Below are 72,089 nucleotides of genomic sequence, written 5' to 3'. Positions count from 1 at the left end.
ACGACAAGAAGGCAAGCCCAGCGGTAGCGCGGGAGCGTCCCTTGTTATTGTAGGAAAGGGCAAGGCCCCACTACATCCCCTCCCTTTGACTTTAGTGCCTCAAACCACCACCACCACTGCCACAACATAGGAGCCATTGCCTGCCATGGACACCACTCAGCTCATGTCCATGATGCAATTCCTGGTCATAAAAGTACAAGAGATAGTGCCAGGGGCAAGAGCCAAAAGGCCAGCTGCAGCAAATGTCGAGTCTGTTAGAATATCAAGCCCCCGCTACTCTTCAGCCAGTCTATCTTTATGTGTGTGACCGATATTAGCTCATGCAACTGTACACGTGTGTGACATTCAATAAGTTAGTGTAGTCAGTGACTTAACCACAATTATTCTTGGTTAGTCATACCTATGTGTGTAAGTCTCTTTCAGTGAGTATGATGGAAGAATAATGGAAGAAGAACAACAATGAGCTGAGGCTCATCTTTTGCTCCACTCTGTCTCTCTCCCTCTCTTTCAACATGATATCAGAGCCTAAATGCCTGAAGCATGAAGGCTTGGCAGTGGCCATTTGACATCAAGACATTAGATGTGAAGAAAACATCATCAAAGGAGATTGTGCTGCCTTTAGCCCTTTTTTTGCAGAAGCTATATCTTGCCACAAAAATGGATTTTGGAGAAACAACTCGCAACTCTTAACCACTTCGATGTGATTTATAACTTTGTAGAAGAAATTTTTTCCAAATTCCTCACAGATTTTGAGATATTCAGCACGGACCTATGTAGACTAGCTGTTTACTGTAATAAATAGCAAATGATAGCATCATTGCTTGATTGAGAGCTTGCTTGAGAGCTCATCTAGGAGCTTGAAGAAATAATTATAGATTTGAAATAATAGTGGTCTGCTGTATACAAACAACCTACAGCATGTATGCACCTCTAACATGAGCTTGGAGCTCTCAAACTTGTTCAGGAGTACCATTGAAGCATATGTATATGTTGGGAAGTCATATGGACTTGATGTCATGCATTAGAGCTAGGATTTTATTTTGAAAAATATTCAGATCTGGAATTTTTCAATGGCTGGGAACTGTCACTAAATGTACGTAACAAGCATTGTCTCTTACTAAATCATTACATGTCATTTTGGAGCTCTTGTCATTTGTATGACCTGACATATGTATGTTGAATGCTTGGAAGACTAAAGAGAGCATTGGATGCAACTGAGGATTGAAATCTGGAGATGAAACAAATGCCTTGACATCTACTTGGCTGGTCATTTACAGTAAATACAGTGTATGACATTGCCTCTCTACACTCCTGAAGAAAATAGCATCATTTATCACTCAGGCCCTAGTCCACTCTTATTTATAACATATTCATTATGTCACCTCATCTATCATTAATAAACTCACGCTTAGTAATTGCATGTACATATGTTTTAGTACTTTTGTATTAATATTCTATCATATTATAAACTGTATTTTTGTGTGGAAGAAGAAGAAGAATTCAGTCCTACTTTTTTGTATGCTTGAGTCTTCATTGTATGAATGCTCTCTCTCTCTCTCTCTCTCTCTCTCTCTCTCTCTCTCTCTCTCTCTCTCTCTCTCTCTCTCTCTCTCTCTCTCTCTCTCTCTCTCTCTCTCTCTCTCTCTCTCTCTCTCTCTCTCTCTCTCTCTCTCTCTCTCTCTCTCTCTCTCATTGCATGTGTGTGTGTGTGCGCGCGCGCGTGTGTGTGTGATATAGTGCATGACTATGTAGGACTATACAGAATTGCAATCTAGTTGTTGAGAACTATTGATATAACTTTTTTCTTTGAGTGAATCTCAAGGTAAGAATTTGGTATCTGGATACTCCATTAAGTGAAGAATAAGTTTTCTTCATTGTTTAGCATGAGATAATGATTATAGCTCTATATATTCAACTCTTTAACTAGGTAGGTGCAATGAACAATTAGGTGACCAACCAACTTTGTGGCAATATAAAGTGATGTACATATTAAATTTGGAAAAGTTCAACATCATCTTTGCATATAATTCAAAAATGTAAAATGAAAAAGGAAATGTAAAGGGCTAAGTTTTGATATGGGGACTTTGAACTTCCATGATGAGCCTTCCCTCACTCCTCAAACTTCTTCTCTTAAGGGGAGTTCCATCATACCATTTCTTGCTCTGTTTTTGTAGAGAACTCTTTTGCTAAAGCCTTACTAAAAATATCATCAGCATTTTCCTTAGTATTGCAATGATGTGTTGCTATATCGCCATTATGGAACTTTTCTTTGACAAAGTGCTATATAACTTCAATATGCTTAATTCTTTGATGCATGATTGGATTCTTTGATATAGGTTTAGTTGAAAGGATAAGAGTGGGATTAGAGGGTTCATAGAACCCAAGTTCTTGCAAGCATCTCTTCAATGTGACTGTATTTTGGTTCTTGAAGCACAAAGATATTGCTCCACTCCCAAGAAATAAAGCATTGCCATTGATTCTTTCTTTATAAATCAAATCAACTACATAATAAGAGTCAATGGATTCATGTAGATTTAATTTATCATGTGCATATAAGATACCCCAATGGTGACTATCTATCACAAGTACCTTAGTACCGTTTTGGCTGCCACCCAATGAGACATTCTTGGGTGCGGCATAAATTCAGAAAGTGAATTGACTGCTTAACAAATATCAAGCCTTTAGATAGTCAAATAGATGAGGGAACCAATGAGCTATACCTACATACATACATATAATGTTTTCCTTCATTTTCTTTTTAAATAAGAGAGAGTGATAGAAATAATGAAATATTTTATTGCTATCATTTATAATTTTGAGAGAGAGAAAGAGAAGAAGGAGGAGGAGGAGAATCAAGAGAAAAGAAGAAGAGGGAGGTGGGGAAACAGAGAGAGAAGGAGGAGGGAAAACAGAGATAGAAGAATAGGAGAGAGAGAGAGAGAGAGAGAGAGAGAGAGAGAGGAGGAGGAGGAGGAGGAGGAGGAGGAGGAGAAAAGGGGGGAGAGAAAGAGAGAGAGAGGTTCAATTGAGAGAGAAATATAGCCTCATGTATTTGAATCTCTATGTTAGCACACTACCATGTTCTTTTTTAAGTTTGTGTGTCTGTATGTGTACATGCATGTGTGCATGTGTGTAGCATGTACAGTTACACACATCAAACTACATGCATGGATACACACACACATATATATGCATTCTCTCTCTCTCTCTCTCTCTCTCTCTCTCTCTCTCTCTCTCTCTCTCTCTCTCTCTCTCTCTCTCTCTCTCTCTCTCTCTCTCTCTCTCTCTCTCTCTCTCTCTCTCTCTCTCTCTCTCTCTCTCTCTCTCTCTCTCTCTCTCTCTCTCTCTCTCTCTCTCTCTCTCTCTCTCTCTCTCTCTCTCTCTCTCTCTCTCTCATATTATGTGTGCACATACACATTTCAATTTTTGTTTATTTTCATTGTTTACAAATATCCCTCTATTGACCAAATTTTCAAGTTATTTTTTATTCATTTACATATTGTCACACTTTTGTCCCTTAGTACTCCTCCATCATATCTTTATCCTTCTTGTTTAATGTATGTAAGGCATGCCCTTGTGATGAGTATTGTCATGATTCTCTACTTTCCTTTTAGTTTCATTTCTTATTTTAGGAGCTAAAGAAAAATCATTTTCTTGTAACATTTACAAAGGGCCTTGGTAGCCAAAAAAGAGGTTTTCAAAATAAGGCCTCAAATAAATTACTGATTCAACAAAACATTGTGCAACTATGCATATTTTTTGTAGAATAAGAGTAGCATGTCAACCCTCTAAGCCACATGTAAGGAAATCCTCCCCATATCACCCATGAGAGAGACAAACACACATAAAGACTTTTACATGCAAAGGGGCCAAAGCTCTTAAAACATGTAAAAAGAATGCACCAAATGAGAAACTTCCAAAATGATTGTTGGTGTCATGGAAAGGAAACATGAGATCAAAAAGTTGTAGCAATCGACCTAGAGTGATTGACTTGGATGTGATGGCCCAACAACTCACAAGTACAGAAGGTTGAGCTTAAAGCTAAAGGGAATAGAGCAACAGGCTTTAGCCTACCATGTGGATTACGCATCATCATAATATGTAAACATTATAAATGGTCATTATCATGATACAATGTCCTCTTGATTGATTGATTCATCTTTCTTCATTGATCTTTATTATTTTGTTGGCTAGTACCTTATTGTCATACTTTATATTTATCTCATTTGAGTTCTATGTTAATATCAATGTGGCAAAGCTATTATGAATGGACTAACTCAAAAAGCTTAAATGTCGATTTGTTTGGGTGTATATTTCTAGTAATGCAAATAAAGAGTTGTAACATCACTACTTGATGAATTACTTAAACACTTTATTTGTACCATCCATGTAGTATTTAATGATTCTTGAATGTTTACCATGTTTTACCCTAAGATTTATCCTTGGATAACAATCACACATATAAAGTTTTAATATGATGTCCATTTTGTGAACCTGTGTAATTTATGTAGTACTCAAAGGAGACAATACTTGCAAAATGCATGCAAGAATTTCAAATGGAGAGTACAAGTAAATACAAATATGAAACATTTGTCTCCCTTCTTTTATTTTGTTTAAACCAATTATGGTCGTATATCATAAAATGATTTTCAAAAGTAAAATAAAAATACATAAATGATATTGCAGAGTATAAATCACTTCTTAATATTATAGATTATGTTAAGGATTAAATGTACAACATCTCGAAAAGGATGTTGAAAGGGTGAAAATATCCACCTTCTCAAAACAAGTGGGCATTACTACATTCCCAAGCCTCTTAGGGACTATGTACATGTGCTTTATTCCTTGAGCATTTAGAGTTGCTATGATTGATTCTTGACACTTTTGTATCATTTCAACTAGCTTTCATCTTGAGTTTATCCTGAGCTTAAACTTGCCAAAAGCTTAAGGTTTCTAGATCTCCATATGGATCTAATGACAATGGCTCACACAACATACTAGAGCTTCAACATTTTACCTCATTCAACTCCCCTACAAAAATCTTCTAATTGTTTTGTCTATGAAAATTTGCATGCTCTACTCATCTCCTCACCTTAACCCACTAGCTCTTGCATTCCCAAAACAAGTAGGCCAAAGATTGTTCTTGTAGAGTACACATGGAGGGGAGATGCACATAAAGTATACATAGAGAGGAGATAGCCCAACTCTGTGCACGCCTACATTTAGTAGGAAACCTATTGGTAATGCATTTCCAAAGACTCATATTAAGCCTCCTAGATGGAGTGTTTTTTCAAAGTAAATTAATCCTTCTCTTCCAAGTCTTAATCTTGGTTTAAGAATATTTCTTCCTTCAAAAGCCCCAAAGTTTGAAGTAGTTTATGTTGACAAGTTGCTAATATCTTCCCTCTTCTTATAGGCCCAAATATATTTGCTACTTTTTGCATCAAGGTATTTGATAGAGTAAGTTAAAGTGAGTCAAGGGGAGAAGATGGAAATTTGGTTTTTCCCTTGAAAATAAGGATCAATGAGTCCTTCTCTTACTATTGAGCTAAAATGTCCTCCATATCTTAGCCACCTCCACCTAGTTCATGACACGAGGTTCTCAAACGTGTTGTTATCTTTGCAAGATATTTGATGGAACAAATTGTTCCTTGGAAGCAGAAGCAAAGAGCCATATGACTTGATTTAAGGTTGAATTACCCTAATTGTCTTGAGCCCCAACCTAATGAATTTCATCACATACATCCTTCCGAACTAGAGACCGCGACCTTCACTATCTTAGACTGACTGATTGAAATAAGAACATATCTACAAAGCAATGCATCTAACCATTGTCAAATCAAGTTAGGATCCCCTTAGAATTCTAGATGTGCTCATCCTTAATCTTAGAATATCCACCCATGGCTATGACGTTTCCATCCTCTAAAGTTGAGAGAGAATCCATAAATTAGCTTATCCTTCATTCCTCCATGGCTAATCTTAGAATATTCACTTGTGGCTATGAGGTTTCCATCCTCTTAAGTTGAGAGAGGGTCCATCAATTAGCTTTATCCTTCATTCCTCCATGGCTAAATGGGGGCTAACCCTTCCTCCTTTAACTTATTGTAATGATCTCCCAAGATGGCAATGACAAATACCATAGCAACAACTAGCATGTTTTTAGCAAATTATTATGGCTTGAAATGACAAAATTATTCAATTCCATTTCTCCACTATAGATAAAACTTTGGCTTTTAGCCAATCAACCCTTTGGTTATGGTGATTCCAATCCGCAAGAGCAACTCAGAATTGTGAGAAGTGAGCCAATCATAAGGGAAATCGTGCCCAATAAAAAGAATGTTTATCTCACTCTAGCCAATCTATCTTGGAACCTAATTCACTTGAGTGAAAGTTTGTGTCTAGTCATTAGTCTTCATGTCTCTTGCTTACGACTCATAAACACAATCTCAAGTGGACAGAGTTACAGACTCTAAGTATAAAGTACAATAGAATTGCATTAAAAAGTGAACCAAGTACATGCTTTTATAGCTTTCCAACTTCTCCACTATCCTTATTGTGCATATGGGATTCAAGACATCTCTTCTTGGAGCATACATCATTTGTTATTTCTCAACAACCCCCCTTGAATGATGAGTCCCTACACTTGCTGGCTTTTGCCCCCCTACATGATAACATGGCTTAGGAGACTAGATCATAGGCAACCTAGTCAAGTTAAATCTTGAGACTTTACATCTTTGGCAAGGGTTTTTTACAAAGAAAATCCACTATGGGAATAAATTCCTTAAAACAATCTATCAGAGTTGTTGATGGTAGCAGAAGCATCTTCTTCCTCTTCCTCATTCATGAATTGACTTTGGTGGTGGTCATTCTACATCTGCTGTGGTCTTTTCTTGTGAAAACATTAACTGGCAATATGGCTAGTCTTACCACAATAATGACATGTCATCCGACTTTTGTTGTCGATGTTGAATCCTCAACCTCTTCCTTTGGGTCCAACAACTCCTTTGGTGTAGAAGAGATTTTCCCTAGATGATGGGATACCATTTTTTGATTTTGTTCTTTTGTTTGTTCTCTTCATCAAGAAGAGAGTGCTCAATATCTTTAAGTGAGAGACTGAGAACATTACTTAGTGTTGAATTAAGGTTCTCATATGGTTCGTGATTAACACTGGCAAGTAGCATTACTATTGCCTCATCCTCATCAATGTTCTTTTTAAGAGTCGCTAGTTGAGCTTTAGAGCTCTTGAACTTATTGATGTGTACAGTCATAGGTGAACTGTCTTTTACATCCAACTTATAAAATTGCATAAGTAATTTTACCTTTGAGTTCTTTGCTTGTGTACCAAAGATCTTGTCAAGTTCTTCCCATGCTTTCTTTGCATCCTTGATGCCAAAAATATGATGTAATACATCATCGGATAGACCCCAGGCAATAATACCTAGAGCTTTGTTGTTCATCTTCTTCCATGCCTTTGTTTTAGGCTGGTCTTCTATAGCATCTTCCTCTTTAGCATTGTCATGTGCATCATCTTCTTCAACGAGATCCTAGAGGTCTTTCCTCATGAGATGGTACATGGTTTTCTCCTCCCAGGCGTGAAAGCCTTCACCATTAAACTTTGCTATCTGCTCCAGTTCAGTCATCTTAGAAGGAGGTCTTACCACGAGGACACTCGGGCAGTGCCTGTCCTTTTTACAATGAGATTGAGACTGACATGGAATTGGATCAATAAAAAATTCAAATCATTACAAACTAAGAATAGGCTTTTGAAGCAGCTGAAGATGAGCTACTCTTGAGTAAGCCAAAAACCCTTAAGTGTCAAGAAGCACTATTTGAGTATCAATATATACTAGATCTTGATATTGGGCTTGATGTTGCTAGGTAATTTTTGAGCTTCCTTGGCACTTCCAGATCTGCAATAGACTTTAGAGGTGATGTCAAAGTGATCAAAATCACTATTGATGATGGCAGTGATGAGAAAAGAACAAGGTTGCCAAGTTTTTTCAAGTTTCTGACTATGGCTTCCTCTAGGGTTTCAAATAGCCGATTGTTCTTTTAGCTCATGCAGCTCAAGGAATTGACCATTGCAAAAGATATTGCATGAGTAGGCTTGCATAGTGAGCTTCCAAAGCCCTATGCTCACATGGTAGATCACAGCTGTGTGATTGGCGACAACAATACGACTGAGATCTGGCGCGCAGACAGGACAGAGAGGTCAAATTCTCATAATGTCGAGCTCCACAGTGAACAATGTCGCACTTTAATGTGATAGGGAGATGCGTTGGAGTAGATGAAGAGTTTTCCAAAAGATATCTCGAGCTGAAACCACATGTATGATGAGATCTAAGTGCTCAATTGAAGGTAGGTGCAATCTAGCTATGGTGGCTAAGAAGAGGTGCGTGAGAATAAAGTAGGAGATGAACTCAAACACTTGTCTTGAGCTGGAGCTGAGCTATGAGTAGTTTTGGAGAAGCAGGGAGAAGAGCTAAACTGAGCTCACCATGGCTCTGATACCATGTTGACAAACATGGATCTTGAACACAGTTTAGCTATGGAGGTTTGAACTCATAAGCAAGAGACATGAAGACTCATGACTAGACACAGACTTTCACTCAAGTGGATTAGGTTCTAGGATAGATTAGCTTGGACTCATAAACACAATCTTGAGTGGATAGAGTTACAGAATCTAAGTACAAAGTACAATAGCATTGCATTAAAAAGTGAACCAAGTACATGCTTTTATAGCTTTCCAACTTCTCCACTATCCTCACTATGCATATCAGATTCAGGACATCACTTCTTGGAGCATACATAATTTGTTATTTCTCAACACATGGCAAGTATAATAAAATCCTATCTTGATTTTAAAATATCTCTATCCCTTAAAGCCAAGGCTTTTCGCCATGAGCTTATATGAAAGATTCAATATTGTTAGGGACATAACTAAGGTGCTTCAATCCTACTTGTGACTTAAGTATAAGCTTAATCATACCCATGTTTACTACCTTGGGCATCTCTTCCTTAACTTTCAAATGATTCAAAAATTTGTGATAGTCCTACTAACATGTGTACTAGAGCATCTTGACAAATTTGATAGGCATCCCATTTGGCCTCGAGAAAATTTCATCCTTCATTTGTAGCAAGACACAGTGCAACCTCTCTAGTAAAAGGCCCTCTCAAGAACGATTCTAACTTCAGGATGAATAAGGGATTTATAAACCTTGAAAAGCACACTAGGCTTTCATCCTTGTCATTTGTTGCATAATAGTTGCAATCCACCTTAAAAAGCATGGGAATTTTATTGGTTGAGATTTTGGACTTTGCTTTCTATTGCTTTGTCTTGGTCTTACTCTACAAAGGTTTTGATTCTCTTTATCACTCTTATTAATCTTTTAATTGCTAGTAAGAAGCCTTAACATAACAAGTTGCAACCTCTAGCATTCAAAGCAATTAAGAAAATTTTTGCTCCTTAGGTTTTTCTTAAACCCTTGCTAGTATTTCTAGACACATTTTTACTCATGCCTCCTACCATAGTCATTTCATGAGGCTTCTCAATGCCATCTTTAGCTTTGATAGTAAACTCTTTAGGTTTCCCTTCACCCTCCAATTTTCTAAGACAATAGTGGGCAAAGTGGCTACCCTAGCCCCTTCGCAAAACAAAACATGATTCTATGAATGCTAAAACTACAACTTCCACCACTAACTCCATAACATTAACATCATACACTTCCATGAACTCTAGAGGATTATCTTTGTGATCCCACAAGATACAAGCTATTCTCTCATCATGTACCAATCCATGCACTAAAGTAGCTAAGGGAATGTATGAAGACTTTTCGAAGAGCTTAAGCCAAAGTGCTAACCCTCCGTCCATCCACATAGATAGGTCTAGGAAGATGACCCACACAGGGCACTTGTGTTGGAGAATAGCTTTCAAGTAGAAGGAAAATGTCTGTTGTAAATCATAGACCACATTGCTCTTAAAGCTAATAATGGAGCCAAGAATCCAATCCCTTTCATTATGAGATCCAATGAAAACCATGATGAAACTCTTGCAATGAATCTTTACTTGACAAGCATTGCTTTAGCTTAACAGGCATAGGCAAACCAATGGTTAAATTCATCTTCATATGGTAGCTTTCCCTAACAGTAAGAAAAGGCTAGAATAAGCAAAATTAGTGCAATGCTTCTTAATCAGATTAAGGGAAAGAGCACAATAACTTTGAAGGACTTCTTATTGGATAGCCCATGTTAGCATGCATCTAACAACTCTACACATTTTGTTCACTATGTATAAGCTTCTCTCCCCTGTGTCAACATTGGCATTTCTAAGAGCTTTGAGAAAGTCCAATTCCATAGTTTCCTCATCTTCCACTACACATCTCTTTCTAATCACCTCTCCTCCATTTGCAACCCTTAGGCAAATGTCATTTTCTAAGAGAAATATCCTTTGTGCTTGTAAGAGGGAAAGATTCTGCATAGCAAGCTACTACTAATAAGGGAAAGGGGCTAATAGATGCTTAAAGCATTATAAGATGCCATACCAACTCCTTTAAGTGCTTCTTTGCTCTTCAAATTTGTCTACCACAAGTAATAGTTAAGATATAATTAAAAAGCCTTAAAAACTTTTGTTAGAGGTTTAATCACCATTGTGAAGCTTGGTTTAAAGGTCTTTTAAATGTAGAGCATCGTGCCTTTATAAAAATATAGAGGGCCATTGACTAGGATGATAGAGAAAGGTTTCGTCATCTAAGTATAAGATGATGGTCTTAGCATGGTAAAATTTTATTTGAGCCACATTGAATTGGTGTGCAAGATTTAGAATTACATTTTGCAACCTAACAACAAACTCTTTTATCATGAGGTTTACGACACTAGAATAGAAGGAAGAAAGAGTACAAGCTTCACAAAGGAAAGAAGATGAGATTTCATTTAGTGTCTCAAAAAGCTTGTTCATTTTTCTCATTAGTTGTTTCATTCTCTACTTCCATCACGCCAACCAATGACATCACATTAAGAATAGAAATTTTTTGGGTGAGGGAAGGTTTGGATAGGCTACTTGATGAGCCCTACACAATGAAAAAAGTTTTTGTAGAGCACATACATAGTAGAGTTTTTTCAAAATAGCAACATATTTTTTTTGTGATGCACATGCACATGCGATTATTAAAAAAGTAGCAATTGAAGATGCAAAAAATTCATTCAATGTGATATAATAGAGAAAGGCAAAGCCTATCTAACAACCTCTTTAACATTTCCTTTAGTGACCATAGTATTGGTTCTAGATTTTGCCATGATTGGTAAAAGGCAATGTACATAAAAGGTTTTTGTGGGACAAATGTATTAAATTGAGGATATATTGTACGTTAGGATGAGATAGACATTTGGAGAAGTTGATTCTAAAATGTTAAAACTTTAACCATAAAGCAACTAAGAGCTACACATTGATGCTATCTTTATTGGTAATTGTTAGGACGTTTCATCTATCTTGCCTCCATTTTTAATAACATCAAGATGTCATGGATTGCACATTAAATCCTACATGTAAATTGTCTAACTCACTTTTGTGATGCCTTTTGTTCTCTTAGTGTTGATCCAACGTAAAGGGCAATAATGAGACCACAAGGTGCGCAATCTAACAGTTGGTACACATTACATGGGCCAAGTGTAGGAGTACCTGGACTACCAAAATGATTCTTCCTATTCACATCCATGTATGACTTTTGGGGTTACAACTTATGTTAGGGGGCTTGAAAAAACTTTTTCAATGCGTTAACTTAACTTCCACATTCTTAAGGGTTACCATCAAGTCAAGCTTTAAGTTGGATACATGAAAATTTATGTGAATGCTTATAAACCTTGAGTTGTTTTAGCTATAACAATGACAACTCAAAACCTCTACAGCTAAAACTACAATTTTGTGAAGGCAAACCTTTCCATAATGTGAATCATTGAATTAATGTTACTGTGGCACAATCTTCCTTTACTATTGATATATCATATGTTGTTCATTTGGCTAAGTAGCATTTTCTTACACCACACCTCCAACGTTGAAGTAATCCTTCACTCAAAACACACAATTTACTTCATAATATGATTTAGTTGGTTTATCTAAGTGGCATTTGCTCACATTGCACCTTCAATGTTGAAGTAATCCTTCTCTCAATCTTCAACTGAAAATAACATAATGTAGTTGGTTTACCTAAGTAGTATTTGCTTATACCACACCTTCAATGTTGAAATAATTTTGCACTCAAAATATAAAAATGACTTCAATTAGAAATAGTGTAATGTAATTAATTTACCTAAATAGCATTTGCTTATACCACACCTTATATGCTGAAGTAATCCTTCACTTGAAGCACACAAATTACTTTAACGAAAAATAATACAGTGAAAACTAGTTTATCTAAACCACAATCGCCCAGTTAGACTCTCCAAAACATGCAAGATGATTTCATGTCAAAGGGCAAGTTAATTAAGAAATTGAAAACAACTATTATAGAAAGCTCAAATGTCCTTCATGTTATTACCAACTTCTAGACAATAATAAGATGTTGCCATGGACTTGGAAATAATCAAATTTTGCATCCAATACTTTAACACCACACGAGGTTTGATGAATGGTTAGGAGGGAAAGTAGATGAAGGAAGTAGTGTAGCAAACTAATAAACCTTGCATTTGGCTTATGAGAGGTTAGTGGTGGGGACCTAAAGCATTACTTGGGGCTAGGGACTAGGGCATTCCCCCAACCCTCAAGAAGAAGAAGTGGGAGCACCTTGGCCTATTCGCTAATGTTTGCAAATGTTTGGTCATTTAATTGCACTAAAAATACAAACGCCCTAGCTATCGTGCATTGCAATCTATGTTCTTCAATTCTCATAAACATTGCAACAACATCCATCCAAAGCACTATGCAAGCTATTGAGTCATGAGCATTATTGTTGGTAAAACACATTAGACACAAATGTGGGTTGGTATGAGTGGAAATCTCTTATACACATATTCTTCCTTACACTCTCAACTCTTTCTTATCTTATGGCCGTGTTTGCTTTCAACTATGAACACCAACCATTGTCATGGTAATCAATGGTGGCGCATGAAAACCATTTTGGACTTCCACATGTCCAAACTAAATTTTCTCATCATATAAGATTGACATGCATAGCCTATTTTGGAGTCATACATGTGTGCACAAAATCATAAAATCACAAATAAGTCTCACCATCAAATTTGCTTGCTCAAATTTGATAAGAATTAGAGATGAGGAAGGCATTCACTTAGTAACTTATATGAGACACATGGAAGAAGGGGAGTGTAAGGGCAATGGTAAGCTTATCATAGTACATGCATCACATCATGAATTGTTTTGTCTATAGGTGGTCACGCTAAATTTGGATCTTTTTTCCCACAATATTGAACCTTATAATTATGTAGCCTTCTTGCACATTCATCTACAAGACTTGTTGGTCAAAGGTGAGGATTTACTTTGAAAGAGCGCACTCACAAAATTTTGATTAGAAAGGTGTAGTGTTGGAGCCAATTTGCTTTTACTTAGTCTAGGGTTGTCATTTCAATTTGTGAATCAACATCCAAGTACTAGTGGCACCTAGAATGCCAATTATATAATTTCAATGCATCACACTTTCGATTGGAGGTTTTGTATGAGAATTGGGAACTTGTTGTTGATTGACAACATTACAAAATCCATATCATATAGCTTTGTGTTATTGTTTATTAGTTCAAGGGTTATATTTCATGAGCGGCCACCGTATATTAAAAGCAATGGAGCAAACATAAGGACAAGTGGAGAATTTGTAGAAATGGATATTGTTTGGAGATTTATGTTTTATACATAGCCTATGACTGCAAAGCCACCACCAATTTGCGTTCATTGTGGTTTTTTAGTCCTAGTTTGTCACACTTAATGGTAAAGTTGTGGCATTTTCAACTAATGGTTTTTGACTTTTGAGTCTCATTTTAGTTTTATCATCTCCTTGTCTTGCCTAACCATGTATCAATGAAGTGCCTATGTGGTGTAATTTACCTTTATTCCATGTCTCTTTGTTTTCAAGGTCTCCAACTTCAAATTATAAAAGACAAATAATATTTGAGCTCATAAGTTTAGATTAGGCATTTCCACCACCTCATTACCATCAAACATAATCTATGCCTTAATTAACAATATTAGGTGTTACTTAAACTTAAACATATATTTCAACATAGCCAATCAAGCCTAAAACCAACTCGAGGAGTTCAATGTTCAGATGCCATTATCCTTTGATTTTTTAAGAGCAATGTAATGGACTAAGAACATGAGTCTAGATCCACTCCTACTATACAAAAGGGTATAGTATCTAATATATCGACTTTTATTAATTTAATCAAGGTCTCTCTTGGAGAGCTTAGCTAAATATAACTTGATGCTTTGTGCTTGTGTGGGAGCTGACATGGACTTAGACATAAGAGACAAACTATCTCTCTTGGCTAAAGTCTTCCAACTGGTATTAGTATTTGGTTCTTGATCACTTTGAATTGACTAGCTCTAATAGGGCTATACTTACCTTTTTAGTGTGCCTTTTTAACATTTGGCAAGAGTTCATATGGTCATGGATACTTTTAGGGGAAATCCCTCTACTTACTTTTAGGGGAAATCCCTCTACTTGGCCAATTAGTTGTTCTTGCAAGGGGAATGGCTAGTTTTACCTTTCTTGCTAGAGGGTTTTTGTCAAAATTTGATTCCTTGGGGGGTGGGTGTGTGTGTGTGTGTGTGTGTGTGTTTTTTTTTTTTTTGGGAGGGGAGGGGTGGGGGTGAGGTGGAGTGAAAGTAGTATATTTCCTGGAGGGTGCATGATACGTCCCTTCATCTTTTTCTCTTTTCCCTCTTTGATCATCCTCTTCGACTCATCTTGCTTGCCATCATGGATGCTTTAGCCATTCTAATCATTGCAAGTTTGCTTATGCATCCTAGGCTTAAATTCAAACCCTAACTTGCTAGGGTTCATAACCTTCTTCCTTTCTCAAGTTTGTCATTCCATCTCAAATACTAGGCAACCAAAGCTAAGAATTTTACTTCCTCACATGAGATCTTTTTTTCTTGTATCTATCAAATTTGATTGTTTTGTATGTTGAGCCATGAAATCTAGGGTGTACTGGAAGGGTTGTAGGAATGGCTCAAATTTGATCTCCATTCTCTCATTTTAGGGCCCCCAAAGCTTCTTCAAGTTCTAACACAAGGAGAGGAGCAATGTTGAGGCAAAAAGTGACCACATACAAAGTTTCATCACTTAAAGCTTTCATGGTGGATAGACAACAAGTGTGGTTGAAGCTTTGTCAAATTAGGAGCCATAAAATCTCATCGAGAAGTTAAATTGTGCAAATAATCAATTTTACATTTGCATGTAAATTAAAATATCTCTCTATTGATTTGCATGGGACGCTTTAACAAAGTGTTTGAGTAAGAGCCAAAAAGACCTTGCTCCATGAAATTCTAAGGTTGCAACAAGCTCGTGAGACTAATGGCATTGAGCATAATACATACTAGTGTATAGTTATACAATGGTTGGTGACTAAAATCGGTGCAAGATGTATGTTGATGGTATGTCTTCTTGTATGTTATCTCCCTCTTCATCTTGTTCCATAGGCTCCAAGAACGACTCCAACAACAATCCAATCAAGGATCACAAATGGATGTGTAGAAGAAGGCCACCTCTCTATTCAGAATCATTGTGATTGTTTAAATTTTTGCATTTTTCAATGTTTAAAATGAGCCCAGTGCATGAACTAAAGCCACATCATATCAACTAAAGCAAACAACTTTGAATGCATATATAGTATGAAAAACCCACATTACATTGAATGAAGATTATGTCTCAAGAAGGCTGAATGATACCATCCCAAGCTACCTTTGCCAAGTTGGGTTCCTAGATCCTCTTGATCAAGTTCAAGCAAACCCACATTATATAAAATCTATCACACAAATTTGGATGGAAATGTTGGATGTGAAAGAGAGACTATCCACTTTTTAGCAAAGAGAAAAGGAGATAAACTTTTGGATATGAAGATGGCCCAATAACCATAAAAGGAACTTTAGATAACAATCTAAAAGAAGGGTGGAATAAGGATCATAAATGAGAAACAAGTAACACAATGATCTAATAAGATTTTGATTCATCCTTGGCATTGCCCAAGAAGTGGACCAATGTAGAGCCTACATTCTCCAAAATTGCAAAGTCATTTTCCTCATTTGCCTCCCTTTGTACATCATCAACATCCACAACTTCTCTTTTCCGCAACATCATAAAGATAGGTTAAGAGTTCACATCTTATTTCATTTCATTGTGTAATAAAGGTTTCCAACATAGCACCATGCTTGTTAGCATACAATTAATTGGCTTCCAACGGTAGTGGAGGATGAAGAGTTGCCTTGTAGCATGTTTATTAGGACTAGTGTTAGTGGCTCCTCTACTATTAGGATTTATCTACTCGAAGATGTGTGACTATACATGTACATATGCACAATCATGCATATACTCGTCAACTGCATCATTCTTTTGTAGAAAGATCATTGTCGAAAACAAAATTGTGGAGCATGTTAGCTCTATAGGCTGGATAAATACATTCCCACTTCTTACAACAAGCCTCACAATCCTCGTCAAAGTCAAAGAATGTGAATGCCATCCTTTTTGAGATCTTGGATCACAAGGCCCTATTTTTGTGGCTTGTTAAACTCATCATTCAAAGCTCCATCCTCATGGTAGGGACTAACAACCCTCAAAATCCTTCGATTGTTATTACTGGCTAGTCTCTTCCACAATTTCCTGCTCTATTTATTTATCTTGTAACTTCTTCTTGCCCTTTGGCTTCTTTTGGGCATGTGTAGATGCTTTTGGGCTACCATCCTCTAATTATCTTCTGCCTCTCTTGGTCCCTTTCCTAGCTATAGGTGTTGGAGTATTAACCAATTCAATGCACTTAACAAGTTGGATTTGATGGATGTAAGAGGAACGAGAGAGGAACCAAGTTGTGTGTCAATTGGCATTTTGACGATTGGGGACTTGAGAGGGAGCATGCTTTTAGGAATAGGGATAGCTTAAACTCCATAAAGTGCACGTGCTATTGTAGGGCTAGCATGATTGAAATGTCTAGGTTGGATAGAGTGGATTGAGTACAAAAAAGTGAGGAAGGTCACGAGCATAGCACTTGTCACATTTGAAGCTGAATAAACTCCTCTTTCACATGAGGGTCAATAAGAAAGTGTTGCATTGGAAATAATGTTCCCTCTCACCTATGCAAACAATACAATTGTGAAAACTTCATATCGAGGAGAACACAACATAACGACTTAAGCAATGTTCACTCCGATTTGGATTATTACTTTTTTACATTTTAATTTATTGTTATTTGAATTACTAGAATGTTCTAATTTGAATTGTCTAATCTAAACTATAATAATAGATAATACGCATAGTGAGTAGTATTTACATTTACTTTGTGTGTACAAACTCATTTGATAGTTCTAGTTAGGACATGTATAAACCCATCGGTGGTTCATAATGGAATATGAGCCCACAATATGATTTTGTATATAAGCATATAGTAAGAATTGAATGGTTGATTGATCAATGTGCACTGAGGAAATAGTTCCCAGGAGTTTCTTAAAGTGATTGGTATGCAAACCAATCAAGGAGGGGATGAACTAACATTCAAAAAGATTGAATTGAAGTGTATAGGCTTGTGAATAGGTCCATGTGGAAACAATATGGGCAATGCTATAGAGACAAAAACAAAATTGGGCTTGCTATCCAATACACAAGATTGTTGTACATGCATTCGACACCAAAATTGAATTGGTTGGCAAGCATGCTGAGTGCAAGGAAAGAACAAGTAGGAGCTTCTGTCCATTTGACTAGCATTTGATGCATCCCTCTTCAGGGGAATCTTTATGGCATCATCACTCGTTGGTTCTATTAGGAGCCATCAATTGCCATTCACCATGGGAAGTGGAAAAAGCAAAAAGGCAAGTAGGAGCTTCTATCCATTTGATTGGCATTTGATGCATCCCTCTTCGGGTGAATCTTTCCAACCAGTCAGGAAGACTTGTGAGTTAGTATGCCAAGTTGGAGAAGACATGTGAGTGGGTGAATCTTTCTAGTTGGTCAGGGCATTCCAATTATTGAATGTGTGTTAACATGCCAAGTAGGAGAAAGCATGCAATTCATCTGCCTTGATGTGAAAGCAACAATCCAATGCGTTAGTCTTTAAGTAGTTGCCCTTTGCCCCACATTTGGGTGTTTCGCCCTGATGTGAAACATACCTAAGTTGAAAGTTTTTGGATTAGTTTCTCAAAAATGGAGCTAAAAGGTGGGAGGGAGGCGAATCCCGCGTGGGTGTTCAGGTGTGTGAGTCTAATGAAAAAAGAGTTCCTTAAAAATGGTTTTCGGCGAAATGCAAGATAACATAAGGTATTATTGTGCGAAGTGGGCGTGTGAACAGGAACAAAGCCTGAAATGGGCGTGTGAACAGGAACAAAGCCTGAAATGGGTAACATTCATGGCAGGGAGGTTGGCCACGGCGGCAGTCTTTGCCCGTACGAGGGACAAGACTCCAGCGAAGCGTTGTGTGAACAGGCAGTATGAGGCTTAATGGTGGATCGGGCCGCCACGTGGCGGGCATCCAGTGGGCGTAGAGGCCAGGAGAAGTGTTTGGCGTTTTTGCTGTGTGTCAGACTTAAGTGGGCTCGACACACAACAGCATTGGAGAAGAAGGAAGCTGGAGTCTAGAGTCTACCATTGACAGACTGTTCCTTGTGTGTAGCTCCATTTTTCAGAGCTTGTCAGAGGGAGAGAGAGGGGAAGGAATTTTCGTCAATGGATTTTCAGGGAGCCGCAACAACAGCAGCAGTAGCAGCAGGAGAGACAAGGAAGTAGAAGGCCCCCTCGCCAGTAAGCATCACGCTAAACCGCAGGGTTTTTAATCGGCATAACGCTAGCTCCCAGAACGCTTAGCCTTTCCCTGTCTAAGCTCGTATCAAATGATGGCTTTGAAGGGCCGCCGTGGCCGCACACCGAGGACCACATAGCTTGAATCCTTTCAGGTTTACAGAGATCATATGTAGCTCGACTTCTCCCAGCTTAACAGGGATTGACATAGCTTGAACCCTTGCAGTCGGACAGATATTTGTAGCTTGAATTCTTGCAGTTTGAAAGGGATTGAGGCAGCTTGAGTTCTTGCAGGTTTACAGAGATACTCCGCTTGAGTCCTTGCAGTCTTACTGGGATATCGAGCTCGAATCCTCACAGTTTTACAGCGATCTTACTGCCGCTTGTGCAGGGTTTTTATTTTTGGTTCTTTTTACTTCGTATTTGGCATCTATGGTGGCTTTCTTCCCACGGAATACTGGGCCTTATGCATGGTTCCTATTCAAATCAGAGCTTTTCTAGCTAGGAAGGCCTACACAGGGTAACCTTCACATCAATAATGGTTCCTTTTCAAAAGGAATGGTGCGCCATGAGGGCTAAGAGCTAGCCTATCTCTCTCTCTCTCCCCCAGCACCATCAGCATCTCCTGCGCTTCGCCATTGAGCCTGCTAGCTTCTCTGCACGCTACCTCAACCAGAAAGCAATGACCTTGCATAGGATAGGCACTATCTGCGTGGTTGAATCCTAGGTAGAATCATCTTGCTTCTTCGTCATCTTCATCTTCTTCTTGGGAGTCCCATGGCGGGCATGCCAAGTCTATTAGAGAGGGATTTGTCCTCCAAGTCTCACAGCAAGCTGCTGCCTCCTTTGTATTCATCACCGAGGGTATCTGGAGGAGCTCTAGGGCTTTCATCATCGTTTATGGATTCAGAGGAGCCATCAGCAGGAGGACCAGCAATTGATTATCGTGATGTTTTTGGCGGCCCTCCCAAGTATGCAGCTTCAGCATTCTCGTCACAGCATGGATCTTTGCCATCGTTGGAGGATGTTTTCTCCAGGTCATCGTCATTTAAGACCTCACTCCCCACCTATGAGCTTCCGGTCTTCGGTGATGATTCTCCTGGAAACAGTCTTAGGTCCAGTTTCACAGAGGACTTGCACAGGCGATCAGGAAGTCATGATCCAAGTCATGATCCGTTTGCTTCCCCAAGCTTAGCTCGGGGCCATACCCCAGGGGCCTCTCAGTGGAAACCTAGTTCTCGCTCTACATCTCGGCGAATGAGCCCTGTGCATCCCGCCGCACAGCTGGAACGCCAACTCACTAACGAAGTGCCCTTTGGTTCAGCAGGGTTTTCCAGATCCAGGTACTCAACTTTTCTCTCCCCCTCTCTCTGAGACACATGTGGTTTGTTTGGGATCTCGCGGGTGATCTCCCCCTCCTCCTCCCTTATCCATCTATCTATCTATCTACCTATCTATCTGTCTTCTTCTGTGCAAAAGTTAGCAAAAGGTGTTCTATGCATTGTTAGTATGAAACTTGTGCTTGCAATGTAAGGTTGCTTACTTCTTGAGTTTGTTCCTGCTTTAGAACGGGCCGATGGCTGGAAATTTTATATGATGGTGCTCATTTTCTTCATTTTCTTCTGTTGATGCAAGTGGACGAAAGCCTCTGGAGAGTCCCTTTACTGCTTCAAACCCTGATCCACGGAGCTCAAGTTTGCCATCGTCACCACCTCATGCAAGTCTCTGGAGTCATCTAAAGAGATCAACAAGGTCAAAGATTGGTGATACCATCAGACGATCTTCAGATGTGGAAGTTGATGATGTTTTTGGTGGCTTCCCTAGGAGGAGTTTTCCACAGGCATTGAACAATGAAACACATAGGCCAAATTCTGAATCTGCTGCCCCACGTACTGTTGATCCGGAGTTTCCCAGTTCTCTGTTTTCAGCAGATGAACAAGGATTGGCAGCAGGCGATTTTATTGAAATTAGCATGGATAGATACAGGAACCCAACTGCTGAGGCAGACTCTCAGAAGACTCAGATAACCATGAATCAACCTTATTTTGCACCTCATCCATTAGTCAAGCCATCCCCTTCAAGGCCCCCAACTGTGCCAGCAGTTCAGTTTAAAGTCAAGTCATGGAAGGATTGGGCTTCTGAATTACCCAAAAGTCAGTCTGTCAGCTTTTCCTCAACATGTGATTCTTCTATAGAGGGAACGGCTTCGCCACCTTCTGTTGCAGAAAGGGAAGAGATGGAAAATGGAGAGGCCCATTCTTTATATGTGAAAGATTGGGTAGAAGCAAGTTCAGGTTGCCTTCCTGGTCAACAAACTCACAGAAACTCATCAGCCCAACATTCACGCAAGAACTCGTCGGAACTTCTGGGAGCAAATGGAAACCAGCAAAAATTGACCTCTGCAGAAGGAACTGTGGATATGGAAGAGAGGGAATTGCAGGCTTTATTAATAAAGGCATGGAAGATTAATGAACAGAGGGAAAGGGAGAAAATGATTGCGCAACAAAGACGTGAAGTGTATGTGAAAGAGAAGGAGCTACAGTGGAAGGAGTTGAGAAGACAGTCAAATAAATTGTCTAAGGCTTCAAGGACTCAACAAGAACAGCAGTTTGATCAAGAGAGTAAAGAGCCTGCTGTACAACTGACAGAGGAAAAACCAGTTATGAGCAAGGAGAAAAAGGTTACAGATAGTCCTACTTCAAAGGTTCTTAGTAGTAATAGTCAACTACTGGCCGAATTGCAAGAGAAGGTTGTAAAGTTGGCAGAAAGAAAGGCTAGGTCTTATTCTCAAGAGTCATCATGCAGGGTTGGATTTACTGGGGATGTGAATGATGAGACAGGTGCAGAATCATTTGTGACATCAAGCAAGCAGTCTACTGGTAGTGGGGCTTTTGAAGTAGGGCTGGAAACAGTGGGCAAAGTACATGTTGCTGCAGCACAGGAATTGACAGGAGTCAATGTGAATGAACTGTCTGAAAGTTCAATTGACCAGAAAAGTCCGGTCATGCAAGTTCATGTGGATGAGCCAGAGAAGGTTAGTTTTTGCACTTATAAATCATTTTTTATAAAGAATGTAGGGTTGATTATCTGGAGGGCTTGAATGCACAACTTTGTGGAGGGTTGATTATCTGGAGGGTTTGAACTCACAACTTTGTGGAGCATTTTTCAACACCCTATCCAGTGTGCTTCATAGCTCTTTGCTTGAGTAGTTTGATAAAATGAGATGCATCTTTTCACCTCATATTAACTTTTCAAGGTGAAGGTTTTGGCCTCTCTTTTTGTTTTGTTTGTGTTCTTTTTGTATTGTATTGTACTTTTTTTTTTGGGGGGGGGGGGGGGGGGAATGTAAGGGCTTTGTCGCTATACCATGGCGCTATCACCGGAAACACCTATATAGGGAGTAGTATTGACTTTGAGCCCTGCTTGGTTTCTACTCTATGTGTGATTTCCTATACCCAGTGGTGAACCCTCTTATGTGCGGCGTCACAAGGGTGTAGTCTTGGGATATGCCTTCTTTGATTGAATAATACAAGAGTATATCTTGCTCTCACATATCGTGTTACCTTTCTGTGCCGTGTTGAGTGAGTAACGAGTGCAGGTGCATCACACTTGGTATCAAAGTAACTCTTGCTTGGAGTGAAGGAGTGCTCACGGAAGCAAGAGAGGAGATCCAGTGCCCCAAAGAGAATGAGCCGAAATGACCCACGTCGTGACGCCCTACTTCGCGTTGACCTTGGCGCGACACCCTCGGCACGGCGACCCCGACACCATTTGCCATCTAAAGACGTGACATGGCTTCCTCGCAACACAACCACCACTCAAAGGCGAAACATGGCTTCCCACCCACCCGATCGACCACATGGAGGACGACAAAGAGAATGTACCCATCCCAACAATGAAAGAGAGGAAGAAGAGTAGAGGGCAAGAATGGAGAGTAGCCTAAGAGGAGAAGGTAGCCGGATTGAAAAGGCAATTGGAGGGCATGCCAGGCATGCTGGAGTCAATTTGGAGGAACATGCAGATGAGGGAAGGGGAAGAGGAAATGATAAGAAAATTAGAAGTGGATCAGGGCTATAGAGAATGGGTGTTACAACAATAAGAAGAGAAGAAAAGACAAAATACAAGAGAAGATGGATAGATTAGGGAGAGAGGAGACTCCTAGGAGGGCACAAGATACAAGAAAAGACAAGGAGAAGGTAGTAGAAGCTGAAAGTAAGAAGAAGGACAAGAAACACAACCATAGAGAAGAGGAGATAGTGACAAGTCAGAAGACGACTACGGCTAATTCAAGATGCCCCAACCTGCCAAATACAAAGGAGAGAGAGATGGGTTGGTTCTGAAGAAGTGGATTGTAGAAGTGGACAGATACTTAAAATATGTCAGGATCACCGAAGATAGAAAGGCAGAGGTGGCAACCATCTACTTGGAGGAGAATGTTGCTAGTTGGTACGCGTTGAAAGAGGATCAGGGACACACCATCTTTTCATGGGAAGAACTCCAAGAAGAACTCAAAGATTACTTCATTCCAAAGATGGAAAAATTCAAAGTCAGAGATGAATAGAGAAACCTCAAGTAAACGCAAGGGAAGACGAAAGAGTATGTTAGCAAATACAAACAGCTCATGCTGCAACTATCCAACATGGTCACTGACACCAAATTGCATGGATTCTTATTGGGAATGCAAGAATGGGCTAGAAGAGACGTAGAGAGGCAGGAACCAACCAGCTTAGCCAAGGCCATGAGAATGGCTTAAAGACTAGTGGACCTAGAAGGCAGGAGGACAGCCCAGGGGAACCAGAACAGATTCAACATCAACCTCAACAACAATTCATGGACCTCGAGACCCAATGCTCCTAGAGGCCCGCTCACAGAGACGCGGAGCTAGGCCTCCAGCATAACACCAACTGCGTTACAATCTGCATTGGTACCAAGAGGAGCAGTTGGCAAATGGGGGGAACAACCACTACGGGCCGTCTCCAAGTGTGTCGTATGGTCCCACGGGATCAAACACATCATGGTGGAGATCCCCAGGCCCAACTACAAGGATCAGATGTTTCAAATGCAGGGGACCACACTATTAAAACAGATGTCCCATGGAAGACAACCTCATCAAGTGGGTCGAGGGTGAATTACACATGCGTATGGAGGAGAAGAACCGCAACCCCCGCACATCCAAGAAATCCCAAGCGGAAGTGATGGAAGCATGGACCATCCAAGAGTGGGGACAGTCAATGCGCGACTCCAATGCATGGCGGCCCGGGTAGTAGCAGTCCACCACCTATACATCAAAGGTAGAGTGAGTGAAGGCAATTAAGCTTGTTATGGTGGACACAGGGGCCACTCACAACTTTATCACACCGGAGTGCACAGCCAAACATGGATTGAAATTGTTAAAGGCTTTGGAAGGATTAACAATAACATTCGTACAAGGAGAGGCCAAGGAAGTGAAATAGGTCTTTGTAGTACAAGTAGAAGCTCGGAAATGGAAAGCAAAATTCAACTTCTTAGTAATCCCCATGGATGATTTTGAAGTTATTCTAGGCTTGGAATTCTATGATAAATATGGCATTGCAATGTTTGGAAAGGAAGTTAATGAGATGATGCTGGATATGCAAGGAGAAGGCGCTAGAGTATCTTGTGAAAAAATGCAGTTGCCAGGTAACACACCAGTCAAAGTGCAAATGAAGGAGAACAAGCATGGAGTTCTTGGGGTCAAGCCCAAACCAACCAGGAGTGCCAACCCAAGCAACACCGTGTCAAGTGAACCCTATTAGACCACGCATCATGACGTGTAGTGCCAAGCAAGTGGAGAAATCAGTTAAGCAAGGAGACATAGTCTACCTATGTATGATTCGACCCATTGAGCAAGAGGTCACCAAGAAGCCCAAACCCCAAACTAGCAGCACAGAAGTGGTAGAAATACTTAAGGAGTTCAAAGATGTATTGCCAGCAGAGCTACCCAAGGGCCTACCACCCAAAAGGGACGTGGATCACAAAATCGAACTCATTCCAAGATTTGCCTCACTGGCCAGAGCCCCTTATCTTATGAATCATACATAACTCATGGAATTGAAGAAGTAGCTACATGAATTAGAAAAACAAGGTTTCATCCGCCCCAGAAAACCCCCCTTTGGTGTCACAGATTATGCTAGCATACTACAATACATAATCACCAGGTTAAAGACTCCATCCATGAGGCCACAAAATGTGCCTGGCCCATTGCCAACCTAAGACTAACCATTCAAAATTACCAAATTTGCATAGCAGAAGAAGATATCCCCAAAACAGCTTTCCGTACCTGATATGGTAATTTTGAATGGTTAGTCTTAGGTTGGCAATGGGCCAGGCACATTTTGTGGCCTCATGGATGGAGTCTTTAGACCTGAGATAGATGTCTTTGTCATTATCTACATTGATGATCTCCTAGTCTATAGCAAAACCCTAGAAGAACACAAACAACACTTACGCTTAGTTTTTGAGAAGTTGCGACAACATAAGCTATGAGTTTGCAGTAAAAGAGTTAGAATTCCTAGGCTTCATCGTAGGAGCGGATGGTATCAAAGTGGACCCCAAGAAAGTAGAAGCTGTCCAAAAATGGCCTGTATTGAAGACTGTAAGAGAAGTGCGGGAGTTCCTCAGCTTCACAGTGTTTTGTAGAAGGTTCATCAAGGATTACAGCACCACTATCCCACCTCACCAAAGAAGATAACACATTTACATGTGGTAGCAAGCAACAAAACATGAAGAGATGAAGAAATGCACGAGTCAAACCCCTGTCTTGAAAGTACCTAACTTCACCAAACCCTTTGAGATCTCCACAAATGCATCCGATTATGGCATTAGGGGTGTACTAGTGTAAGAAAGCCACCCCATCGCTTATGAATCCAAGAAGTTCACAGATGCTGAAACTAGGTGGAGCACACATGAGAAGGAAATGCGCGCAATCATCCACTGCCTTAGAAAATGGAAGCATTATGTTCAAACAAACACACAGTAGTCTTCATCGACAATCTCTCTCTCAAATACTTCCAATCCCAACCCAAGCTATCGATCAAACAAGCCCGTTGGTTGGACTTTCTAGCTGAATTTAACTTGGAGATAAAACACAAGCCAACCTCCACCAACAAGATAGCAGATGCCTTGAGCCGTAAAGCTGATTTGAAAGCCATCAGTGTGGTCAGTAGCAACTTCATGGAATTAGTGAAGGAAGCCTTGGAAGAGAACCAAGGCATGCACAAAATTATACAAGATGTGGAAGCTGACAAAACGCTGCATGGAATGTAGACCCTTGAGGAGGGAATCCTATTTGTAAGTAAGAGATTGTAGATTCCCAACAATGTGAAGCTGAAGAAACTCATCTTACATGAAATACATGATGGAAAACTAGGAGGACATAAAGGATAGAGCGAAACACTGGAGGCTCTTAGGAAGTAGCTCTTTTGGCCCAACATGAAAGAAGAAGTCATTGACTACATCAAGACATGTCCTACTTGTCAACTTGTGAAGGCACCACGCTCTAAGCTAGCAGACTTGCTTCAACCTATGCACGTACCTAGCCGCCCATGGGATGTAATCAGCATGGATTTCATTGTGGAGCTCCCCGAATCCCATGGATACACCATCATCTTTGTAGTAGTGGACTATTTTCTCCAAGCAAGCTCACTTCATCCCTGCCAAACCACCATTGTAGTAGTGGACTATTTCTCCAAGCAAGCTCACTTCATCCCTGCCAAACCACCATTGAATGCCAAGCTCACTTCATCCCTGCCAAACCACCATTGAACGCCAAAGAGGTAGCCCATCTCTTCTTTACACGTGTTGAAGCTACATGGCCTATCCTTAGCCATAGTATCAAATAGAGACGGAAGATTCATGAGTGACGTGGAAGGAACTCTTTTAAGACCCTAGAAACACAGTTGCAATTCTCATCATCCTTCCACCCCAAGATAGATGGGCAAACACAGAGTCAACCAAGGCATCGAAGATTATCTCAAGAGTCATGCTCGGGTGGACCAAAAGGATTGGGCCTTGTACCTTGATATGCTGGAATTCCACTATGACAGCTCCGTCCACTTTGCCATAGGTTACACACCCTTTGAATTGGCCACAAGAAAAGAAGCCATCACCCCCCTTGCCTTAGCATTTGGAGCGGCCAAAGCTGAAGATCAAGATGTGGAGGAATTCTTGAAGAAATGGAGAGATTGGAAAGTGGCGGCCAAGCAGAGCCTAGAACAAAGCAAAATCACCATGATAGAGCAAGCCAACAAAAAGAGAAAGGCCGTACTTTTCACTAAAGGCGACATGGTCCTAGTCAACTCCAAGAATATGTCACTCCCAAAGAATATGAGCCCCAAATTCAATCACCGCTTCTATGGACTCTACTGTATCACTCAAGTGCTAAATAAAGTCACCTACAAGCTCGACTTGCCAGAAGGTATCTGTGTTCATAATGCCTTTCATGCTCGTCTTCTGTGCAGATTCTATCCCGACAACCAATGGGAGTGGCATGTATAAATGCTCCATTCCAACGGGCCCTTCGAAGTAGAAGCATTCCTCCGACGCCGAGAACAAAAAGGATACTCTAAGTATCTCACCAAGTGACGCGGGCACCCTCTCAAGGAAGCCACCTGGATTTCGGAAGTGGAGGCGTGAGAACGTGGCAAAGATGCCTTTGCCATTTGGCTCAAGGAGAATCCCACCAATCCTTCCAATGCCCCTTGAGCCTTCCCAAATAAACGGTCCTCATCATAGGTCGAATAACGTCTCCACTCCTCAAATGTACTTGAGTCGAGGGTGGACTCACATGGTATCCCAAACAATAAACCCAAAGAGCCCCTACCAAGTCTAGATGGGCAGACACTGACCAGCTTGCTAGAAAAAGCTGTGTTAAGACCCCCAAGTCCTAGTGCGGCAGACAATGACTAGTCTGATAGTATAGACTGTGTTAAGACCCCGCGAATGTTTCACCAAGTCCTAGACCGGCAGACACTAGCCAGCTTGCTAGCAAAATTTGTGTTAAGACCCTAGATGAGTCAAACAAACGCTACCCTTAGATTGTTGAGGATAGCAATCCAGTACACGGGGGTGAGTGTAAGGGCTTTATAGCTATACCATGGCGTTATCACCGGAGACACCTATATAGGGAGTAGTAGTGACTCCGAGTCTTGCTTGGTTTTGACTCTATGTGTGATTTCCTATACCTAGTGGTGAACCCTCTTATGTGCGGTGTCATGAGGGTGTAGTCGTGGGATGTGCCTATGTTGTACCGTTTCTTTGATTGAATAATACAAGAGTCTACCTTGCTCTCACATATCATGTTACCTTTTTGTGTCGTGTTAAGTGAGTGACGAGTGCAGGTGCATCACACGAAGGGGGTGTGATTGGAATCACTTTCTTGGAGGAGCATCAAGAAGGCTTTCTACAACCGGCCTTTACACTTATAAAGTGCACTAGGTAACTTAACTTGCAAAAGCACTGAACTAAACTACAATTTTAGCAGGTTTTGATTTCACATAGAGGGAGCTAGAGTGCTTCTGCTCAGAGATAAGGCACAAATTGGTCTGAAAGCTGATGTGGCAGTTGTTGTGGCAAATCACAGCTATTTGGAGCAATGAGGTTGATGCATAGTGTGAATGATTCTAATCCGACTGAGAAAGGAAATGCATGCTCTAGAGTAAGTTGCCTCCTTCATCAAAACACGACTGATTTGGCAGAGCTTCTAACATCCCCATTTGACTTAGAGTGACAGCTTAGATTGAGGCTCAAAGGCACGAGATGATAGTGCATGACAAACATGACTGCTAACACCCCCTCTTAGATCTTGGAGGTGGTTGAAGGTTGAAGATGTGGATTCGAGGGTGTCAGGAAGAGTGCCAATGCCAATGAAGTTTGTTGATGCAGACTATCGATGAAGAAGCTCCTCACGGTCTTGGGAATCCCTCTTTGAAACACTAGGGGCCAAGGAATTCACAACCACATCATTGATATTGTCCCCCTTTGAAAGGGATGGGGGGTACAAGTGAACCACTAGAGGAGAGGGTGGGGGAGGGGAAGGAACTTGTGGAATAGATGGTGCACAAGTTGGAATGGGTGCAATAATAGACAATTGCCTCAGAGGACCTTGCATAAGAGAAGGGAAATGGAGCTTCTAGAGCCCATGCTCTTGCCAACATGTTACTAAAATTACTTTGGAAGAAGGATCATTACTAAACATGGTTGACCTCGTGACAACCACCTAGGCAGGAAGTCTAGTAAGGCCATAAAGTGATAGTAGTGGAAAGCTTGGCACAATAATGGCGGCAAAGTGTCAACATTGACAATCAGAAGAGAAGAAAAATTTGCACTAAACAATAAAGGAAAGCTGAATATAATGAGGATTGATCAGTCCATGCATGCAGCCAAAGGCCTTGGTGAGGGCACTGGATCAGGTTGAATAATGATGACAACACTTGTGATGGTGCTGTGTTGAGAAACCACTTCTCCAGTTCACACACTTCATTTAGGGTTTCTTATTGACAATCCCAAAAAGGGTTGGTGTCCACATTTTTGTCACTTTTTCAATGGCTTATGCCTATAAATAGGCAGTCACTTCATTCATTCTTCACTTCTACCCTACCACCTCTCTTCAATCATTCTTTATCCCTCTTCCTATATCATCAAACACCCTTCCCTTCTCTCACCAGCCCCTTCCGTTGCCCTCGTACCCCCCTAGGAGGACATTGTGGTTCGTGGCTCGTGGCTGCACTATCCTAGCTTAAGGCTTCTCGTTTAGAGCATCTTCCACTGAGCATCACTGATTTCATCACTCACGCTCGGTGAAAAAATTACAAATCTTCTCCTTGCATGGTGTCATCATCTCCAACTTGGCGTCAACATGCTAGCCTCTGGCAATAGTCTACATCACTGAGCGTCAGTGATTTCATCACTTGTCTATCACAAGGGCTGTTGGGACTTGATTTTTTGCAGCCTGGCTTCTCCTTCATCATTTGGCATTACTCGTCTATGATAGGGGCTGCTGGGGCTTGTGTTTTTGCAGGCCGGCTCCTCCTCCATCAACTGGCGTCACTTGTCTATTATAGGGGCTATTGGGACCTGTGTTTTTGCAGCATGGCTTCTCCTCCACCACCCGGCGTCACTTGCCTATCACAGAGGCTATTGGGACTTGCATATTTGCAGCTTGGCTTATTAGCGTCATCATTATCCACCTGGTGTTAGCTTTTGTGTTGCTCTCCTTGAGTTTGACAGCTCTGACACTTTGAGATTTGTGTTTTGCTACCCAAGTCACTCCCCAGCGTCAAAGGACTACGGTTCGCTTCCTCAACAACTAGTGATCATCTTCCACATCTCTGACGGCATTAGAGGATTGTGGTCTGCTCCATCGATAGCTATCTTTCACCTTCTAGTGATTACTTTGATAGCCCATTGCCTGGAGGACTGCGTTTTGCTCCCTTCATTGTGTAGATTCCCACAGGTGGTCTCTTGATTCAGGGAGGACAATGCAATTATCTTTTGAGCTTCGACTCGGTTGTATCAGCATTTCTTCTTATAGCATGATTTGGTGCATCATCACCGTGTTCTTGTGTTTTTGAGTCTCTCTTCTCTCTCAGTGTTTGCCGTAAACATTGTGTTACTCCTCGCAAATCCTATTGTCTCTCTGTACTGTCGCTTATTTTGACATGGTATCAGAGGATACATGTTATTTTTGACATGGTGGAGACGGAGTGTGCAGCCAGCAGTCCTCGCCAAAGAGATGGAGAAGGCAGCAGCAACCTGAATGCATGAACCTACCAGAAAGAAGAATGAATCTGCCCCACATTGGCCATTGATCTAAACAGCCAAAGTGGCTGAAACTGGCTGACCAGCTGCTGCATAATGAAATAATGCAGTCAGCCTGGTTAAAACTTGTCAACCAGCACACACAAGGGATGAAAATGCTCATGTGGCAGTTGTTGTGGCAAATCATAGCCATTTGAAGCAGACCGGGGTTAATGCATGGTGTGAATGCATCTAAAGCAACCGAGAGAAGAAATGCATGCTCTAGAATAAGCTGCCTCCTACGTCAAAACACATGACAAAGATGTCAGAGCTTCTAATGTCCCCATCTAACTTAGACTAAGGTTCACATGCAAGAGATGATAGTGCATGATAAACATGATTGCTAACATATTTAACAAAGCACCCATAGCCACACAGTTGTTGCCATTGTCATTGATAACCTACACTACATTTTCTGCACCAATCTCCCAAATGGTAGCCTTGATGCACCTATAGATGTTATTACCTGCAATCATTGTCCTTGCTGTCGATGCATCTTGGCACGCAAGAACATGGTACCTTTTTAGGAGGACACCAAGATGTTATACACATTCCTCCTCCTCATATCTTTCCATCCATCACATAACATAGTGTAGCCATATTTTTGCGAAGTAGTCTTCAAATGTTGCATCTCTAGCTCTATAGCTTGTTTCTCTCTAACAAGCTCACATGTGCACAAGGCCTCATATGTGAGGCTCTCCCACTCACATCCAATTCGACTTCTGGCCTTGATGGTCATTTTCCACCTTTTTGTGTATGGAGGCTTTTGAAGGGTTGCCGAAATATTTGCCCTTTTCATTTATTCATCCTTGGGACAGGCATTGACTGACCTTTCTTCGATAGCACTCGAGATCCTAAGCCTTATTTCCCATCTAGGATGTGAGAGTGGATGTTTAGAGATTTATTCACCCTTTGGATATGCATTGGGAGGTTACTATTGTATAGTTAGCACTCTCAGGCACAGTTATGTGTTTTCTATTTATCAAGTTGGATAGATAGATGTAGTCTATAGGTCATTTCCAGTTTTACCGGGCAGTCAGCTAGGCTAGGCAAGCTGTATAGGCAGTCCCACATTAGTTTGCAGCATTTTAGGCATTATTTTATTCAGTGATTGCATTTGTGCATCAATCGGTGAAATTTTCTTAGTTGGCCTAATTGTTTTATTGCTATTTTGCTTGCCTATTTATAGACAGCCTGCCTTGATCATTCTTCAGTCGTCATTTTAGGTGGAGAGGGAGATCAGCTTGCGGAGATACATTCGACAGCCTGTGTACATATGCCTTCTTCATTTCAACATTCATCTACTTCACATTTTTGTATTCTACTATCTCTTTTCTCTCTCCTTCTCTCATGTTTATTTTCTTTCAATTTGGTTACATGCTTCCAAAATAGGGGTCCTTGATAACTTCCATACCCTGTAACTCTATGCAATGTGCCTTGAGATGCTACCAACTTTATGACTCTATCTAACATAGATGCTAGATCCACAAAGCTCGCTTTTTTGTCATCTGATCAGATAGACCTCATCTAATGTACAAGTTAGTGTTGAGTTAAAACACGCTTTATAGTTAATTAGCATTTTAAAACAGCTCCAAAGCATGCTTAGTTTATGAAAAACACCAATTTGGCGCATTGTTCGAGAGAGTTTTAGTGGTCCCCCAAAACCCTAATTTTTTGGGGCACCTTTTAACATCTATAAATAGATAGGCTGCCCATCATTTAGCCTCATCCCTATCATGTAGATTTCAGCCATCATCCACCTACCATTTGTTGTCCAGCCATCATTGACTACAGCCCATCACTATCCAATCCCAGAGAGCTTGTTTTCAGCCATCACCTTGTTGTTTGGAGGTCTCCATTTGCAATGTCATCATAGCACTTGATTAGCTTGTGTTTTCAGCATTTGGTGCCAGGCGATAGGTTGTTGCCATCTCTCCCATTGGGTGATTGTGTTAGTACTTGCGTTTTTGTTGTCAAGCAGATTGTCTACATTAGCAAACACCTCTCTTGTTGTCACTTGAGTTCCCTGACACTTTGTTGGTGTTTCTCGCACTTCGATTGGTGGCTACTGCACTTGGAATCCTTCTTCGGTGGACTTCACTCTCCAACATGGCATTGCTTTGCCCTTGGGCATTTTGTACACTATTACATTCATTTACAACATTCATTCACTTCAGAGTTTCTTCTCTCTATGTTTGTCTCTGTGTTTGATACCTCTCTTGTTGTCGTCTTAGTTCCATGACACTTTCTTGGTGTTTCTCGCACTCTGATTGGTGGTAATTGCACTTGGAATCCTTCTCCGATGGACGTCACTCTCTAATATTGCATTGCTCTGCCCTTCGGCATTCTGTACACTCTTACATTCATTTACTTTAGAGTTTTTTCTCTTTGTGGGTGAACCAGGGACAGGGAACCGGCTATAGGGTTTTGCAATGCTGGGAAAGAACCTTCAGAGGCCTGGGAGGCCAGGACAGACCTCATTTTCTTAGTTGGCTTTGTTGTGAGAGAGAGAGAGAGAGAGAGAGAGAGAGAGAGAGAGAGAGAGAGAGAGCTTCTGGTTCACAGGACGAGGAAACGCAACCCCGATTCCAGGCGCATTCGATTCGTGCCACTTCAAGTGAGTCCAGTGAGTTCCAGTAGCACTTTGATTGGTTATGGGATGCTTTGTGATGATTGAGTACAGAAGACAATAGGGAGGATTCAAACGCATCGGAATTGCACCCGCCGCCGACGCAGTCGGACCAACTTGCAGTGGTCCGATTCCCAGAATCGGACCACCCGAGTTTTGGAGTCGGACCGTCCGATTGCGAGTGAGTCGGACCAGTCTAGTCCGATTGCCAGGATTGGAGTTTTTGCGTTTTGCATTTAGGGTTCGAGTTTTACTTGTCTGTGTTTAAGTCTTTGTATTTCAGCTTTGATTGTATATGTTGTGTTTCCTCAATGCAAACCCTAGCATATCTTCACAAGATATGAGAGCCGGTGGTTTTCTAAAAAGTATCTTCCGGTGATTGTGAAGGCTAGTCTTTGTGTGAGACTCATATGCGACTTGATTCTAACTCATAATGTCTTAGGTACCTTTTTCTTCGAATCCTATGATGCCTTATAAGGCTTCTTCATCATTGGAGACTCTGAGAAGGCATTATGGTCTCAATGAGGAGGCAGACACACCTTCACCTTTACCATCTTCTTCTTCTTGTTTTGGTCATCTTATAGATAAAGAGTTTGAGAAGTACTTGCACATCACATAGAGTTTGGTTCACATTCCTCCAACGAGTGCTACTACTCTGTTTGGATTGATTGGTGAGATTGGCCATCTCTCTAATCTTGGAGAGATTTTGATATTCGACATGTCTAGTGAGCCATCTCCTTTATCTCCGCCAGGACTTATATCAAGTTCGTATAAATCTTTTGAGTTGTATGAGCCAAAACCCTCTCCTATTTTTCTTTTGTTGTGCTAGATTCATATGATTTTCAGAATGCTAACTCTAATAGAGAAGGCTCTCGAAACAGATACCCTTCATCAGATATATCTTTGCCATATGCTTCATTTGAGTAAGTAAACCACACTTCTCAACTCCCTTTCATCCTACCACTATCTTCTCCACATTTTGATCTACTGACATTCTCATTCCAAAATCTTGGATTACATATCACTTTTGCTCAAAGCATACTAGGGGTTGGATCTTCCATCTCCACTTCTAATACTCTCTCTTTCTCCATCCCACTATCTACCTACCCTCCAATCACTCCACCTCTTGGTGCATCATTAGGGAAAATGCCACCCTTTAATACTGTACTTTCCACATACCCCCATTTTACCACATTCTTTTACTTTGGGACGGTATGTGATAGGCATTCCTCTCACTACCCCTGAGCACTCACAAATCCCCCACAAGAACAAATCCCCCACAAGACCTTTTAGATGTAAGGATCTCCATCCTCTGTTTATAGATTATTATTCAAAATTCCTTGGATCACTCCTACGTAGGATTTCTATCCTCTGCTCCCCATATCCCTATTTCTCCATCATGGGGTCCTCAAGCAGTCACCATATCCATTTCTAATCCACCCTTGCTCACATTTGTATATGCTATGTACATTTATTGTATGCATGGTGGGCACTCTGGGATTACTTCCCAAGTGTACTTCACTCCACCTCCCTATACTTCATATTCATCCTACTTTCATTACACACTTTATCTCCCAGCATTGCCACTCCTATTGTAAGAGTTAAGAATGCCTTCATGGATAAGACTCGTCTTAAGGGATTGTATTTCACTTCTTGGTCAAACTTCATGTAACTAGTGCTTGAATGTCAGGGATTTTGGGACCTCATTGTTAGTACCAAGCCTATGGAGACCCTTGATTATTCACCTTGATTACATCGGTCAATGGATAGCTGGCAATGCCACAACTAGTGTTGAGTTAATGTAGGAGTCGAAACATGCATGTGGCTATTGTCTTGAAACATGCTTGTGCTATTGAGGTCCTCTACTACTAGATTTGCTTATATGTTTACTGTATTGGAGAATTTGATATGGGTCTGTCTAAATTTGATACGGACCATTGTATGCCACGAATGGCTCACATGGAGTAAGAGTCTTCAAAGGCTCTTGCTTTTAGGCGCAATATTTTAAATGAGAGTTGGTGGGTTGAGGCAAAGGTATTGGTGAAAAGTCTTACTCCTGTTTACATTGTATTACGTATCACTGATATGAAGAGGAGTACTTTGGGCTTTCTATATGAATATATGGATAAAATTGTCGAGGCCTCGCTTTGTAGCAGCTTTTTGCCCTGGGACAAGTAAGTTCTCATTTAACTTTTACACATGTAGTTATTTGGTGTTAACGACTCCTTGATGATTAATCATTATTTTAACTTTTAAGTTTTGAACTTATTTTATCTATGATCCATCATCCTTCGCTCTAAAGGGTTGATGAGATTCATGTAGTGTGGAATGCACGATGCGATTGGTTCCATAAATCAATCCTTGCTTTCGCACTTATCTTGCATTTCCTTCTTTGTCTCGTTCACCTTTACAGGTGAATGTTGACAAGATTGATATAGAGATGGTTCGTAACATCCCGCAGATACCACAGGAGGAACCAAAGATCTACTCCATGCTCTATGAAGAGCTATTGGCACCAGTGCATGAGACTTGCACATAGAGGAGGGTTAGAGCGAGGGTCACACGTGGTAGTACATCACAGGTAGAGTCAAAGCTAGAGTTTGAGACTAGGCTGAGGCTGCTTTATTAACTTCTCGATCAGGGTCCTTGGAGTCGGACAAGGAGATGATGCACAGATCCGCAGAGTCCAAATGAGTCATGAGGTAACCTGTAGTAAGGAACAATAGATAGGACGAATTGTAGAACTTGACTCCACCTCGGGAGAGAAGCCACTAGCTCCGTTAACTCCATGTTGGAAGGAATTCAATGGTCTCATCACCAAGTCGCGATTGGACCTCCAAGGCTCCAAACATCATGATGCAGAGGTGCTCCCTCCTTAAGGGTGGTGGGGCAGGGTCCCTCTTTAAAGCCAAAGGAGTATGAGCCTCCTCAGGGGGCCAAAAAAATACATCCCTCTCTGAATCCCTCTCGATGAGAGAGAGAGAATCTAAAAACTCATGGATCACGGACTTCGAATCATCTGATGATAAAAAAAGTGCCACCGGTCGTGGTGAAGAAGGTATCTGGGGTATCGAAGATATCAAAGAACTCCTAGAGGTGGCCTCATACTTGGAAGTTCTTTCATAGTATCTGTTGCCTTGTGACATGACAAAGGGAAGTGCCTTGCTTTGCATCTTGCATCTCCTAACAAAGAGACATCATTTTGTAATGACTTTTTATTGTCAATGGGAACTATAGCAGGTGTTTGCATGGATGCTTTCTCTTGGATAACTACATGTTCAAAGCAATTTGGCATACATTAATGTCACAATCCACACAAAGCACAAAACATATATAATAGTGAAATTAATGAGAATGTTTGCAAATATATCTTATGTGTTGCTTGAATCTATTGTGAAGGAGTTGGTGTTTGTGAAGGTTTCTCTCTAAAGTAAAGCTACCATTTTGTTGTACAAGTTCTTGAAGAATTCATCAGGATCGAGCTTGTGAGTCACATGTTGCTCGTGTCGTTATTTTAAAGAAGTTGAGCCACTCGTAAGACACTGCTCTTAGTCATATAGTTGAATGGAACGTGCAATTACTCTCATTTATCTTGGCATTGGGTACTTGCCATAGAAACATGAAACTGTCGGAACGCCCCCCCGGTAGGTGGAATTATCGTCCTCGGCATGAAGCTGTCATGGGACGTGTTGCAAGTCAATGGAACGTTCCCTGTCCCGTTTTAGACAGGGAATGCCACGTGGCACCCGCTTACCTTCGGCCGGCCATTGCTTCCATCCGCGATCGTTTGCGACTTTGCGCTCGATCGTTTGCCGTGTGTTTCCTACCTGTTGCTCTCGCGGGATCCCGTTTCTGCCCCTCGTGACCAGTTTGCACGGTGCCTGTCCCTGTTCTCCCGTCAGTGGCCAAACCAAACTCCCCTCTGTCTCCTCCTGCCTTGCCTTGAATCTTTCTTCTTTCTTCTTCCTTCTCCTCCTTCTCTTTTTCCTTCTTCCTTCTCTTCACTCCTCCCTTCTCTTCTTCCTTTTTCCCTGGACCTTCTCCCTTCTTTTCCTCCTTCTCCTCTTCTCTTGAGTCTTCTTTCTTCTTCAAGTTCCAAGTTCTCCATTCTTCTCCTCTAGGCTCTTCTCTTTTTCCTTCTTCCTTCTCTCTTGATTCTTGAGCCTTTTCACTTCTCTCGAGACTGGAGTTCTCACTTCTCTCGAGACTCGAGTTCTCACTTTTCTCGAGCCATTTTTATTTCAATTTTCAGTTTGAAATGGTTTCATCTTCCTACCTCGCTTGTCGGGTTGGTGGTTGAGGAAGAAGGTTCGATGACTGGTCATGGTGGAAAGAAGTAAATGTTGACTGCCCATTGAGTGGTGGAGGGTCTCGACCCTGGACTTGCAAGCTTCGCCCATATAAGTGAACTAGTGGAGCAAACAAGGTAATCCATTTAACCGAGCATTTGTATTTTGAATTTTTATTGATTTTAATTTTTCAAAGTTACTTAAATATTAGAATATAGAATACCAATTGCCAGTTGTTCCATTTTATGCATAATCAGGTTCGAGCTTATCTCCTACATGAGTCGAATTCAGAGATACAGTTTTGTTTGAATGTGACCTAGGAGAAGCAAAGGGAGCTTTATGACCGTGTAGTAGGTCAATAGGCTTATCTTGCATCTAGACCACGACATGTTGCAGTTAACCTTGCAACTTTTGTGACACCATCTCCATCAGATGTGTCTAGAGCAAGGCCAATATCAGGAAGTGCTACCTCCACACCTACTACAGGCATTGTATCGGCCATGGCATCAACAACACCACATGTTGTGCGTAGACAGAGCACACTTGATACTAGTTGGGATTCCAAGAAGAAGGAAAAGGTGGATAGATCAGTGGCATGTTTTTTTTAATCATGACTACGTTCAATTTCGTGCAACTAGGTCAGAGTATTTTAAATTGATGTGGAAGAAGATTGGTGAGTATGGCCCTTCGTATGTATCTCTATCATCAAAGACCTTACGCACCACTTTGCTTGACAAGGAAAAACGCCTTGTTGAGCAAGCAACAGTGACTAGAAAGATCGTGTGGGCTAAAAATGGAGTTTCCTTGATTGTTGATGGTTGGAGTGATACACGCAAGCAATCCATTTATGGTATAGTTGCTTATTCTCGTCGAGAAATGTATTTCATATCTTCACATGATGCATCGGGGATAGGAAAGTCAACAGATGTACTTGCAGCAGAGTGGGTTACATGCATTGAGCTTATTGGCCCAGAGCATGTTGTGGGATTTGTTATAGATGGAGAGCCCGCAAATAGGGTAGCAGGTGCTATTATCCAGGGATATTATCCGCATATCATAATTTCATATTGTATGGCTCATTGCTTGAACAACCTACTAAAGGATATTGGTAACCTATCATGGATCGCACTTGTCATAGAGCAAGGAGCTCAAATGATTAGCTTTGTTTTGAATCACCAATTTCTTCGCCATCACTTCACTTTGCAGTCGAAGAAAACACTTTTAAAATACTCTGATACTAGATTTGCCTTAACTTCTCGATGCTAGGCAGATTAAGAGAAAGCACTGGTGCCTTAAGGCAGTTATTTCTTATTGATGAGTTTACCTCATCAACATTGGTAGATACTTCTACAGGTATCTTATGCTTGGAGAAAGCAAATAACTCCACTTTTTGGGATGATGTAAAGCGGATAGATGCTATGATATCACCTATTGTGCATTTATTGAGGGTTATGGATGCTATGCAATCTTGCATTGGTAAGGTATATGAGGCTATAGACAGGCTGAATGAAAAGTTGCAGGAGTTGGCACCAAATGATGAGGTGTATGAGGAGATACGCCATTTAGTTGTGACAAGGTGGAACTCCTATAGCTCACCCATGCATGCAGTTGCATTAGTTCTAGGGCAAGGGTAAGGAGAATGACACTGAGGTTATGGATGCATGGAGACTTATATTGTCTCGTCTGATCATGGCACTAGATGAAAGATCAGATATCAACTTTCATGTTATAGGACCTTTCGAGGTTCTTCTGGTTGTGGGGATGCACAGGAGGATCGCTGTAAGATTGGGCAGCTTTGTGGTGGGAGGACTATGGTTCGGATGGTCATGAGTTGCAGCAATTAGCCATCCGTATTTTGAGTTAGTCAGCTAGCTCCTCTTGTTTGGAGCAATTGTGGAGTACATACGCTCACATTGCTTCAAAGAAGAGGGACCATCTTGATGTGGAGAGGGCAAACGATCTAGTATTCGTTAGTGCTAATTTGAGGATGTTATGTAACAGTATGACAACAAAACCCGATCCATTCACAGAGTGTGAGATGCAGCAGCAAGAGGAGACACATGCTGATGTTGAGGGAGATGTAGCAATTCATGGTACTCATGATGATGAGACGGGTAGTTCAAGAGTAGCTAGAGCAGCCTCAGATCATGATGATGATCTTTGGTTTAGTTTACTTATCATGAGTCTCACGATACATGACACATGTACATTGTATTATATATGATATTATGATCATTGATGACAGTGTGACACTTGGGCTGTTATGCCATGTTGATATTATATTTGTACTTGCAATCTTGCAGTTGCCCTTTGGGCTATTTTGACATGCCGCATTTTGCTTCAGTCTAGAGATTGGACTTTATATTTGTAGTCTTTTTTGGGGCAATGAGCATGTTTTTTCAAAAATTAGACTTCATATTTGTAATCTTTTAAGTTTTTTGGCAATGGAACCATAGGCACGTTCTTTCAGCTTAGACTTTAAAGTTTAGTTAATTGCTCATTGTTTTATTATTTATGGCATATGCATTATGCATTTTATAATTGAATAGCTTACCTCTTGAGTCTTGTAAGTTGCAATTCAATTTCTAATGAGTAGTTTTAGAATGATGCATTATATCTTAAAGTTAAAACTTAAAATGATTTGTCCTGGTGGATTATATACCTTGGTTTTAACACTCTCGAGTCCACATGGATTATGAGTGAAATATGAAATTTTTTTCATGAATTTTAATTTTTTAAATGCCGTTTCCGTTCCCACATTCCCATTCCCTAGGTTTGGCGTTTCCATCACCGTCCCTGTTTCCCGTTTCATGTTTCTATGGTACTTGCTCAATGGACCCCTTGCTCTTGACATATAGAGGAGAATGAGTCAAGAACAAGCTTGTGAGTCATATGGTGTTTTTATATTCTTATTTGGAAGAAGTTGAGTTCGCTACCCTCATGACATTGCTCATAGTCTATATTTTGTTGAATGCAGCCTTGAACCTGAGTAGTCGAGGTTGGGAAAAAGGGCGACTCATGTTGAGCCAAGGGTGGGCAACAGTCGATGTCTCTCAGTGGAGCGGACTACGGAGCTGGAGTAATAGAAGGGGTCGAAACAATCACCATCTCTCGAAGGAGTGGACTGTTGAGGGGATGGTATCCAACAATCACTCTCTCTCGGGGGAGTGGACTATAGAACCGCGGGTTGAGGTGGCATTCTTGAAACCCTAGAAGAAGTAGAAGCAACCTTTGTAGTGCATTGCAGTAGTCGCAAGGAGAATGTGGTACCTGTCAATCCTCGTATGGCTCGAAAGGGCTTAGTTTACATAGGATGCGTCTTATTGCCTTGAGCATAAAAATCTAAAAGCTGGTGTAGAATAAACTCTATGGCCCAGAAGAGAGAGGTGGCAAAATGAGTGCCTAGGGATAGATGCATATACTCCAGCAGGGTAGGGAGCAAAGGTCCATGGTAGCAAGCATCATTGGGGGATTTCAGTGATGCCAGAAGAGAAGCACCTAGTGGTTTGTCCATCTGCTTGTGGAGAAGTCATAGCACCGGAGTGTCAACCTGTAAAAGAGTGGGTGGGTGGGAGAGGAAGAAAAGAGTGTCTATGCCCCTTGGTGATGCAATGTAAATGAAGGGGGAAATTAGTAGATGATATCGAACTCGCAATGTGTTTTTGCTTTCTTTGATGAACATGGTCTTTAGCTCTTTGAGCTCTTGCGCTCTGATACTATGTCAAAAATAACAGGTATACTTTGATACCATACCAAAGTAGGCGACAATGCAGAGAGATAGTAGGGTTTGTGGGGAGTGACATAGAGTGTTTATGGCAAGTATTGAGAGAGAAGAGAAACTCAGAAACACAAGAACACAATGATGATGCACTGAATCATGCTATGAGAAGAAACACTGATATAGCGGAGTCGAAGCTCATAAGATAATTGCATTGTCTTGTCTAAATCAAGCGGCAGCACTTGTGGAAAGTTTGCACAATGAAGGGAGCAAAATGCAGTTCTCCAAGTAGTGGGCTATCTGAGTAATCACGCGAAGGTGAAAGATAGCTATCAAGGGAGCGGACCGCATTCCCTTGATGCCATCGGAGATGTGGAAGATGATCACCAGCTGTTGAGGGAGCGAACCGCAGTCCTTTGATGCCGTGGAGTGACCTGGGCAGCAAAACACAAATTCCAAAGTGTTGAAGCTATCAAATGCAGGGAGAGCAGCCCTAATGTTGACGCCAGGTGGATAATGATGACGCTAGATGATGGAAGATGTGCCGGGCTGCGAAAACGCAGGTCCTAGTAGCCTTTGTAATAGAGGAGTGATGCCAGGTGATGGAGGAGAAACCAAGCTGCAAAAACGCAGGTCCTAGCAGGCCATGTGATAGACGAGCGGCGCTAGTTGAAGCCAGGCTGCAAAAGCGCTGTCCCAGCAGTTGTTGTGATAGATGTGTGATGAAATCACTATTACTCGGCAATGGAGATTGTTCGAGAGGCTGGGATGTTGATGCCAAGCTGGAGACAATGATGTCAGTCAAGGAGAAGGCCCCCAACTTGAAAAACGCGGGTGAAGGTGGAGGCTGATGAAAAAGGGTGCTGACACCAAGAAGATGATGGTGATGCCAAGTGGAAGATGCTCCAAATGCAAGGCATAATAATGGAATAGGGTGCTTGAAGCAGAAGAGAAAGGGTGAGAGCAGCCATAAGCCACGAATCGCAATGTCCTTTTGAAGGGGTGTGAGGGTAGTGGAAGGGGTTGATGAGAGAAGGGAAGGGTGTTTGATGACAGAGGAAGAGGGGTGAAGAATGTCTGAAGAGTGGTGGGGTGGTAGAAGTGTAAAGAATGAATGAAGTGATTGCCTATTTATAGGCATAAGCTGTCTAGGGTGGTGCACCATTGTGTGGGCGCCCACCACTAAAGAAGTGGCCAAGATGTGGACACCAGCCCTTTTTGGGGCCGTCAATGCGAAACCCTAAATGAAGTGTGTGAATTGAAGAAGTGGTTTCTCAACAACACTACCTTTGTTGCAAGTATCAAGGAGATCATCTATCATACCCCTCCCTCCCATTCCTTTTGTACTTAGTTTTGAGAGGTCATCTTTGAGAGTTGTTGAAATCAGCTTGCCTTCTCAGAGAGGGTGGGAATTGATTAAACAAATAATTACAGCAAACAATTAAAACACAAACTAAAATGCACAATTTACCACTTAATCTTGGACAATGGACAACCCATTGCCCCCAAAACTAGTGCCCCTCGCAATATTTCTTTATCTTTTATTGCAAGTGAATGGAGTACATTGAGATTCTTCAATCTCCTCCATTGATGCAAGTGCCTTTTGTTGTCATAAATAACCAGCAAGCCTTCAAACCAATTTGCTCCTTGGTTTGCTTGGGGATTGGCTTTCAATTGTGCTCCTTGGGTGTCAAATACAACCCTAAATTCTTGTTGGCTGAATGGCCACTTGAATCTCCTAGAATTGCCACAATTTCAGTGACGGAAATGCAAGTCTCTAGGTCTTTCATTTTTGAGCATGCTTTTTGAGGTGGCTGTAAAACACCCTAATTGTTACTGTAAATTAATGTCCGTAGCAAAGATTCTCAAAATCTCCACCTCCAATGGCTGAATCTGCTGGAAATTGTTGATGAAGGATGAGACTAGGTTGGAGGATGAGAGGGAATGTTGAGGAGAGAGAGAATTCTGACTTCTGTTGCAAAGAAATGGAGAAAATCAGCTGCAGCCCTGTCTAGACAACCATTTAAGCTATCAATTATTGCTGGGAACCCTAGAATATGCAGTCGCCTGCTACCAAATGCTGTCACCAGCAATAGAGCACTCTCTGGCAGCTGTTGCTAGATCTTTTCGCCCATATTCTCTAATTTATTAATTCTCATTGAACACTCTTCAGATTATGTTCTATATGTTGTCATATACTTTGCGTTTTTTGCGTTTGCAATACCATTTCTAAACTTCATGTTTCTGGTTTTTGCCACAACTTTTCTTTACACTAGGTTTTGGTTACCAAGATGGATTCACACTTCTACAACTCGAGAGTTAAAATGTTGAGCTTGCCAAACTAGGGGAAGTTTGTCAACTTTTAAAGGGGGCGGTTTGTTTTGAATGAAGAGCTGAATTGGGGGACTTGGTTTGTATGTATCTTGTACAGATTTGTGTTGCCAATGCCTTAGTTAATATGTCAAGGCTGGCTGATATGCTTTTGTTCTTGCTTTTCTGCCTCAGTTCTTAGTTAGAGTGTTCTGAAAGCTGAATCCTAAATACTTAGCTGCTTGAGGTTCTTCATGATTGATATAAAAAAGTGTTTACTATGGAGGACCACAGTCTTTGAGGGGTTGAGCTAAATAGAGGTCTATAAATTTTGAGAAAGGAGAGTGCTCTTGGGCTATCATCTCTAATCAGGTAAAGCCGTGAAGGCCCAAAGGGCTTATTGTCCAGGGAGGATTAGCCGCTATTGCAATGTGTTAAGCATGCGCTAGACCAGATGTCACTCTAAACCATTGAGGAGTGAGTGAGTTCCTTGCTGCACTTTTAAGTAACTTATTGCACTTTAAATTGGCATCTAAAATCAAAGGTTTCTAAGGTAATCTAGAACCTTAGTTTATGCGAGGATAACTTAGTTTATGCAAGGATAACTATGGTTTGTTTTAGAAGACATTGTGCAAATATGACTAATACATGAACTCAAAAAAATGCAAATCAATAAATGAGAGAATAAATGCTGAAATGGACTCTATGAGCAAATTATGTGAGAGATGTCTGACAGGAATAGTGCTCAAGGAGTGGACTGTACAGCAGCCTTGTCTCTCTTTGGGAGTTGGCTGAGGGATGTTGAAGGAGAGTTTTGTCCTTAAGAACAGATCCGGAATGCAGCAAACCACCAAAGCTCGATACTGGATGTGTTGAGGACAGTCCAAGCAGCTACATGGCAAGGAGGACAACTAAATGCAATGGTTCTTGATTTCTGGGAGCAGTTCAAGGTAGCCATGCAGCATAGGATGATGAGAAATAGCAGGCAGGCAGATAAACGTGCAAAATTCAGCTCTTGGAGGCTGAAATGTAGGCATTGGCAGTGGTAGACCCAGGGGCAGCAGGTGTGGAAGCTGGGGAGGCTGTCATAGCAGGCAGCATAGGATGATGCTAGGATGATGACGATCAGCAGGGGTGCCGAAAAATGTGCAAAATGCAGCTCTTGGAGGCTGAACTGTAGGCTCTGGGAGTTTGGTGAACCTGGTACCAGCAACTCCCAAAGGCCTTCTTGACCACACACACTTGAATTGTCTATTCACTAAATCTGGCACGCTTTTTTTTCCTTGCAAAACAAAATAGACCCTCATTAGATTTGTTTGGGAATCTTATTGTATTTTGACAAGGTCTGTTTTGCAGGACTTCTTTCAATCTGGAGAGCAAGCTGACATTTTACTAAGTGAAACATTAGAAGATTCAAACGTGTCCTTAGGTTGGTGTATCAGCTTGTACTTCAGTTTCGGTTGAACTTTTGTGTGGATGATCTGCACACAGTTTACAGAATACTTACATGTACTGAATATTTGGCAGACATGTTGACAATGATAGATGGGTTTCAAGAAATTGAAGGAGAGTCCAGTGAACGCAGGGCCTCTCGATTGGAGCGTCATGTACGAGCCAGCAGGCGTGCTGTAAGTTCCCTGAAACTGAAAATTTGTGCCTTAAAGTGACATGTGCCTAGATATAATGTTTTTGACACAATTTTATCCTCTATAGGCAAAAGCCCTAGAAGAGAAGCAGCAAAGAGATGCAGAAATCCAACGTGAACAGGAAGAAAAGCAGGTGTGTATTTGGTTTTTAAAACCTTTGTCCACTGTAAGTAAAATATATTTGGAGATGATGTATTTGTAATTGCAACTTAGTTCTCTACCAAATTAATACATGTCTATTCATTGGTGGTGTCTTCTTGCAGCAACTGGCTGAGACAGTAGATCGCACCATAAAACGGTGGGCTGCAGGAAAGGAAGGAAATTTGCGTGCACTTCTATCTAACCTCCAGCATGTAAGTTTTTATTCTAATGGCGAAGTACATTAGCAATCAAAGCCTGTTTCTGAAGCTGCATGATTCTAATTACAACAGATGGCCATCAAATCCCAACATCCCCCCCACTCCCTTCCCCCTGGTGGGGGACCCTTATTCTTCCCTTACTGTTTTTGTGATAGGTGTGTTTTAGAAAAACCATTTGACCAATACGCACACCTCATTCAAACTGTATGAAATGCCCAAAACCAGCTCTGTAAGCCACTATGCTGCCAAGAAGTTTAATGGGCATATTGATCACACAAGAAAGTTGCCTGGCCATAGAGTTCATTGCTTGAGTCTTGTGACAATAGATGGGGAATCCTTCACTTATTTCTCTGTCTCAAGAATTTGCAGCTACCACAGGGGATCTTCATTTCTCATGACCAGAACATTACCTTCAGCTTTGGCATAGTGGAGTTCAGCACTATTCCTTCCCCTATGGATCTGTTTCTTAGCTGGCACAATCTGAGGTGCTCTATGATACTTCCTATAGGAGTCCTGATGGGTCACCAGATCAATGGCCATTCTCTCAGTATTGGTTTGCATACAGCTTGATGTACAGTTTGCCATTTGGCCAGCTTGCAAACCTTATTCAAACCACAAGAATGCCAAAAACCAGGTAGTAAGCTACTATGCTGCCAAGAATTATAATGGGCATATTGCCTGCACCAGGAGGCTGCTGAGCCCTGGGCATACTGTCCTAGAGTTGCTTTTTCTACCTAGCAAAGGTAGTGTATCTGGCCACTTGTATGGCTGCCCTAAAGACAGTTTAGATAAGGAGATTGCTTGCAGAGACTGGTTTCTCCTGGAGGCAGTCCACCGTGCTTTGGTGTGAAGCTATAGGTTTGGTTGGCTATTTCCAAGTATCCAGGTTTCCTTAAAAGAAAGAAGCACATAGGGTCACCTACCAAAATGTTTCCAATGCATTAAATTCTTTGATACTTTGGGCATCAAGGCCCATCGAGGATGTGAGCGTGTGCTGTTGATCTTCTCCTGCTTGCGAGCCCCATTATTGAGTTGCTAGAGGAAATTAGGAACTCTGTCCATCTTAGCCATTGATGGGTTTTTAATGCAAATTCAAATTTAGTGCTTGTCCTTGGAATAGGTAGGCACTTTTGGGCAGCCAGATGGGTACCTATTTTTTTGTGTTCTGCATGATATATAGATTTGCATCATGGTGTATCCTCACTCTGTTCAGCGTTCATTTCACTTCACTTTTCTTCCTCTCTCAATCAAAATCTTCATGGATTCTATTGTGTCTACAAAGTATTGCCAATTATGCTGCTCTCGTTTCCAATGCTGCAAAACAGAGCAAAGGTAGCCCAACAGCCACAAACCACAAAAAAATAATGTACAGTCTAATTAAGGAGCCATTATCCATGGACTACAGGCAAGGGGAGGGGCTTGGAAACCCCGAAGGCTGGAAAGTGATGAAGCGTAAAAGTTGCCCATTGTACTTCCACACTTGCAAAAAGTACCAGGGTGTATTTTTTTTCAAGAGTGCCCTATGTGCCTTACTGGCAGTTTGCTTTGACTGAAAACTGATCAAGCTTAAAAGTTGCCCATTGTACTTCCACACTTGCAAAAAGTACCATGGTGTGTTTACTATACGGTGTATTTACTATAACAACACTGCTGAAGTGGCAGTTGGCTTTTCCAAGTGATCCTCCAGTTATTTTTCCAGAAGAAAGACCCCCACATATGCTACATACTGTTTGGCGAGGCAGTATCTGGGGAGTGGCATGAGGACAAATTTTGTTCTATTATCAATGAGGGGCACACATCCATGATTGCAAGTTGCAATGGTATATGTAAGCCATTGACACAGCGTCTTCTTATGCTGGGGTTTGAAACATGTTTGAAAGCATCTTGTTCAACAGTCTTCCTTGATCCAAATGTCTTCTCACTTAGCCTTGTCTCTCTCCTCAAATGCTGCATGTTACAAATAGGTGGTCTTTTAAATGTAAGCATGTGTATTAGGTCCTACTGTCTCTTCCACAGAGAGTTCTGCAGTTCATCTTAGCTCATTGAAATGCTTATTTATGGTTCTTGTCGTTTTCCAGGTTCTCTGGTCAAACAGTGGGTGGCAGCCCATCCCTCTCACGGATCTTATAGAAGGAGCAGATGTAAAGAAAGCCTACAGAAAGGCAACATTGTTTGTACATCCAGATAAGGTGCAGCAGAAAGGGGCAACTGCACAACAGAAATACATTGCAGAGAGGGTGTTTGATGTCCTTCAGGTAACTGGGCTTGTGTACACATTCTCTCTCTGGGCCATTGGGGAATGTGTTAACAATATCTGAGTCCTGACAATCACATGTAAAAAACATACAGGAAGCTTGGAAAACTTTCAACCTTCAAGAGTTATTTTGAAATTGGAATTGCGCTTCAGATGCCATGGGCTAAGGTGGGAATGGTTTCTCTTCGGATCTGCTAATCCAGCCCTTTAAGCAGATGTTTCCACTCTATTTATAAATTGTCTGGTATCAAAGCTTGGATGCTGGGCCTATAAGATGCAAGAAGGGCATTCAAGTATATGCTTTCAAACAAACATGCAGGTATATCCAACAGCAAAATGCTAATTTAGATTGTTTGATCTATTCTTTACTGCAAAGCTTAGTGCATCACAGCTAAATAGTTGTTTCTTGTATAGCTTCTGATGCCATATGCTCTGTAGTGGTAAACAGAAATAGATGCCCACAACATGAATAAGTGGGTCTTAGGTGTAACACGAAAGGTAAGCTACACATTATTTTTTAGATTTTTGGGTCTGCTTACATGCGCCTTGTACTTTCTTAATATGCAATATAGCTCTCTCTCTCTCTCTCTCTCTCTCTCTCTGTCTGTCTGTCTTTCTTTTTGTGGCCTGCCTTAGTATGGCCTAAGTGATTTGTTTGGTCGAGGATCTGTGAAATTTAAAATCGGTGACATTCTTTGTTGATTTATCAAGTTATTATATGGTAACTCCTTGAAATGATAGGTAGTATAATTAGCAAAAGCGAACTGGGGGCCAGGGTGGGTTAAAAAGCCAGTGTTGCAGTTGAATGTTGGGGGGGGGGGGGGGGGGGCGGGAGAAAGAGAGGGAGAGGGGAGAGAGTAGTAGTAGAAGAAGATGATGATGATCATTGGTTTTTCGGCGGTAGGAACAATCCCAAGCTGCCTGTAAGGTATATCCCATTTGTATTTACACTCGAAGAATGCATTATGAATAAACGCAGGGTAATTCTTCGATAGATGTTGATGAATTCCTCTTAAGCGAGCAAATTTAAGACTTCAGATAATCTTTTGTACACTGAGTGGCAGCTGAAAGGCACACACTGCCCAACTTTAATACTCGTTCGCAGGAAGCCAATCAAAATAAACGTGTGTAAGGCGATGTCTAAAGAGTCTCGTCTATCCTGGTCTAATAGCAACGGTGGGGGGCCAACAATTTGTTCAACGGCATAATAAAAAACTTCGACGACAAAGATGGATACATTGCTGTTGTTCCCAGTGCGGCGTAGGAGTCGTGCCGATTCACTGTATGGTTCAGCTCTCGATTTTCGACAAGCATAAGAACTGTCTTGCCGTTTTGATAGGGGCCACAGGATGATTCTGTATGTGTTTTGGGCCCGAGACGCTCTACTCTGTTCATGAAGAAGTGTGTATAGGAAAAACCGAGGTTTTAGCATCAAGCAACTGTTCATGGGCACACACAATAAAAGCCTCTGGTCCGACATCGCAGCACTCCACGAGTGTCCCCCCAGGCACACCCCCCTTGCGTGTCGCCCCCAAGGAATAGCGCTACTGCGCAGGAAATAGGGTAAAGGGGCCAATAGAGTGTCGTTTAACAATCCTCCATTATAATTTTTTTTTCCAAGTGAGTTGCGTAAATATTTTTTAATGGTCAAACTATTTATATCATATAGAACTCAAAGAAAAAATATTAGGACATTCTGATATTTTTATCAAGTAGCTTTAGTTACAAATGAAAGGTTCATAAAAGATGGTGGACATTGAGGGGCCAATAGAGTGACACTCGAGGATATATTACTTTAGGGTTTTACAAAATCTAAAACATTAAAAAATTTACATGGCTCAATTGTTTGACTTAAATTAAGCTCATTTGTAATTTTAAAAAATTCATATTATATTGTTAAGCGACTTAAAAAGCCGCATCTTTCTTGTAAAATTGTCATCAATTAGGGTGGGGTGTGTTTTCCTTTTGGAAGGCATTATTTTATTGGCCCTTTTATCTTGGAGTAGGAGACTGCAATATTCAAATAGGTCAGGGGTCGTTGCCTCTCCAGAGCATAGCTCGGGGGACACGTGCCATTCGGCCTTGCGCCTTCGCATCTCATGGATAACAAAGGCAGTGTTGATGGGTCAATGCATCTTCATTGTGCGCCTTACCTTGGCAAATGGAGCGGAGCAACTCATTGATAGATCGTTGGTTGTACCTGCTAAGGAGCATCCATCTAGTCTGAGACTTCAAGCTTTGTTATATTACTTCCCTAGACATCCCGTTACCCTTCTTTCCCTCATTTTGTGGTTGAGTATTACCACAAACTAGTGGAGGATTCTGGTTGACTCTTGGGCACATTGCTTGGCACCTCGCTCGCTAATGCAATGATAAGAGTGTAGGGGTAACAAAAGTGTGGGTGGCAGGTGTAAATCCAAAGAAATGTATGACTTGCGACTGAGCATCCCATTGCTTGAATCTTCACAATAACAAACTCTACATTAGCTATGGCATCCCAAGGGTGGATTCCAAAGCTTTGAGAACGCATGTTCAATGCATCTTTCAGAGAGGACATTCGCACATGGTATTCACATCATGTATATCTATGGCACAGCTAACAAACAAAGAAAGGCTTGAGCATCTCAAATGATCTTAGCCATATCTTGCACTTTGGACATGTTGCTTTGATTCTATGGAAAAACTCAAACCTAGCAAATGTGCACGTGTGCACACACATCTTGTCCTCTTGTCGTAATGAATCACGGTGTACACCTCTCATCTGTCTCTAGTTCAAGTCATATCTTTCTTACAATTGTCTTCTATTTCAAGCAATCGTTTCTTAATATCCCCCTATCCTTATATAATTTACCAAATTTGCATACATTAGGGCTTTCTCAACGGTCTTGGCATCACCACCCAAACTAAATCTAGAGCCAAGTGTATGGAAGAAATATTTGCGCTAACGAGTTTGTAATTTGGAAGCAAATATTGTGGTCTTGAAAGATTTTCTTGGCAAAGTGCTTATTTGCTTGGTGAAGCTAGAGAGAGAGTTAGAATAGAGGTGACTACAATCAATAAGAAGGTTAAAGATGAAGTTAAGGGGAGAAAAATCAAAGTGCAAGAGAGTACAAAAGGAAATTGAAGGAAGGAGGTAGATTAACAAGATATGATAGATACTAGTTTTTCAATAGTTAATGAAGGTTGTAAAAGAAGATTGCATTTCACGCACATTTAGGAGGCTTCCTTGACAAATGGCATAAGGAAATTAAAGAGGAACTAGCTAACTGCCAAGGATGTTTAGAGAATACATACTAGAGACCAAACTAATATCAATTTCAGAAGAAAAAGAGTTTGGTATTATTAAAATGAATCAAGCTAGAAAAGAATCAAGCAACTTGGAGGTTGGAAGGATGGAAGACAAATATGATGTATTAAAGCAAGCAAAATGTTTCAAGGCCTTCAAATTATGGAGCACAAATGAACTGGATTGGCACAACTCAAAACATGACCACATGAAATTGCCAACATGAAGGTAGCTACAAAGGAGGGAAAATAAAACACCCCCCTCCCTCCCTTGGTAATGCACTTGCACTCAATCGCTCACTCGACATTGTACAAAAAGGTAACACGATATGTGAGAGCAAGGTATACTCTTGTATTATTCAATGAAAGAAACGACACAACAAATGTATATCCTTGGATCACACCCTCAAGACATCTTCTACACAATATCGCGAACCCAAGGACTTCCCGAACTTTTCTCACGATCTTTAGTACAGGCTAATTCTTCATTGCCTCTACTTTCTTGGGGTCTACTTTGATGCCTTCCTCGCCTATGATGAATCCTAGGAATTCTAACTCCTTTACTGCAAACTCACATTTTTCGGGTTTGGCATATAGTTTGTGTTGTCTTAGCGTCTCAAAGACTAATCTTAAGTATTGCTTGTGTTCCTCTAAGGTTTTGCTATACACTAGGAGATCAACTATGTAGATAATAATAGAGACATCTATCTCCGATCGGAATACTCTATCCATTAGGCCACAAAAGGTACTTGGTCCGTTGCTTAGTTCAAACCTTAGGAAGAGCCACTTGAAGCTTCCATAATAGATACGAAAGGCTGTTTTGGAAATGTCTTCTTCCGCAATATGGATTTGATTGTACCTTGACGTAAGATCTATACAATTGAAATATTTAGCTTTATGCAGTCTATATAATAGGTCTTCAACCAAGGGCATATGATACTTGTTTTTTATGGTGATCTTATTAAGAGCCATATAGTCTATACAGAATCAGAGCCCCCCATCCTTCTTCTTGACAAACAACATTAGGGCATCGAAAGGGGAGTTGCTGAGTCAGATAATTCCTTGCTCTTCCAATTCATGTAACTGTTTCTTCAACTCCATGAGTTTGGTGTGATTCATGTAGTATGGGGCTCTTGCTGGTGGAATTGCCCCTGGGATTAGCTTAATCTTGTGGTCTACCTCTCTTTTCGGGGGTGGGCCTTTGGATAGTTCTGTTGGCATCACATCCACATATTCCTCAAGTATCGCTTCCACTTCTTTGTTGCCAACTTGTGGTTTGGCTTTTTGGCAATCTCTTGCTCTATAGGTCGGATCATGCATAAACACACCATGTCTCTCTGCTTCACTGATTTCTCCACTTGTTTGGCATTGTAGGTTATGATGTGAGGATGAATATTGGTAACTTGCTAAGGTATTACTTGGACTGATACTCTTGGTTTATTAGGTGTTGACTTCACAGTTTTGCATAAGAGTCCAGGCTTGCTCTCCTTCATCTGCACTTTGATTGATGTCTTGCTTGGGAGTTGCATTCTTTCACATGGTACTCTTATGCCCTCTCCTTGCATATTGAACATCATTTCATTAACTCCTTTTCCAAACATTGGAACGACATATTTGTCATAGAACTCCAAGCCTAGAATGACTTCAAAGTCATCTATGGGTATGACTAGAAAGTTGAGTTTGGTCTTCCATTTACTTGCTTCCACTTGCATTGCTGCAAAGACTTGCTTAACCTCCTTTGCTTCTCCTTGCGCAAAGGTTAGTGTTAATCCTTTTGGGGTCTTAAATAGTTTAAGTCCATGTTCAGGTGCACAATGTGGTGTGATAAAGTTGTGAGTGGTTTCTGTGTCTACCATGATTGCTTGATTCCCTTCACTCACTCTTCCCTTGAGCTATAAGTGTTGTCCTACTACTACTTGAGTCACCATGCATTGGGGACGTGCAGTAACTGTCCCCACTCTTGGGTGGTCTAGGTTCTCTTCACTTCCACTGAGGATTTCTTGGATGCGTGGGGATTGTGGCTCCTCTCCTCCATAAACACTGGTGACTACTACCTTGGACTCACTTGTTGAGGCTGTGTCTTCCATGGGGCATCTATTTTGATAGAGGGGTTCCCAACACTTGAAATATCTAAACCCTATGGTTGAGGCTGTGTCTTCCATGGGGCATCGATTTTGATAGTGGGGTTCGCCACACTTGAAATATCTAATGCATGTGGTTGAGGCTTGGGATCTCCACCATGATGTATTTGATCTTGCAGACCCATAAGATGCACCGGGGGCTAGTTTGTAGTGGTTATTGTTGGGGGTAAAGGTGCCTTTGCCTAGCCGCCAGTGTATTACTACGCTGGCAGTATGTGCGCCTGCACACTACATGTGGTGAGTGCTCGTCACCATCACTTTATTCTTTATTCTTTTAGTGATAGATGAATAAAGGGAAGGCCGATCACACATTGTGACTATTGGAGTTCCCACATTGTGAGTCTCTCTCTCTCTCTCTCTCTCTCTCTCTCTCTCTCTCTCTCTCTCGCTCTCTTGTGGAGTCATTGTATGCTTTGCCTATTGGTCATAGGTGCTTCTTGAGTATTTCATATGACTATTGGGATGCAAATGAAGGTTGACAAATGCTTTGGATGCTTTCGGAATGTGTTTTGCGTCTTGTTTGAGCTCCGTATTTGTTGGCATTTAGTTGACATTGGTCTACATTGGCATGCTTTGTGACAGAGGTTATATCTATGGTCTATGTATGACCTGTTGGTACATGCTTGATGGTTATGTTACCTACACATGCTAGTTATATTGTTTGGACTTGAATGCTACTAGAGCTTCATTTGGGCTTGACTTTGGATATTCTGAAGCTTATTTTGGTTTTGCTTTGGCTCGTTTGGGATTTGATTGGGATTGTCTTCATGACATTAGATGTTATCATTGGATGCTTGACCGCTCATATGGTCTGGATATCTTACTGATGTATGATCTTGGATACTCTATTACTAGTGCTTTTACATGCTTTGTTTGAGCTTATTTGCTTGATACTTATGACTTTTGTGCTAGTGGGAGTGTCTTTGTATGCGTATTCGACATTGAGCAGTGCGGGTTATGCATATTGAGCTTTTGGATCTTTGAGACCAAGATCTCCTCGTGGATGATGTATGGTTGATATACCTTGGTCAGTGTAGATGTACTTGGATTGATTTACTTGGGTTGATTCGGCTTTGTATTCATTGAGCAGACACAGACTTGTGTCAGGTCTTGACAGTGGTATGTACATTTTGCCCTGTTGATTGGGGGGTGTACCGACTTTATTGACAAACTTTGTTTGGTGCAAAGCGGAACACATGGCAAATCTAGCAAATCAAATCTCAATCATAAACAAAGAATTTAGTGGAAAAATCTAATAAATCAAACATCTCAACTATTGAATACAAACAACATTATAATACATAAGAGGATTTGAATAACTCAATAGATTGAGAAAGACAAGAGAAAAACGCACGATTGGGCCCAACCTCTCCCATGGCAAAAGCCATGGTTTGGTATCCTTAATTATATATTATAGTTTTACATGGATATTTACATACATATTTTACATATAATTACAAAGAAAGTACAAATATCAATTCAAATACAGAGTTTTAAGAGTCAAGAGGTATCGTGTAACATGTTGCAGTTGCTGCAGAAAATTTTGTGCTCTAAATCTTGACGTTTTGACATCACCATCGCATTTGTAGTATGCCAAAACCCCCAAAATGACTCTTGAAGCTTTGAATTCCGATTTCGGATGAGGGAGAAATGAAAAAACTAAGTTTTCACCATGTTCTCCTGTTTTGCGCGCAATCCTGTTGCTTTTATAAAGAAAGCTAGAAAAGCTTTCTAAACTTAACCACATTAAGAAAATAACAAGTATTCCATAAAGAAAGCTTATTTCAATAAAAGTATATCATAAATCTCATATTTTAAAATAATCTATATTGAAAAATAAATAAATTAATAGTACTAAGGACAATGATCTAATTATTACTAAAAAAGTTTAAACTTATAACTTACAAATAGAGTAATAATTTTAATAATGAAATTTACCCTTGGACTTATGCTAACGCCTAGTGCTACCCAAAGCCACCATTGCTTGCTTTATACATCAACTGAAGCATTCACAATTGTTTATAAATAAAATAAACAAACAATAGTGAATACCTAGCAGTCTTCAGTTACAAAATAAATAAATAGGTTGGAACTCTTTCCTAACCTTAATTTAATAGGAGTGCGCTCTAAACTCATAAACATATATTAATTTAAATATGTATTTTGCGGAATCACATGCTGCGGAGTTACCCATGTGTACATTAAATTAACATGACGCCCGAAAAGAAAAGGCGTCCATGTCAACTTCTCGCACAAGGAATCCACCTTGTGTACGAGCCTTAGCAAATAAATATAGTTTTACAGAATCCATCGCAAAACCTCACGGAATCCACCGTGGAATAAAAAACTCACGGAATCCACTGTGGAATATGCCTCATGGCATTATACCCTCGGGGTGGGATAGCAATTGTCCTCAATTGCTATTAGCTGCTCAATGTGGAGCTAGCAGTGTAGGGTAAGCACTAAGGGCACGGGTGGTCATTCGTTGCACGTCTTCAACCGAACCAAGTATCTAGTATAGGACAATGAATCAATCAGAGTCTAATTATTAACAAGCAATTGATTCTAATAAGATTAAAAACTAGTGTCAGTGCTATAGATGTCTTTCATGGGAGTAAGAGAGTCAAAAGATAAGACATAAATATTATGAATGCTAGGTCTCATACTCAAAGTATCGACAATAACAAATAAAGTTGTTATTCTAGTTTAGTAGTAAGTAAAAATTTAACTAAGAATTTTAGAAATAAAAATAAAAATAAAAGACTTATCTTACATTGATTGGAGATCTCTATCTTTATTAGAAAGCGTGAATTCGTAGTAGAATGAGAAAGTTGAAGAATTTTCCAAAGTACTTTTAAGAAAAATTTGTTAGTCTCAATGTCTATCAAATCAAAAGATGACAACATTAAAGGCATACTATAATCGTCAAAAATTAGAGAGAATCATATTGAAAGCCTACTTTGAATAAAAAACAATTTATATCTTCTTATGAATCAAGTTAGTCTATAACTAGAGAGTTGGAGCTTATAAGGAATTTTACAAAACATTTACTTATGACTAAGACTAAAATTTAAAAAGAAACATATTATAGATAAGGCTAAAGTTGGATAAAATACTAGTCTCTTGGTTAAAAATAGTAATATTAAAGTTCAATGGCATATTTAGATATGATTATCCTTTAATATATGCATATTTAGAAAAAACCATGTCTAATATAAGTTTTAGATCTTTGTATAAGCTAAACGTTTTCTTTTGGGAGTATTCTCAAATTCCAAATGGATTAAAAGCTATCATACTAGGAAATTAGATGCTTGTATAGGTTAAAATTTACAAATTTTACAAAGTCTAGGTTAACTGCGAGACCTACTTTCAAGATAAATAACTTTCTTTGTAGATAGAATCAGGTTATGATGATAACTAGAGAGTTGTAGACAACAAAAAGTTCTACAATTCACGTCCCTATGATGGATTACCAAATCTGAAGGTAAGGTCATAAAAAATACGGCTCAAAGTTGACTACTACACAGTTTTCTGCATATTGTTGTGAAATTTGCATTTAGGGTCACTTTAGGACTCGAATAACTCGCTAAATATTCAAAATTTCTAAAATATGTGTCTAATAACAATTGTAGATCTTTCTAAGGGCTAAAACTTTTGTTTTTACACCATCCTCAAAATATGAACCAATAAGAAGTTACATTATCTGTAAAATAGTTGTTTGATAGGATTTTTATAGTGAAGCATATGCAACATCTATACTACTTTCAAGTGCCTCTTCTATATAGCCTGTGACATAAATAAATACTTAGTATGCTGAAACTTGAAACTTTCATAAAATAAAACAAAGCTATGAAATAAAATTCAAAAGCTTTTTGGCTATAATATCATGTTTGCATAGGCAAGTCCATGCTATAATCCAAATTCAGAGAAGAACAAATTTGATCAGATTCGAGTCAATCAACTGTGGATATAAGGCTATCCAAAACATGAGAAATGCAGCTGCAATGTTCATATGTAGTGATTTGTCTTGTAGATTGCGATTGTTCCACGGTGTTCACCTTTATATAATGATATCATACAATTGAAAACTCGGAGCGTAGCCAAACTCTAATACTAATGCTGCGAAGCGGAACACGTGGTAAATTTAGCAAATCAAATCTCAATCATAAACAAAGAATTTAGTAGAAAAATCTAATAAATCAAACATCTCAACTATTGAATACAAACAATATTATAATACATAAGAGGATTTGAATAACTCAATAGATTGAGAAAGACAAGAGAAAAACACATGATTGGGCCTAATCTCCCCTATGGAAAAAGCCATGGTTTGCCATCCTTAATTATATATTATAGTTTTACATAGATATTTGCATACATATCTTACATATAATTACAAAGAAAGTACAAATATCAATTAAAATACAGAGTTTTAAGAGTTAAGAGGTATCCTGTAACATGCTACAGTTGCTGCAAAAAATATTGTACTTTGAATCTTGACGTTTTGACATTACCATCGCATTCGAAGCATGCCAAAACTCCTAAAACGACTTTTGAAGCTTTGAATTCCGATTCCGGATGAGGGAGAAACGAAAAAACTAAGTTTTCACCCCGTTCCTTCTGTTTTGCGCATGATCCTGTTGCTTTTATAAAGAAAGCTAGAAAAGCTTTCTAACGCATATCTTAAATCTCATATTCTAAAATAATTTATATTAAAAAACAAATAAATTAATAGTACTAACGACAATGATCTAATATTACAACACACCTCCATGAGTAGTGGCATTCGGACCTCGTAGAATACATGAACTTAGTTGGAGTCTATCTTGCAATGAAGCATCAATGCATTAACTCGATGGATCAACATGAGGGTTTCTAAACATCTAAAGTCTCCTAGATAGTAGTCTAATGCTCACCTAAGAAAGGTCACTTTGTAACCAACCAAAGGTGAGAGTGGACAAACATTGCACTTGGTTCAAAGCAAATGGCTGTCTTTTAAGCTTTCATGGCTATTAGGACAAATATTTGATTCTATTTGGTGTAAGAAAGCTATCCCTCTTATCGAATCCACCCAACCATAGATGCTTAATTTTGTCCAAATTGAGATCTCTCACTTTCCTCAATAGTTTGTTTTAGTTATCTAGTTAGTAAAGCATGTTACCACATAATTGAGATACAAGACAAGCAAATTTAGACAAATGTAAGCAAACTATTTCTTTGAATTAAGGTTCAATTTCTTTATAATGATCCTCACAAGGATTCCGACTTTCACGAAACCCTCTCAATCCTCACAAGGACTCCTAACCTCTCAAGGTTGTTCCATCCCTTGATTAGTATTGGCTTAGAGCCTGCTATCCTTCTAAGTTTATCTCAACCACTTTGATATTCCCATTGGAGCTCAGGGTGAATCCAACTACCAAGTTGACCCCATCAAGGGATATACAATAAAATTATTATAGAACATTATAGTATCATATACATGTCTTTTTGTTAGATATGCTTAATATCCCATCTTTGTAAGTGGCCATTGATGGTCCATTGTACTCAAAGTTGTAAGTTCCCATTATGAAAATAAACTATGTGAGTCCAAACATAGGATGGGACTTGTATGTCGGATGACATCTATGTGGCCACATGGTGAACCTTGACCCTTGATATTAAGAAAATGTTGGGTAGAATATTTAGTTTTATAGTAACCCAACAAAGGTATTGATGTGGTTGGTTGGCGTGTCCAATCAACTACCTTTGCAAGCTATAGAAAGGAGACCCGCCTCTAACCATGATTATCCATTCACCCAGTCAGAGTTCATCCAATAAGCCTTAAGCTCTTTATCTAGAATCTGTCTAAATCACCATCTAAGCTTCAATGTGGAGGTGCAATAGGTGGATAGAGTCATCAAAGTATTACTTTGTTTGTTAACAAAATCTCATCTCTACTGTAATTCTTTATGTACCCTCTATTCTTTACCTAGATTTTGCATGCTACACCATATAATCTTAATTTTTTGTCCTACTTGATCAAAATCAATGCTTTCTCAATCATTTTTGTATCCTTTGTCTCTTGAGCATTTTGAGTATTCTTCTAAGTATTATAAGTTTTTGTTAGTAGAAATGGTCAAGGAGAAGTAGTAACAAGGTGGATGTTATGGCAAGGAGGGAAATCCAAAAGTGAAAAGATGCATTTTAGAAGGAAATCTAGAAGATAAAAAGTGTGACCCAAAAACATGATATTCTTAGCAAAGAGAAAGTTGAACAGACAATATATTGATAAAATAATAAAAAGTTTCAAGATTCAAATATTAAACAATAATATAAACTCTCAAGTGTGCACTCTATTAGCATCCTTTTGGTTGAAATTTGTGAATGACAAATATTAATGGGACAAATGATCTATCTTTTTTTAGTTTTAACTTCTCCCCTAATAATAGTTTGTAGAGAGAAACTTGGCTAAGAGAAAGATGGCTGAAATGGATCGTGACATCCGAATGAGAGAGAGAGAGAGAGAGAGAGAGAGAGAGAGAGAGAGAGAGAGAGAGAGAGAGAGAGAGAGAGAGAGAGAGAGAGAGAGAGAGAGAGAGAGAGAGAGAGAGAGAGAGAGAGAGAGAGAGAGAGAGAGAGAGAGAGAGAGAGAGATCATTCCTCATTTGTATGTGAGAGACTTTAGGAGGACAACAAAGGTAAGAAATGGCTTGTACATGAGCTACCAATACTATGATAGTAAATTTTCTACAATGTTCCTTGTTAGCACATAGCAATTCCCAATGGACGATTCAATCACTTGTATTATTCATACACATCATTGCAAAGTCATATTCCCATTGGGCAATTCAATCACTCGTATTATTTACCCACATGGAAAGGTCTTCTTCTCTCAACTGTTAGACAAGTGATGGAGAAAAGCCTCCCTCAATAGCTTTGTCTTTCTTGCTTGCCCTCACCTTCTTCATGGAACCTTTTGTGTTTGGCTAGAGGAGAGAACTATATCACATGATGCTAACACAATTACTTCAACATTTGTGGTTTTGAAACTTCAAGATAACGTCCTACTCTTTGTACACTGACCTTTGTATTTGGTGAGAAGAGAAGTGCTATTTTGCATGATGGTAAGCAAGCTTCCTTGCTCATGCTTTAGTGTTTGTGGGTTCTAAAGCTTCAAGCTTACTTCTTACTAACATATTTGGCAATCATTTCCAGGTTTTGTAGGTTGTCTGTGATTTGCATTCTTGAATCATTCATCACCGTTAACATATAATTCTTTGGCTAATAACTTGTCGAGAAGGCTCATGCTAATTTTCAGTAAAGGGATTGGTCAAAATTAAAGACCAATCTAAAGTTAATTTGGGAAACTACATTGGTAGAACTAGGTAAGGAACATGTCCCTTCCATATGAGGTTCAGCACATGTACCAATGTACCCATAGCAATATGATGTGAGAAATCTTACTACTATATTATTTTGGTTGTAGGTTCGGAAAGCACTACTGCCTCTCTCTCTCTCTCTCGTGTGTAGGGCCTATGTTTTTTTTTCTCTCTCTCTCTCACTCACAATTAGATTAAACTTTTTAATTTAAAATTTTCTTTTAATTAAACATTTTTATTTTTTAAAATTTAAAGTTTTTCGGGCATAGTTTTTGAGAGAGAGAGTGAGTGAGAGAGAGAGAGAGAGAGAGAGAGAGAGAGAGAGAGAGAGAGAGAGAGAGAGAGAGAGAGAGAGAGAGAGAGAGAGAGAGAGAGAGAGAGAGAGAGAGAGAGAGAGAGAGAGAGAGAATCTAGACCCTACACATGAGAGTGAGAGGGGGGAGGGAAGGAATTTAATTAGGCTCTCTCTCTCCTCAATTAAATGAAACTTCTTTTTAAATCAAAAGTTTCTCTCTATCTCAGTTAAATTAAACTTTTTAATGTTGGGGGTAAAGGCACCTCCGCCTAGCCGCTCGTGTATCAGTACATTGACAGTACCTGCGACGACTACACACTGCAGGTGGCGGGCATCCGCCACAGTCACTTATTCTTTATTCTTTTAGTGACGGTTTGAATAAAGCCGGCCACACATTGTGGTTGTTGGAGTTCCAATTTCTTGTCTCTCTTTTTCTTGCTCTTGCTCTCCCGCCATAGCTCTCGCGTGCAAGCTTCCATCCTTCTCACCTTTCAACTGGTATCAAAGCAGGTCCTTCACGAGCACTTCTCGGCCTTTCTCGACATCTACACGAAGTATGAGAGCTTTCTTCTCACTCAGTTCTTAGCCATTCTTTGATATGAACAACAGGGTTTTATGAAGAGGTAGCCATAGCTTTTATCATTAAAGCTTGTTCTCTTCACCTCTTGCTTGGACTTGTCTTAGGTTTGTGTAGGCCTTCATTGGGCTCTTGCTTATCCCCTACCCACCCTGATTTGGCCCCTCAAGTATAGCAGCATGCTCACGTTTTATTTGCGCTTGTTTGCAAAAATGGCTCAAAAATCACTCTTTTTGTCATATCTCGAGTATTCGGAAGTTGATTCAAGCAAGGTAAGAGTCTAAGTTGGGGTTTTGGTACGCTCCGAATGCGATGGTGATGTTGGATTTACCAAATTCTAATGATAGAATATTCTACAATAGCTTTCAAGTCTAAGACATCATGTATTTGTATGCCTATGGCTTATGTGATGCTTCTATTGATGTCTATTGATATTGGATCACTTGTGGATGTTATGCCTCTTATGTGAGACGCATTTGAAGCTGATTTAGCTTAGCCATTGACTGTTTTGAATAGTCCCAGATCTGGCAAAAACAGGGCATCACTTATCTCTTGAAGTCTATGCTTATCGGGATTCATCACTTGATGCATATTCACTTGATGCATATATTGATGCTCGGATGATGTCTACATGTATGGAGATGCTATGTTAATGGATTGCCATCATTTTGATACTGATTTGAGGCCTGAAATACTTAGTATGGAGTAGTGAATGTCTGCTGTAAACAGTTGGACTGAAGCTATTCTACTCATGTATGCTTATGCCTATGCTATTCGGGTCATGTCTTGGAGATGTACATTGATGTGTTGACCATTGGGGATTGCGACATTGCTTCTTAATCATTGGTTGAGCTTGAGCTCTGCTTTTCATAGCATTTGGATATTTATCTTAGATGTATCTTGACACTTATCGGTCTATGCTTGACCGCTTTGGACATGCACTTATGCTCATGTCACCTACCTATGTCAGTTACATTGTTTGAGCTTGGATGCTATTGGAGCTTTACTTGGGCTTGACATTCGATTGTTTGGAGCATATTTTGGAGATTTATTGGCTTGCCATATTTTATTTTGGGATATACTTGATGTCTATGAATGCTACATATGGATGTCACACCGCTTCCATGTCCAGGATGTCTCATTGATGCTTGATCTTGGACACTTGTCACTGGTGCTTGTACATGCTTTGTTCGAGCTTTGTTGCTTGATATTTACAGCCTATGTGCTAGTGGGAGCGTCTTTGGATGCTTGACAGACTTTGAGCAGGCGGTCTATGCTATTTGAGCTTTTGAGACTATTTGGGATTTCTTACCCTTTGGGATGATGCATGGTTCATATGTCTTGGTTCATTTCGATGCTTATGAGCTGACTCTTTGACTTGGGTCACTTTCCTTGTGAGCTGATTCCTACTTGTGTCAAGTCTTGGTAGGCAGACACACTTTGCTCCATTGATTGGGGGGTATGCCTACTCACTGGTGGCAGATATTTCATGACATGTTCGGGTGTTGGATTCATGCTTATCGATTGTCATATGTCGATGTTATGTCCGCATGATGTTGGTTATGGTCTTGGTAGTATATGATTGACTTGGGATCCACTTCTGGCACAATTAGCTCTCATTTACTGAAATTTGTCATTTATTACAACAAGCTAGAATCTGCAAATTTTGAGCACTTCTCTGAGGATAATGCTTACTATTTGATGTTATCTTGGTCATATTTGGTGGACAGGTGCTTCTCTTGGTAAAATGCACTATTTAGCTAGTTTTAGCAGTGGTTTTAGTGTATTTTCTGCTAATTGCAACAACCTGCAGTTTTGCATTTTTTGCATTGATTTGGGACAGTATGACTGGTCATATGAAAGACACAGCTCTCTTTAACATTCCCAAGTTGGATGGTACCAACTATGGGTATTGGAAGTCCCAAATATGACAGGTTTTGGTGCAGAAGTTGCAGATTAAACCCTTGCATTTTAAAGGTGTCAAACCTAAGGATACGGATGATGATGTTTGGATGGAAGTTGATGAGCTATGCAAGTCTACCATTATTTTGTCACTCTCAGAAGAGGTCCATCATAATGTCGTTGAAGATGAGAATTAGAGTGCATGGGATTTATGGAAGAAGATTCAGGAGCTCTATGCGCAACAGAGTCCTGCATCATAGATGTATTGGCTGAAGCAGTTAATGGACCTTCGCATGAAGAAGGGGACCTCCCTTTCATCTCATTTCAGTCAATTTTATGCTATCATGAAGAGTCTGTTGTCACAGAGTATTGAGTTCAAAGACAACTTGCACACGTTGTTTCTGCTTGGCACCTTGCCTGAATCATGGGATGTTTTCAGTACTGCCATATGCACGAACAGGCTTGATGGGCTAAAAATCAAAGATGTTGAGAGTGCTTTATTGATTGAGGAAATCAACAAGAGAAACAATGATGCTTCCCGCTCTTCACATGCATTGACCGTTAGAGGTGGCAGACATGGCATACATGATAATGATCATAAGCGCAGGGATTCTAGAAGTCCAGGTCCAAGTCATGTGGTCACAGTAAGTCCCATGGATGGAAGTCTGATCTTACCTGTCATTATTGTGGGAAAGCAGGACATATTAGGCTGTAGTGCCATAAAATGCGCGATGATAAGCGCAAGGAAAAGAAAAAAGATAAAGTGCAGGAAAAGTCTTCTGAGCGCAACATAGTACCTGCAAAGTCTAGTGTGAAGATAGAAGAGGTTAATGTCATGCAGGCCACTGATTTAGATGACGATTACATACTTGCAGCTTCTTCATGTGATGTCTTACAGACTTCTGAGATACACTCTATGTATGCGCAGTACTGACTCTTGGATTTAGGTGCGTCCTTTCATGTGACACCCTGTAGAGATTGGTTTCATACCTATCGTGCTATGTCTCGTTCTGTGCATCTTGGTGATGACATGTCTCTTGACATTGTGGGCATTGGAGATGTTTGACTGTAGTTTCCTTCTGGCAGTTCTTTTGTTTTGCATGATGTACGCCATGTACCTACGTTGACTCACAGCCTTATGTCAGCTGGACAGCTTGATGATGCAGGGTATTTTGTGTCTTTTGGAGACTCTACATGGAAGATTACTCGTGGCAGGCTTGTACTTGCAAGAGGTGCCAAGTCTGGCAGCATGTATCCCTTGTATCTGGAGCTACATTTGATCATGTTTTGTTTGTGGATTCTATTTCCCATGTATCCCTTTCGCATGCTCGTTTGGGGTATATGTCTCTTAAAGAAATGAAAATGCTCCGTGCTTTGCAGTATATTCCATCTTTTGACTCTTCGCATTTTGATTATTGTGATCATTGTTTGTATCGTAGTCAGACTAGAAATACACATAAAAAGTTTGGTAAGAAACGCATGGGTGAGCCCTTGGCTCTTGTGCATTCAGATGTATGTGGGCCCATGCCATGTTAGTCACTTGGTGGGGCAAAGTACTTTGTTACTTTCATAGATGATTACTTACGTAAGGTTTGGGCTTATCCCATAAAGAGAAAATTTGATCTCTTAGACACATTTCAGCGTTGGCTTGCATTGGAAGAGAACTAGTCTGGGAAAAGGCTCAAATGCCTAAGGTCAGATAATGGGGGTGAGTATGTATCACGTGCTTTTGAGAAATTTTGTGATGAGCAGGGTATTAAGCGTCAGTTGACCGCCTCTTACACCCACCCTAGAATGGTATGGCTGGAGGCATGAATATGACCATTCAGAAAAGGGTCCGTAGCATGCTTAGCCACGCTTACTTACCGCATCACTTTTGGGCTGAGGCAATTACTACTGCAGTGCATCTCATTAACATGTCACCTAACAGTGGCATTGACTTTCAAGTTGCAGAGGAGGTATGGACAGTCAAGCCCCCCTCTTATGATCATTTGCGTGTCTTTGGATGTGAGGCATTTTTCCATGTGCCCAAGGACAAATGCAATAAGCTAGATCCTAAAAGTGTCAAATGCATTTTCATTGGTTATGGAGATGCAGGAGAGATGGGTTACCGTCTATGGGATCTGCAGGCGCGGAAAATGATCCGCAGCCATGATGTTATCTTTCATGAGGACAAAATGCATATGCACCCTGAGAAAGTGGTTGAGGTATGCAGAGTTATCTTTCAGGAGGAGCCCCCCACTCCCGTTCAGCCTGCTCCACGGCCAACTAGATAGTGCGCAGCATCACCTGATGCTCATGGCCCAGATGCTAGACATGCTGATGCTAGATAGGATGTCGGTTAGGCATCAGAGCCTGGGTTGAGGCATTCTACTAGAGATAGACGACCTCCTGACTGTTTTGCACCCTCTATGGATTATGTATTGGTTACAAATGCAGGAGAGCCTCTTGCTAAAGATGAGGCTATGCGCAGGGGTGATTGTCACTCTTGGGAGAGGGCTATGCAGTCTGAGCTTGACTCATTGCATAATAATAGGTTTCCTTGCCTCAGGGTAAGAAGGCTTTGCCATGCAAGTAGGTGTACAAGCTGAAAAGTACCCCATGGACACCCCAAGTTGGCATACAAGGCTCGATTGGTTGCTAAGGGTTTTAAGCAGGAGCATAGTTTTGACTTTGATGAAGTCTTTTCTCTTGTGGTCAAGATGACCACCCTACGCTTAGTCTTGGCCTTGGTTGCACAGCTTGACCTGGACTTGTACCAAATGGATGTCAAGACGTCATTTTTACATGGAGACTTGCATGATGAGATTTACATGGAGTAGCCTAAGGGCTTTGTAGACCTTGGCAATGAACACCTAGTGTGCAAGCTAAAGAAGAGTCTATATGGCTTAAAGCAGGCACCTAGGGAATGGTACCATAAGTTTTATGCATTCATGCAGTCATAGGGCTACAGTCGTAGTGCTATGGATCCGTACTTGTACACGAAGAAAGCCTGTGACGGTTCTTTACTAATTTTGGTACTCTATGTGGATGACATGCTTTTACCAGGGACAACTAATGAGGAGCTCGATGCTCTTAAGGCTTAGCTCAAGAAGAGATTTGAGATGAAAGACCTGGGACATGCCTCTCATATACTTGGTATGCACATCACGTGCGATAGATCTCAGGGACTTCTCTATCTGTCATAGAGGGAGTACGTACATAAAGTCCTTGAGCGCTTCCATATGTAGGATGCTAAGCCTATTAGCTGTCCATTACCTTCTCATGTGAAGATTTCACAAGCCGATTGTCCGTAGACAGATGAGCAGAGGGCCGAGATGGCCAAGATTCCCTATGCATCAGCCGTGGGCAGTCTTATGTATGCCATGATAGCCACCCGTCCAGATATTGCTTTTGCAATTGGGGTTGTGGTACGTTATATAGTTACACATGGCAAGAAACATTGGGATGCCGTGAAGGGTATCATGAGGTACTTGAAAGGCACATCAGATATGTGTCTTTGTTATAGCAGCTAGGATACAAGAGTCATGGGGTGCATTGACTCTAATTATGCAGGACATGCAGATAGTAGGAAGTCCACTTCTGGCTATGCGTTCACTTATGCTGGAGAGGCTATCTCTTGGATGTCCAGGGCGCAAAAGTGTACGGCCCTTTGTACTACAGAGGCGGAGTATATTGCAACCACAGAGGCTTGCAAGGAGGCTATCTGGTTAGGCCGTTTGATTGCAGACCTTGGTATCACAGATGCTATGCCTATATTGCATTCGGATTCTATGAGTGCCATTCAGTTGGCCAAGAATCCGGTCTTCCATGCGAAGATGAAACATATTGAGGTGAGGTATCACTTTATTCGCGAGGTTGTTGAGGACAAGTCTGTTGACATTGTCAAGATTCCAACTGAGTAGAATCCTGCAGACTTGCTCATGAAAAGCCTCACTACCGAGCGCTTTGCCTTCCTTAGGAGATTGATGGGCATTAGATGAGATGACGCCTTTTTCCTCATCCTGTTGTATATGTGTACATGTTGTACTGTCTTTTCTTTTTTCTCTCTCACTGGGTCAGATTTGCCTTTAAGTGGAAGGTTGTTGGGGGTAAAGGCGCCTTCGCCTAGCCGCTCGTGCATTACTACAATGACAGTACCCGCCCCACTGCACACTACTGCAGGTGATGGGCGCCCGTTATAGTCACTTATTCTTTATTCTTTTAGTGACAGTTTGAATAAAGGAAGGCCCGGCCACACATTGTGGTTGTTGGAGTTACCGTTTCTTGTCTCTCTTTTTCTTGCTCTTGTTCTTCCGCCATAGCTCTTGCATGCAAGCTTCGATCCTTATCACCTTTCATATAATTTAAACTTTTATTTTAATTTAATATTTTTATTTTTTTTTTCAATTTAAATTTTTTCAGACATAGTTTTTCACACACTTTGAGAAGAAGAAGAAGAAGAAGAAGAAGAATGATAAAAAAAAGGAGAAGAAAGAGAAAAAAGACGGGGGGGGGGGGAAAGAGGAAAGAGAATAGTCTTTTTTTAAATTAAACCTTTTTCTCCCCCCTCCCTCCCTCTCTCTCTCATGTGTAGGGCTTAGGTATTCTCTCTCTCTCTCTCTCTCTCTCTCTTTAATTAAATCAAACTTCTTTTTAAATAAAAAGTTTCTCTCACACACACACACACACACACACACACACACTCTCTCTCTCTCTCTCTCTCTCTCTCTCTTAGTTTTAAAAATTTTAATTTAATTTTTAAAAATATTTTAATTTTTTTAAATTAAATTTTTTTTGGACATAGTTTTTCACACACTTTGAGAGGGAGATAGAAGGAGAAGAAGAAGGAGAAGGATACAAAGAAGAAGAAGAAGAAGAAGAAGAAGAAAGAGAAAAATGATAAATTAAACCTTTTTGGATATAGTTTTTGACTTAGAGAGAGAGATAAAGAAGAAATATATAATTGAAAGAGAGAGAAAATAGGGGAGTGAAAGGGAAAGAGAGGAACGAGAAAAATAAAGAGAAGAAAAAATATATAGAGCGAGAAAAAAACGAGAGAGAGAGAGAGAGAGAGAGAGAGAGAGAGAGAGAGAGAGAGAGAGAGAGAGAGAGAATTATAGAGAGAGGAAATATAAAATTTAAGAGAGGAAAAGAAAAAAAAAGAGAGGAGAGAGGGGGAAGAAGAAAAGGGGGGAGATAGACAAAGAGAAGAAAAGGAGAGAGGAAAGAAGAAGAGAGAATTATAGAGAGGAAGACAAAATTTAAAGCAAAGTGAAAAGAAAAAAATTAAAAATTGATTGCGAGAAGAAGAAAAAGAAGGAGAGAGAAAGTAAAGAGAGGAGAGAGGGGGAGAAAGTCGTCTTCACGAGCTTAGCATAGTTTAGGGAGTGAAAAGGCCACTAGTTTGGGCTTGTGTGGTCAGATTTGTATTTTGTGCACATTTCGGCCTCTCTTCGAGAGTTAGAGTCTATTCGTGTGTGAATTTGATGAGGTTTGCAAATTGTACAACCCTCCTCATTTCCCTATTAGGTTGTAGGTATTGGGTGTGCACATAATAATCGTAGACTGTTAGACATTATAGGTGTTGCTTAGGGTATACTTATATACCGAGTTTAGTACAAGTGACAATTTATTTGAATTAGTAGGTTATTGGTAAAAGCCATTGCACAATGTTTAAGGGATTTAATTGGATTGTCAGTGACAAGCTTGACAAGCATAACTTCCATGCTTGGAAGTTCAGATTGACTAGTTTCCTTTTAGGTAAAGGTTATTGGGACTACATTGAATGAGATAATGTTGATGCTTTAGAGTTACATAGGAAAACAACACACTTGAGTAGGCCAAGGTATATCAAGAATGGAACTAGGGTGCTTGAAAAGTTAGATATTGACTTTCCATCAGTGTTTTAAACAACATAATTAGGTATATATAGGATATAGAGAGTCATACAAAATCATGGAATAGCCTAATCAAATAGTTTGGTATAAACATAAAAGCTAGAAAGTTGTAGTTGAAGTCTTACTTAAGCAATGCCAAGTGTGGCAATTTGTCTATCAATGAATATGCATTGAAGATTAAGAGCATTGTTGAAGCTCTTGGATCTATTAAAATATAGGTTGTTGATGATGATGATATAGTGGTTATATGTTTGAATGGTTTGGGCGAGGAGTACAAACAATTTTGAACCTCTATCAACACAAGAGATATCATTCTTGATTTATAGATCTAATATCTATGTTCATATTATAAGAGAAAAACTTGGTTCTTGTTGCATCTTCATCACAAAGCAAGAACGATTTAGAATAGATGCTCTACTCTAACACAAGTAGAGGTAGAGGTCATGGTGGTGGCCGTAATCAGAAAAATCAAGGGTAATATCTTCAATCACAAGGGCAGTCATATATAAGTGGTAGAGGCTAGTCAAGAGGAGCTATAGAGAATGTGGTAGGTAGAATACATGTTATGATAACAAAACATGCTTTAATTGTGATCAGAAAGGTCATATTGTACATGATCATCCAAAAAAGAGAAGAGGTGAAAATGATAGAAATGGAGAAGGTGGCATAATAGTTACACATTTAATTAGTAATTAGGTTGATAGTGAAAAGTTATTTGTTATGTATCACATGATGAATGTAGTGAATGTAGATGCATTATTAGTAATGATTGTTTATGTATAGTATGTGGATTCATATACCTCTAACCATATGTTGTCTCATGGAGAATGGTTTAGAAAAATGAAAAATCCTGAAATGCCTAGCTTTATGAAACATGTAACAATACAACACATCCTATTACTCATGTTGGGAGTGTTCCATTGTCTATGCATGATGGAAAAGTTAACTATTTGGTTGATGTTGTTGCACGTGCATAAGATCACAAAGAACTTGGTTTCTATTGGAAAAATGGTTGAGCAAGGATTGCAAGTAAAGTTCAATCAAAATAGTTGCTTTGTAGAAGATTTCAAAAATGGATGTAAATTGGTTGGAAAAGGTAAGCATGTGGGAGGCATGTTTACCTTGGATGTAACTGTACCCATGTTAAAGGCTGCTATATTTACATAAGGTACATGGGTTGTAGCTCATATTGATATTTGGCATAAAGATATTGGGTATGTAAATGTGCAATGGTTGAAGAATACATAGCCATATAAAATTGTGACTGACTTGTCTAAGTTCAAAGTAGTTGATATGTATAAAGTGAAGCATACTAATTTGAAAAATAGATAAGGCATGCATTTTCTCATGATAAACATATAAGCAGGCATTTACTTGGATGTGTGGGGTTCTACAAATAATGCATCTTATGGATGTAAGTATTATTGATGACATACAAGATGGCATGGGTGTACTTCATGAAGGAGAAAAGTGATGTGCTATCTCACTTTCAGGATTTTAAATATCTAATTGAAAAACAAATAGGTGTGTAGATTAAGTGCTCAAGGTTAGATGGAGGGGGAAGAGTATCTCTCCAATGAATTTAGTAATTTTCTGAAATAGCATGAAATTTAGAGATAGTTGACATGCAAATATACTTCACAACAAAATAGTGTTGCTGAAAGAAAGAACATACATAAGGTAGAAATTGTAGGAGCATTGATGGGATTGAAAAGAATATGCCTTATCATTATTAGGTTGATAATGTCTCTATAGCTATGTATATTATGAATATGATTGCCACTGTTGCAACATATGACACAACACTAGTGGAGAAGTTTACTGGAAATAAATTAGACATATCACATTTTAAAGTACTTGGATGCATTACATATGTACATGATGAGCTAAGAAAGCAGTCAGATTCGAAAGCTAAAAAGTGTAGATTTGTTGGCTATTTCCTTGAGCAAAAGGATTATAAGTGCTATAATCTAGTTATACACAAGATACAATTGAGAGAGATATATTTGATAAGATGAGCTGTTGGTATGTTATTGAAAAATAGATTGTTGTAGATGATGTTAAAGAAAAGGTGATTGCACAAAATGTGGGCCCATAATTGCACATATTGAGTTGAGTTGAAGAGTCCTATTCCAGAAGATCTATTGAGAGACCATGGAGTAGCACGTTGCATGTGAGTAGCAGGTTGTGTGCAAGTAGCACTCCTACAATTAGGGAAAATCTATCACAAAAAGGGAAAAGAAAAAGTAGTTGAGACACTTGGTGTGCAAGATGTTTTTGCAAGCTATTCACATGTAGATGATGAGTTTGATGGCTCAAAATAGATTATGGCTCAAAACAGAGTAAGAAAAGCCAAGGCTCATGTAAAGGGATCACAGAGTTTGATGGCTCAAAATAGATTATGGCTCAAAACAGAGTAAGAAAAGCCAAGGCTCATGTAAAGGAATCACAGAGTGTTCTGCAAGTGTGTAGGTCAACGAGAGTAAGGTCTCATGTAAACACATTTACATATGATGGTTATGTCACTCACCATTATGCGTATATGGTAAAGGCTATGAACTCCCTTAAGTCCACTTGTTTTGAGGGAGCCATTGGTCATGTGCATTGGGAGAAAGCGATTGATGAAGAAATATCTGCATTGGATGTAATTCAGACTTGGGATTTGATGCCATTACTAGAAGGAAAGAAAGCTATA

General features: G+C 40.2%; 1 protein-coding gene across 2 annotated transcripts; it reads left to right on the top strand.

The window, feature by feature from the left end:
- Positions 1–18,727: 18,727 nt before the first annotated feature.
- LOC148035213 (uncharacterized) lies at positions 18,728–48,546 on the top strand. 2 transcript variants are annotated; one of them, XM_087680173.1, is made up of 8 exons: positions 18,728–20,281; positions 20,574–21,972; positions 45,055–45,127; positions 45,244–45,326; positions 45,412–45,477; positions 45,608–45,697; positions 47,782–47,958; positions 48,053–48,546. In XM_087680173.1, exons 1-8 carry the CDS (start codon positions 19,716–19,718, stop codon positions 48,089–48,091), a joined length of 2,493 nt encoding a protein of 830 aa, XP_087536299.1. In that variant the 5' UTR covers positions 18,728–19,715; the 3' UTR covers positions 48,092–48,546. The 2 variants fall into 2 exon arrangements, with proteins under 2 accessions (XP_087536299.1, XP_087536298.1); XM_087680172.1 differs by having other exon boundaries at positions 18,729–20,281; positions 45,226–45,326.
- Positions 48,547–72,089: the final 23,543 nt, after the last annotated feature.

Source organism: Lygodium microphyllum, chromosome 6 (assembly GCF_053477565.2).
Source record: "Lygodium microphyllum isolate KBCC chromosome 6, Lygodium_microphyllum_v1.1.10, whole genome shotgun sequence".
Taxonomy (NCBI): Eukaryota; Viridiplantae; Streptophyta; class Polypodiopsida; order Schizaeales; family Lygodiaceae; genus Lygodium; species Lygodium microphyllum.
This window is presented reverse-complemented; position numbering and strand designations above follow the sequence as displayed.

What these genes read in the sequence shown, in the direction of transcription:
- LOC148035213 (XM_087680172.1), top strand. Translation starts at nt 19,716, where the DNA reads ATGGCGGGCATGCCAAGTCTATTAGAGAGGGATTTGTCCTCCAAGTCT. An exon ending in GCAGGGTTTTCCAGATCCAG is followed by an intron (nt 20,282 to 20,573) that starts GTACTCAACTTT and finishes TGTTGATGCAAG; the next exon opens with TGGACGAAAGCCTCTGGAGA. An exon ending in AGATTCAAACGTGTCCTTAG is followed by an intron (nt 45,128 to 45,225) that starts GTTGGTGTATCA and finishes AATATTTGGCAG; the next exon opens with ACATGTTGACAATGATAGAT.